Source organism: Giraffa tippelskirchi, chromosome 4, assembly GCF_054371585.1.
Source record: "Giraffa tippelskirchi isolate mGirTip1 chromosome 4, T2T-mGirTip1v1.2.pri, whole genome shotgun sequence".
In the NCBI taxonomy this organism is placed as follows: domain Eukaryota; kingdom Metazoa; phylum Chordata; class Mammalia; order Artiodactyla; family Giraffidae; genus Giraffa; species Giraffa tippelskirchi.
In genome coordinates this window covers 106080699-106152787 of record NC_137278.1, presented here as the reverse complement: position 1 = coordinate 106152787, position 72089 = coordinate 106080699, and positions in this window count along the sequence as shown.

Sequence of the window (72089 nt, the reverse complement as noted above, 5' to 3'; positions counted from 1 at the left end):
GGTAAATTTTTTATTATTTCTTTAAAAATTGAATAAATAAATTGACTTATTTCCAGATTTCTTTATAATACTGTAGCTTCAAAAATGTAAAAATTCAAAAACTATTGTATGAATTTATACATTGCATGAGCTAAGTAATAAAATTACTATAACAAAATGAAAGTATTTTGTTAGCAGTGTGATGATAATATTTTATTATATGAGAGTTCTTTATAATCATTGAATATTATATCTGTGGTTAATGTCTGCATCTTAGGATTCCTTAATGAAATTATCTATTTCTATTTCATTATCTATGTCTATTATCTATATCTATTCTATATCTATTACCTATATCTATTATCTATATCTATATCTATTATCTATATCTATTTCATTATCTTAATAAAATTAATTATCTATTGATATGATATATCTTTATATAATTGATATATAATTATATATAATTTATATATACAAATATATATTATATTATATCTAGATATAAATATATATTATATATATAATATATATGTTATCATTATATTATTACATATATAATATATATTTATATATATTATATACATTATATCATATATTATATATAATATATCTAATGTAATAATATATATGCATATATATTATGCATATAATAATATGTATATATGTATATATTATATATTATTTATTTTGCAATTATTATTTAATATGTATTATTTAATATGCATATATTATATATAATATATGTAAATATAATATATTATATTTATATAAAATATATAATATACATTATATATTATATATTATGTATGTAATATATATTATTATATTATATATAAAGTAATATATAATATAATATATAATTGATATTATATGATATGTATATCTATTCTATATCTACTATCTATTATTTATATCTATTTCATGATCTTAATGAAATAAATTATCTAATAATTTAGATAATTCCAGTTTTTCCTGTTTCAACAAAGTGTCTCCAACTTGAATTTATTAAGACTCTCAGATTTCATGGAGATAGGAAACATTTTGCAATACTGTCAGTTGAACACAAATTATGTTAGAATATCAAATGTAATAATTTAATGTGATTTATCTTAAGTATCAATATATTTATAAATATTTATAATTTATGCTTATTACTTATTCATACATCTTGGCTCATCAAAGAATACTAACACATGAACAATAATATTTAAATATAGTTATATCTGATAGTTTGCTGACTTTCAGTGATAAATATAGTTTTGCATGTATTGTTCAATTTGTTTTATAGAAGTATACTTTTCAAGGTAAGAGGATAGATGACATATAATTTAACAATTTATTTTCTTCATTCATAACTTGTATGTGAGTCTGTATCTGTACTTGCCCAACCCCCTACACAGTGGTAGGCTTGCTTATCTGAAAGAGTAATTTCATTTGTTAGAAGCTTTTTAAAAAATATATTTACTTATTTCTTGGTCATTCTTTTTACACTCTTTTTTCGGTTATGAAAACAACAACCAAAATTAAATGTTTCAGAGATTTAATCATGGTTCACATATTCATGTTTTTTCTCTTACCTGCTTTATTAATTTTCACTTTCATATAAACTCACTTCCTACAATAGTAGGATGTATTCCATTTTGTTCCTATGTTCCTTTTGACTCTATGAGTAAACTGGCCCTAATTTTTTTAAGCCAAATACACATGAATTACAAAAGAACTGCTGTATCTTATATAAATTAATTGAAGCAAAATTATATCACATTATAAAATAGTGGTATCAGTTATGTTCACTGAATAAATATATTTTTCTAAAAATAATACAATATTATGAAATAACAATAGTGGTTGATAATTTGGAGTTTTAACCCTGATCAAATAAAGTTTTTCTTTCTTTTTTTTCCAAGTCAAACCAATTATTTAGGGTATGTAGATGACTGTGAAAGATTTGAAGAAAAATTTTGACATATTGACATTAAAGTACACCTGCCTATGGCTTTCCTGGTAGCTCAGTTGGTAAAGAATCTGCCTGCAATGCAGGAGACCCTGGTTTGATCCCTGAGCTGGGAAGATCTCCTGGAGAAGGAAATGCAAGCCACTCCAGTATTCTTGCCTGGGAAATCTCATGGACAGAAGAGCCTGGTGTGTTACAGTCCATGGGGTCACAAGTGTAGGCACGACTTAGCAACTAAATCACTAAATCACTAATTATCACTCAAATTCTAAAACTTTGATATTGAATCCATGAATGGCTTTCCAAACTCGAGTTTCAAGTTGCAATCAGTGAAACAACCACTAATTCTCTAAAAGTTAAAACAAGAACATTGTTATCATTCAACCATTTAATTTGAACTTCAAAAATAAATTAATTGTAATTGAATAAGTAATAAAATATAGCTTGGCATTACTTTAGAGAAATCTAAATTAACATGGTTAATTAAATCACTTTATTTTTTGCTTTGTCAGTAAACTTAGTCCTTCTCATGTCCTTAGAGTTGAAAAGCAAATAATCTGTAAAAATAGATGATCTTTTTTTTTCTTTTAACCTCACTGAAATTGCAAAGTCTATTAAAGCAGGTTTCACTTTTTATAATAACTGCATTTTAAAATGAGCTTTTCATAACTTATACGTTTTTTATTTCTTTCTTTTGCCTACCAGAGGTACTTCATTATATAGCAGCATTTTTCTCTATCCTTCTTGTCTTGATAAACAGACTAGAGAAAATTTTAAATCAACATAACTGTATTAATCTCTAAGTGAATGCCAAAATTAATGTGAATGATAGAATACATATATGTAACATGACCCAATGATTTCTTGTTTAATATATATTTTTTCCAATAGCTGCTAACTCAGCTGCTCCTAATTTTAATTCATACAAAAAATGTATCAGTTCTCTACTATATTCTAAGCCCTGTTATAAGTATAGGACACAATAGACAAACTTTGTCTCTGAACTAAGGAATACACATCGTTCTGGAAGCAGTGGATGAACTATAAGCAAGAAAAAAATCACACACAAAGCAAGTCAGTATCATAAAAAGATATATGTTTTGCTGAATATATGAGACTACTGTGATATTAAGTAAAAGAGGTTAAGTATCTTTAAATTGCCTGAAGGAGACTTGGTAGAAGGAGTGATTTTAGATAAAGTTAAAATACTAAGATTATAATCACTTAAAGTTCTGTGGGAGTATTGCAAGCAAAGGAACAGAAAATACAAATGCTCTGAGTTATCTGAAAGAAAACCAATTATATTAGTAGTGACTGAGTGGCAGAGGTCACATTGAGATCATAGCTCAGCTGGTAAAGAATCTGCCTGCAATGAGTAGACCCGAGTTCAATCCCTGTGTCAGGGAGATCACCTGGAAAAAGGAAATGGCAACTCACTCCAGTATTCTTGCCTGGAGAATCCCACGGACAGAGAAGCCTGGCAGGTTATAGTTCATGGGGTCGCAAAGAGCTGGATACAACTTAGCGACTAAACAACCAAGGAGCAGAAGCAAACGAAGTGTTTCTGAGCCATTGCAGGGAATTGACATGTTATTACAAGTGTGGAGAAAAAGGTACTAGAAGTTTTAAACATTGGCATTCAAGTTTTACTCTTGAATGGCAGAAATTTTAAATATTTACTCTGATAGGTGCTTGGGGAATAAACGGAAAAAGGTGACTACCTAGGGACAGAAAAAGGGCTCTTTCCACACTTGTGTAGTCTGGTCTAGAGATAATCATAGTCATGCTCTGGATGTTAGAAGTACAGTGGGAGAGAAGGAAAATTATTTACTATATATTTTAGAGATGGGGCTGAAAATATTTGGTAAAAGAAGAAAAAAAGTCAGAAACATTCTCATGCTTTTGGTTTAAGCAGTTGAGTTAGTGTTGGTGCCATCCACTAAGAAAAGGAAGCATCAGGTAGAACACAGGTCAGTTCACTTCAGTCGTTCAGTCGTGTCCAACACTTTGCAACCCCATGAATCACAGCACGCCAAGACTCCCTGTCCATAACCAACACAAACTCATGTCCATCAAGTTGATGATGCCATCCAGCTATCTCATCCTCTGTTGTCCCCTTCTCTTCCTGCCCCCAATCCTTCCCAGCATCAGGGTCTTTTCCAATGAGTCAACTCTTCGCATCAGGTGGCCAAAGTATTGGAGTTTCAGCTTCAACATCAGTCCTTTCAATGAACACCCAGGACTGATCTCCTTTAGGATGGACTGGTTGGATCTCCTTGCAGTCCAAGGGACCCTCAAGAGTATTCTCCAACATCACAGTTCAAAAGCATCAGTTCTTTGGTGCTCAGCTTTCTTTTTAGTCCAACTCTCACATCCATACATGATTACTAGAAAAACCGTAGTCTTGACTAGATGGACCTTTGTGGGCAAAGTAATGTCCCTGCTTTTTAATATGCTGTCTAGGTTGGTCATAACTTTCCTTCCAAGGAGTAAGCGTCTTTTAGTTTCATGGCTGCAATCACCATCTGCAGTGATTTTGGAGCCCCCCAAAATAAAGTCTGACACTGTTTCCACTGTTTCCCCATCCATTTCCCATGAAGTGATGGGACCGGATGCCATGATCTTAGTTTTCTGAATGTTGAGCTTTAAGCCAATATTTTTACTTTTCACTTTCACTTTTATGAAGAGATTCTTTAGTTCTTCTTCACTTTCTGCCATAAGGGTGGTATCATCTGCATATATGAGGTTATTGATATTTCTCCTGGCAATCTTGATTCCAGCTTGTGTTTTTCCAGACCAGCGTCTCTCATGATGTACGCTGCATATAAGTTAAATAAGCAGGATGAAAATATACAGCCTTGACGTACTCCTTTTCCTATTTGGAACCAGTCTGTTGTTCCATGTCCAGTTCTAATGGTTGCTTCCTGACCTACATACAGGTTTCTCAAGAGGCAGGTCAGGTGGTCTGGTGTTCCCATCTCTTTCAGAATTTTCCACAGTTTATTGTGATCCACACAGTCAAAGGCTTTGGCATAGTCAATAAAGCAGAAATAGATGTTTTTCTGGAACTCTGTTTTTTCCATGATCCAGTGGATGTCGGCAATTTGATCTCTGATTCCCCTGCCTTTTCTAAAACCAGCTCGAGTGCAGCACTCTCACAGCCTACAATGATTAAATAAACTTATGTCCATGTTAATGTAAAAAAATGGATCTCTCATCCAATTTAGAATTTCTTTCCTACTTATTTTCAGCATGACTTAGTCTTTGAAAACTGTAGTAGAGGGAGTGAGCATTTGTCTTTTCATTTTTATCTGGGCACTTAGTAGCATGGTGTGATCACTCACCTAGAGCCAGACATCCTGAATGTGAAGTCAAGTGGACCTTAGGAAGCATCACTATGAACAAAGCTAGTGGAGGTGATGAAATTCTTGTTGAGCTATTTCAAATCCTGAAAGATGATGCTGTGCAAGTGCTGCACTCAATATACCAGCAAATTTGGAAAACTCAGCAGTGGCCACAGGAATGGAAAAGGTCAGTTTTCATCCCAATCCCAAAAAAAGGCAAAGCCAAAGAATGTTCAAACTACTGCACAATTGCACTCATCTCACACACTAGTAAAGTAATGCTCAAAATTCTCCAAGCCAGGCTTCAGCAATACATGAACCATGAACTTCCAGATGCTCAAGCTGGTGTTAGAAAAGGCAGAGGAACCAGAGATCAAATTCCCAACATCCGCTGGATCATCGAAAAAGCAAGAGAGTTCCAGGAAAACATCTATTTCTGCTTCATTGACTATGCCAAAGCCTTTGACTGTGTGGATCACGATAAACTGTGGAAAATTCTGAAAGAGATGGGAATACCAGACCTCCTGACCTGCCTCTTGAGAAACCTGTATGCAGGTCAGGAAGCAACAGTTAGAAGTGGACATGGAAAAACAGACTGGTTCCAAATAGGAAAGGGAGTACATCAAGGCTGTATATTGTCACCCTACTTATTTAATTTATATGCAGAGTACATCATGAGTGACGCTGGGCTGGAAGAAGCACAAGCTGAAATCAAGATTGCTGGGAGAAATATCAATAACCTCAGATATGCAGATGACACTACCCTTATGGCAGAAAGTGAAGAGGAACTAAAAAGCCTCTTGATGAAAGTGAGAGAGGAGAGTGAAAAGTTGGCTTAAAGCTCAATATTCAGAAAACTAAGATCATGGCATCTGATCCCATCACTTCATGGAAAATGGATGGGGAAACAGTGGAAACAGTGTCAGACTTTATTTTTGGGGGCTCCAAAATCACTGCAGATGGTGAATGCAGCCATGGAATTAAAAGATGCTTACTCCTTGGAAGGAAAGTTATGACCAATCTAGACAGCCTATTAAAAAGCAGAGATATTACTTTGCCAACAAAGATTCATCTAGTCAAGGCTATGGTTTTTCCAGTAATCATGTATGGATGTGAGAGTTGGACGGTGAAGAAAGCTGAGCGCCAAAGAATTGATGCTTTTGAACTTATGGTGTTGGAGAATACTCTTGAGAGTCCCTTTGACTGCAAGGAGATCCAACCAGTCCATTCTAAAGGAGATCAGTCCTGGGTGTTCATTGGAAGGACTGATGTTGAAGCTGAAAATCCAATACTTTGGCCACATGATGCGAAGACCTGACTCATTGGAAAAGACCCTGATGCTGGGAAGGATTGGAGGCAGGAGGAGAAGGGGACAACAGAGGTTGTGATGGCTGGATGGCATCACCGACTCGATAGACATGAGTTTGGGTAAACTCCAGGAGTTGGTGATGGACAGGGAGGCCTGGCGTGCTGCCAGGGGTCACAAATAGTCGGACACGACTGAGTGACTGAACTGACTGACTGAGGCTGCTATAGCTGCCATTATATGTGGATTACTGGAAAAGCTTTGGAATAGGTTTGAGACTGTATGCGTGTGTGAAGAATGATCTTACCAGATTTTAGAGGGCAGCATTGCATAATAATGTTTATTTCTAAGGATTTCCACCTAAGCCCATTTCATCCTGGCTTACATTTTGACAGATCACACAATGTCTTGTTTGAGAGTTTCTCTTAGACTTCTCAGAGAAGACACTGGCGACCCACTCCAATACTCTTGCCTGCAAAATCCCATGGACAGAGGAGCCTGATAGGCTGCAGTCCATGGGGTCGCTAAGAGTCAGACACAACCGAGTGACTTCACTTTTACTTTTTAGTTTCATGCATTTGAGACGGAAATGGCAACCCACTACATTGTTTTTGCCTGGAGAATCCTAGCGACGGCGGAGCCTGGTGGGCTGCCGTCTATGGGGTCACACAGAGTCAGATATGACTGACGCGACTTAGCAGCAGCAGCATAGACTTCTACCAGATAATCAAACTAATTTCCTGTTCTTTGGCACAGGGATGGTCTCATTTATCAGGCTCCTTCAGAGTGAGATGTATCCATGTAGCTGTGTTCCAACAAATAGCATAAGAGCAATAATTACGTGTTCCATTTCCAGCAACATAAGGTCAATTATAACTTTTTGTGCACTCTATACTTTGTTCTTTATTCTTCTACCAGGCACATGAAGAGAACAAGAAAGATCCAGGTACTGGTAGAGAGAAACAGAACAGGAATCTGGGTCATTGAATAAACTGATGAAGGAGAAATGATCTATCTTCCTGTGCATTTGTCAACTATGGTTTTGAGGGTAAAATAGAAAATTCTGTTGTGTTAAGTAACTTTTTGTGGGGGTTATATTTCTATAGCACTTAGCCTATCCTAAGTAGTAGAATGAATGATAGCCATAGCACAAAAAGAAATGCAAAAACTTTTTCTATATTGTTGTTCAGTCACTCAGTCATGTCCAACTCTTTGTGATTCCATGGACTGAACCACACCAGGCTTTCCTGTCCTTAACCATCTCCCACAGCTTGCCCAAAGTCATGTCCATTGAGCTGGTGATGCTATTCAACCATCTCATCCTCTGTCCTCTTTTCCTCCTGCCCTCAATCTTTCCCAGCATCAGGATCTTTCCCAGCATCACCTCTTCTTATCACGTGGCCAAAGTATTAGATCTTCAACTTCAGCATCAGTCCTTTTCTATATTAAAGGAAGTGTACTAATGTCTAGAAGATTCAAAAGAAGAAAATACTTCTGAAATTATATAATACAAGGGCCAAAGAACAAATTTATAGTGCTGCATTCATCCTAAATGAATTGCAAGAAATTTTTCCTCATATATGAGTAAAACAAAGTCATAAGAAATGAGACAGAAGAGATTAGAAGGTAATGAGACAACTGAAAGATGAGAGTAAAAAAGAAAAAAAGTCTACAATGTAGGAAAAGAAGAGAGAATTTGACACTGAAAAAATCAAATCAGTAGCCTGAAAGACAAATATGAGGAGTTCTCCCAGAATGCAAGGAATAAAAAGTAGAGAACTTAAAATGTTGATATGGAAGAAGGATAAAGCCAAGGTTAGGTAATAAGATGAAAAGATACCAATTTTTTTTTTCTTCCCAGAAGCAAATATATATATTGAAATATATATAATGAAATATATATATGAAAATATATAATGAAAATCTCAAATATATAATGACAAATCTCAAGCTCGAGAGATTAATGATTTTTTAGTTTGCTCAGGAATTATCAACAATAAGGAGTTATTATGATACAATTTTGAACTACAAACATAAGAGAAACAGAAACTATGCCACCAGGAATGGAAAAAGAGACAGATGAATAAGCACACATGAATACCAACAAAAGAAGAAAAAATGGTGATCAACAAGCATTTGGTCCTGTCCAAAATGTCCATTGAAACATTTGATCATTGAAATTTGGTCCTATCAAAAACATCTATGCTTTGAAAACATCCCTGAGATCAAATATCCCATAACTTTTATATATGCTTTAAGGTTACAGGATTAATTCATAGAAAAATACTACCATGCTTTACTAACCCAGTAACTGTATTGTGGCCATGTTGCCGATAATAGTAATTCTTGACTAGCAGGTATGACAGAGAAGAGGATTTAAATTTCCTATGCGTACTGACAGAAACTTCTACAGTTGGAGAAATGAACAAAAAGTCAAGGATGGAATCTCTAGATACATGGTGTGTTAATATGTCACTGGGCATGTATTTGGATATGGCTGGGTCATTAAATATGGGGGAATATGAAAGGAGGAGCTTGGTCATATCACTACATAAAAAGAACAGTGAACAAGTTGACACAAACACTTTACAAAACATCTTGCATGTTTGAGAGGAGTGAGAAAGCATATGACTCTCTTATTACACAGGATTCATGTGTAATAACTGTCATGAGGAGGATTCTGGGCATTTAACTAACCCCTTGCTACAACTATCGCATCTCCCAAGGTTATGAACGATGTTTCTCTTGAGTCAGCGTTCTATAGATGTATGATCACAGTAGACTGCAAGAAGCATCTGCTGCTATTTGGAAAGATTTTGTTAGTGTGACTCTCACACAGCCCTTGGCTGGTCCCTACCTCCTGGATGATCCAGCTCAGCTGAATAAGGTGTTGAATCCTTAAGATGTTAGTAAGGTTTTCCCTACCAGTAAACCAGTGACCATTTTGTCAGGTGGTTACAAAAGAAAAAATAATAACCTTTCTGTTGCTTGGCAGTATGACATCTTTATTTGAAAATTCTCAGTAGAATATGGCAGAAACAGTGTACTCACAAAAAGAAAAGCCAGTGCTACCTAATGTTTCTTGTTATCATTTCCATTCTTTTTTTAAATTATTTACTTCAATTGGAGGCTAATTACTTTAAAATATTGCAGTGGTGTTGTCATACATTGACACGAATCAGCCATGGGTGTACATGTGTTCCCCATCCTGAACCCCCCTCACACCTCCCTCCCTATCCCATCCCTCTGGGTCATCCCAGTGCACCGGCCCTGAGCACCGTCTCATTCATCAAACCTGGACTGGCAATCTATTTCACATATGGAAATATACATGTTTCAATACTATTCTTTCAGATCATCCCACCCTCGCCTTCTCTCACAGAGTCCAAAAGTCTGTTCTTTACATCTGTGTCTCTTTTGCTGTCTTGCATGCAGGGTCATAATTACCATCTTTCCAAATTCCATATGTATGCGTTAATATACTGTATTGATTTTTTTTTCTTTCTGACTTACTTCACTCTGTATAAATGGCTCCAGTTTCATCCACCTCATTAGAACTGATTCAAATGCATTCTTTTTAATAGCTGAGTAAAGTGAAGAAGAAATAAAGAGCCTCTTGATGAACCTGGAAGAGGAGAGTGAAAAAGTTGGCTTAAAGCTCAACATTCAGAAAACTAAGATTATGGCATCCAGTCCCATCCCTTCAAGGCAAATAGATGGAGGAACAGTGGCTGACTTTATTTTTCTGGGCTCCAAAATAACTGCACATGGTGATTGCAGCCATGAAATTAAAAGACGCTTACTCTTTGGAAGGAAAGTTATGACCAACCTAGACAGCATATTAAAAAGCAGAGACATTACTTTGTCAACAAGGGTCCATCTACTCAAGGCTATGGTTTTTCCAGTAGTCACGTATGGATGTGAGAGTTGGACTATAAAGAAAGCTGAGAGCTGAAGAATCAATGCTTTTGAACTGTGTTGTTGGAGAAGACTCTTGAGAGTCCCTTGGACTGCAAGGAGATCCATCCAGTCGATCCTAAAGGAAATCAGTCCTGGGTGTTCACTGGAAGGACTGATGTTGAAACTGAAGCTCCAATATTTTGGCCACCTAATGCAAATAGCTGATTCATTTGAAAAGACCCTGATGCTGGGAAAGATTGAAGGCAGGAGGAGAAGGGGACAACAGAGGATAAGATCGTTAGATGGCATCATCGTCTCAATGGACATGAATTTGGGTAAACTCCGAGAGTTGGTGATGGACAGGGAGGTCTGGCGTGTTGCGGTTCATGGGGTCGCAAAGAGTCAGACATGACTGAGCAACTGAAGTGAACTGAATATTCCCTTGTGTATATGTACCACAGCTTTCTTATCCGTTCATCTGTCGATGGACATCTAGGTTGCTTCCATGTCCTGGCTATTGTAAACAGTGCTGCGATGAACACTGGGGCACACCTGTCTCTTTCAATTCTCATTTCCTTAGTATGTATGCCCAGAAGTGGGATTGCTAGGTCTTATGACAGTTCTATTTCCAGTTTTTTAAGGAATCTCCACACCGTTCTCCATAGTGGTTGTACTAGTTTGCATTCCTACCAACAGTGTAAGAGGGTTCCCGTTACTCTGCACCCCTCTCCAGCATTTATAAAGTCAGAGAAAAAAGATATTTGCACTGTGAAGAAAGGAGAATCTGCAATTGCCAAAGTACAGCTAGTCAAGATTTGGATAATGTTACAATCATTTAACGTGGGGCAGAAAAACATCCACACAAAGTTAGTGTTTGGGGGAAATAAAGAAAACCCTGAATAGGTTAAAATGATACACAGAAGAAGAACCAAATGCAAGATCATCAAGGTACTTCAAAGAACTCTCCATGACATTCATTATGAAGAAGTACTGTTAATACTACTAGAAAGAAACTCATTGAAGTGGCAAGAAAATAGAATTAAAAACAGATGTTGATCTCTAAACCCGGTTTTACTGCATGGACTTGAAATTCCCGAGGAGTACTAAGTGAACAGACACGAAGAATCATCTCTTATGTATGATTCTGGTGCTTAAGATGAGCAAAGAATTCTTATTTATACAACTATGAGAGGACTTGATATTTAAATGCCACTAGTACCTTATTTGAAGGAAAAGAGGGCAACAGAGGATGAAAAGGGCATCAGAGGATGAGATGGCTGGATGGCATCACCGATGCAATGAACATGAACTTGGGCAAACTCTCGGAGATGGTAAGGGACAAGGAGGCCTGGTGTGCTGCAATCCATGGGATCGCAAATCTGACATGACTGGGCAACTGAATAATAAGAACAAAAACTGTACTATTAAAGGATGACACATTCAAGATGGCACCAGTACAATTCACTCATTTATTTACTATGCACAGTGTATTATTGGGTTATACTATACCAGTGGTTTATTAACAAAAAATGAAAAGCTGAGAACACACACACACACACACATATATGAAAAAATGCTTGCATTTGCATGGGAAAACATTTCAGCATTAATCCTTCATTGTGCATGATGTATTTTGAGATTGTAAATGTGAATGTGATTTGATGACTCCTACCAAATGCACAAATAAAAGGATGCTTTTCACTTTCCATAATCGCTATGACAAAAAACCAATATCTTCTTTGGGTCTAACATGTAAGTAAAAGACAAGAGAAGTAACACCTATAATTGTGCATCCATGTGGCTTTAACTTCCATTTGTGCCTCTGAAAGATGTAAATGAAATTTTGAGTATAATATGGAGAACGCCAAAGAAGATTTAGATGAGCTCATGCACTATGTTTAAAGAGTGTATTTCCATGGAAGACATGGCTGAGGCAGAAGGTCAAAAGATTCAAGATTTCCATCCTGTATTTGGGATGTTTATATATCAGTGCTTAACAGTTATCACAGAACAAACGATGCAGTGGAAAGCTGACAAAGTGAATTACCAAAGCTGATGGTTGTGCATTACACTTCAATATGGTGATTTATTGAAATGTTAAAGGATGAACAGCAGAGAAATGAACAAAATGTCACCCATGTTATGATGGTCTCATTCCAATATTCTCACCAACTTCACAATACCGACAAAATCAAACTTATGTAACTGAAATTGTTTACAGATAGAATGAATACAAAGCTAAAAATCAGGTCAGTATATACTTGAGAGCAATTGTTCATTGACTTGAATAATCCTGCCAAACTTCATGATGAAGAAGAACAAAATAAATGTAAAATCCAAATTCATCAGGAATTACAATAAAAAAATAACACAGTTTCAGCAAAGTTCAATGTCTGTATTATTTAACAAATCATGGGTCAAATATCTCAAAGGACATGTTGGACAGGCCCAAAATTCAAGGACCTTTTTCATGTAGACCAAATGTGTCTGCTAGGACCAAATTTCAATAACTTTGGCAACAATACATGTTTGTATTATTTAACAAATCGTGGAACAAATGTCTCAATGAACATTTTGGACAGGACCAATTCTCAAGGGTCTTTTTAGCATGAACCAAATGTCTCACTCAGGATCAAATCTCATAAAACTTCTGGCAAAGTTAAATGTTTGTGTCATTTAACAAATCATGGAACAAATGTTTCAATGAATGCTTTGGACAGCACCAAATTTCAACGACATTTTTCCCATGGACAAAACATCTTTGGACAGTACCAATATTAAGAAACTTGTTGTGGACCAAATACACCAGTGGATATTTTGAACAGAACCAAATATCCTCCAAACACAGTCAGTTGTTCTTATGATGTTACAGAAACCAAAAAAACAGAGGTATAGGTTTCAAAATATTGAGTAGAAAGAGTCACGACCTCACAATGCTAAGCTAAGTGGTCTTTCCTGCTTAAACTCAAAAAAAAAAAAAAGGAAAATATTCTCAGGTGTTCGTGTTAAAAACTAAGTCTTTTGTATACTTTCTTTCTAAAATTGAGCATATATATCTAATGAAAAAGAAAAAAATGGTAAGAATTAAATAAGGCATTATAAACAATTAGAAGTCTGTTAAAAAAGTAATAGCAAAAATGTGTGGTTATTTTTGTCAATCAGTAAAAAAAAAGTCTATGTTAAATATTTCATGAAATAATGAAGAATCATCTGTATCTGATGTAACAGATCTTAGAGGGAGTTCTTCAAATGGAAGAGATACAGAAAAAATGAACTACATTAAATTATTTTAATAACATAAGTTATTCAAAATAATTGTAACTTAATATTATCAACTAGAAAAGTGTAGACTAAAGACATCTTAAAAAATTAAAAATATTATACAGAAGACTAGAGAAGATTTACAAGTATACACAGAGCAACATATAAATATATGTATATAATATATGTATATATTTCATATATATACATATAAGGAAAGATACACCTATTTGAATGCAGAGTTCCAAAGAATAGCAATGAGAGATAAGAAAGGCTTCCTCAGTGATCAATGCAAAGAAAAAGAGGAAACAATAGAATGGGAAAGACTAGAGCTCTCTTCAAGAAATACCAAGGAACATTTCATGCAAAGATGGGCACAATAAAGGATAGAAATGGTATGAACCTAACAGAAGCAGAAGATATTGAGAAGAGGTGACAAGAATATACAGAAGAACTATATGAAAAAGATCTTCATGACCCAGATAACCATAATGGTGTGATCACTCACCTAGAGCCAGACATCCTGGAATGTGAAGTCAAGTGGGCCTTAGGAAGCACCACTATGAACAAAACTAGTGGAGGTGATGGAATTCCAGTTGAGCTATTTCAAATCCTAAAGATGATGCTGCGAAAGTGCTGAACTCAATATGTCAGCAAATTTGGAAAACTCAGCAGTGGCCACAGGACTGGAAAAGGTCAATTTTCATTCCTATCCAAAAGAAAGAAAATGAAAGTGAAAGTGAAGTCGCTCAGTCATGTTCCACTCTTTGTGACCACATGAACTGTAGCCTACCAGGTTCCTCCATCCGTGGGATTTTCTAGGCAAGAGTACTGGAGTGGGATGCCATTTCCTTCTCCAGAATCCAAAAGAAAGGAAATGCAAAACCAGTGTAAATACCACGTAATTGCACTCATCTCACACACTAGACAAGTAGTGCTCAAAATTCTCCAAGCCAAGCTTCAACAGTACGTGAACCATGAGCTTCCAGCTGTTCAAGTTGGATTTAGAAACAGCAGAGGAACCAGAGATCATATTGTCAGCATCTGTTGGATCATCAAAAAAGCAAGAAAGTTGCAGAAAAACATCTACTGCTTCATTACTGACTATGCCAAAGCCTTAGACAGTGTGGATCACAACAAACTGTGGAAAATTCTTAAAGAGATGGGAATACCAGACCACTTGACCTGCCTTCTGAGAAATCTGTTTGCAGGTCTGGACTGGATGAGGAACAACAGACTGGTTCCAAATTGGGAAAGGAGTATATCAAGGCTATATATTGGCACCCTGCTTATTTAACATATTCAGAGTACATCATGAGAAATGCTGGACTGGATGAAGCACAAGCTGTAATCAAGATTGCCAGAGAAATATCAATAACCTCAGATATGCAGATGATACCACTCTTATGGTAGAAAGCGAAGAACTAAAGAGCCTCTTGATGAAATTGAAAGAGGAGAGTGAAAAGTTGGCTTAAAGCTCAACATTCAGAAAACTAAGATCATGGCATCCGGTCCCATCACTTCATGGGAAATAGATGGGAAACAATGGAAACAGTGGCAGACTTTATTTTGGGGGGCTCCAAAATCACTGCTGATGGTGACTGCAGCTATGAAATTAAAAGATGCTTGCCTCTTGGAAGAAAATTTATGACCAACATAGACAGCATATTAAAAAGCAGAGACATTATTTGCCAGCAAAGGTCCATCTATCCAAAGCTATGGTTATTCCAGTAGTCATGTATGGATGTGAGAGTTGGACTATAAAGAAAGCTGAGTGCCAAAGAATTGATGCTTTTGAACTGTGGTGTTGGAGAAGACTCTTTAGAGACCTTTAGACTGCAAGGAGATCCAACCAGTCCATCCTAAAGGAGATCAATCCTGAATATTCACTGGAAGGAGTGATGCTGAAGCTGAAACTTCAATACTTTGGCCACCTGATGGAAGAACTGACTCATTTGAAAAGACTCTGATGCTGGGAAAGATTGAGGGTGGAAGGAGAAGGGGACGACAGAGGATGAGATGGTTGGATGGCATCACTGACTCAATGGAAATGAGTTTGAGTTGAAGCTGGTGATGGATAGGAGGTCTGGCATGCTGCAGTCCATGGGGTCGCAAAGAGTCAGACATGACTGAGCAGCTGAACTGAACTGATATGTAAAATGAAGAAAGCAAGAAAATTTAAAAATTAAAGCATAAATAAGGTGATAAAATATATAAAATACAGTTTTTATCCATTTATGCATTAAATTGAAAAAATTCAACTGTCAAAATAGAATTTTCCCTACATGAAAAAAGTAAAATCTGCATGATGTTTCAGTTCGTTTCAGTCACTTAGTCATGTCCAACTCTTTATAACCCCATGGACTACAGCACAGGCCAGCCTTCCCTGTCCATATCCAACTCTCGGGGATTACTCAAACTCATGTCCATTATGTCAGTGATGCCATCCAACCATATCATCCTCTTTCATCCCCTTCTCCTCCTGCCTTCAATCTTTCCCAGCATCATGGTCTTTTCCAATGTCAGTTCTTTGAATCATGTGGCCAAAGTTTTGGAGTTTCAGCTTTAGCATCAGTCCTTCCAATGAATGTTCAGGACTGATCCTTTAGGTTTGACAGATTTGGTCTCCTTGCTGTACAAGGGACTCTCAAGATTCTTCTCTCACACCGCAGTTCAAAAGCATCAATTCTTTGGCACCCAGATTTCTTTATGGTCTAATTCTCACATCCATACATGACCACTGGAAAAAAAATATAGCTTTGAATAGACGGACCTTTGTTGGCAAAGTAATGTCTCTGCTTTTTAATATGCTGTCTAGGTTGGTCATAGCTTTTCTTCCAAGGAGCAAGCATCTTTTAATTTCATGGCTCCATTCACCATCTGCAGTGATTTTGGAACCAAGGAAGTAAAGTCTATCACTGTTTCTCCATCTATTTGCCACGCAGTTATGGGACTGGATGACATGATCTTCTTTTTCTGAATGTTGAGTTTTAAGCCAGCTTTTTCACTCTCCTCTTTCACTTTCATCAAGAGGCTCTTTAGTTCCTCTTTGCTTTCTGTCATAAGGGTGGTGTCATCTGCATATCTGAGGTTATTGATATTTCTCCCCACAAACTTGATTCTAGCTTGTGCTTAATCCAGTCTGGTAATTTGCATGAAGTACTCTGCATATAAGTTAAATAAGCAAGGTGACAATATACAGCCTTGAGGTACTCCTTTCTCAATTTTGAACCATGGTTAAAATAGACTTAAAATTAAGTGGCATTAAAAATAATATGGCAGCATATATGTTAAGCAAAACAAACAGGTGACCATTTTACAGAATAAATTAAATGATATTTTCTCTTGAGAGGCTTCTGAAAGAATTTAATCCCTACTACATTTGAGTTTGTATACTGTACTAGAGACTTTTACCTAATTTTATGATGATTAACTATTATATTTTTCTAAATTAATCTGTGAATTAAGTACAATATGATCTTTATTTTAAACATATGTAAAGTTAAGTAGTTTATTAATATTCTCCAAGGTCATACACTTTGCAAATTATGGAGGTGAGATTGAAATCCAGGGCAGCTGAGTTCAGAGCCCAAGATTTTATTTTTAGTATCTCTCTATGATGATAAAATTATCATAAAATATATGCCCCCTGATTATACTGCATTGGTTATAAATTTGTAATTGACAAAAAACAGAACAAAACAAACATATCTGTTTCAGACGTGAAAGAGGCATGTGCTATGTCTAAAAACGCATTTAGAAAACTGTAAACTATAATCATAACAAATAATAATTCAAATAATGTCAGTGGCAGTTACAATTAAGTAGATTAGTGAAAACCATTCTGTTTTAATCAATATATTACATACTTTACAAATGCTATTTTATAATCACAGCAATTTTTGCTGTTAGAAAAATAAAGCCCAAACCTGAGATGGAAAGTATGTAGTTGAAGGTTTGTAGTATTTATGCTGAAGCCAGTATTTGTATAGAGAACTATTCTACTCCAAACCCCTTTACATGAAAATATGTTATGTCCTAATAAAATGACAAGGTGGATTTTAAGATATATAAATTTAAAAAAAATTTTGCAACTTTCTTGAGATATTATTGACATATAACATATGTAGATTTAAGGTACACAAGATGATTTGGGACACAAATTGTGAAATGATAACAACCAAATTATTAGTTAACACCTCTATCCATTTGCATAATTACCTTTTGATGTGTGAGAAAAAATAAAAATAAATGTAATAAGGATTCAACTTAAGAAATTGGAAAAAGGATAATAAAAAGAAGTGTGCGAAGCTATGTTAAAGCTAAAAATGTATTAAATTGAAGGTAAAACACAAAATTGACAAATATATAAAATGACTATTTATCTGATTGATGAATAAAAGAAATAAATGTCCAGTGAAAGTGGGTAAGATAATTTTATAAAAGAAAACACATATAGAGGAAAGAGAATTTACAACAGGCATTTAACCTCAGAAAAAAATTATTTAGAAATTATTTTAAAAAAATGTATAGTAATACTGCATGTCATTCTATTCAGAAAATTAAAAATTTTAATAAAGGGAACAATTTTTGAGAAGAACAATATGTTCTCACTTTGACTACAGCATAAGTTAAATATTTAAAAATAATTTATTATTTAGAGATAAATGAATACATAAAAGTAATTGAAGTATTATTCCACCGAAGATGTTCTTGATGGACTGTGTTGGAGTCTGAATGTCTCACAAAATGTATAGTTTCTTTGTCCTTAAAAAAGGAGAGAAAAATACAAAAAAATCTTTCATTTCCTGAAGTAAGTAAAAAATCTGACACCAAACAGTAATGAAGATATTAATACCAGGAAAATAACACAAGTATGCTGCCAAACCAAACCACCATTCCAGAAGGTTGTGGAATTCCAGCTGAGCTATTTCAAATCCTAAAAGATGATGCTGTGAAAGTGCTGCACACAATATGCCAGCAAATTTGGAAAACTCAGCAGTGGTCACAGGACTGAAAAAGGTCAGTTTTCATTCTAATCCCAAAGAAAGGCAATGCCAAAGAATGTTCAAACTACCTCACAACTGCATCATCTCACACACTAGCAAAGTAATGCTCACAGTTCTCCAAGCTAGACTTCAACAATATGTGAATTGAGAACTTCCAGATGTTCAACCTGGATTTAGAAAAGGCGGAGGAACAAGAGATCAAATTGCCAACATCTATTGGATCATTGAAAAAGCAAGAGAATTTCAGAAAAATGTCTACTTCTGCTTTACTGACTACGCTAAAGCCTTTGACTGTGTGGATCACAACAAACTGGAAGATTCTTAAAGAGATAGGAATACCAGACCACCTTGCCTGCCTCCTGAGAAATCTGCATGCAGGTCAGGAAGCAATAGTTTGACCCAGACATGGAACAATGGACTGGTTCCAAATTGGGAAAGGGATATGTCAAGGCTGTATATTGTCACCTTGCTTATTTAATTTAAATGCAGAATATATTATGTGAAATGTCAGACTGGATGAAGCACAAGCTAGAATCAAAATTTCAGGGAAATATCAATAACCTCAGATATGCAGATGACAACACCCTTATGGCAGAAAGCAAAGAGGAAATAAAGAGCCTATTGATGAAAGTGAAAGGGGAGAGTGAAAAAGTTGGCTTAAAAGTCAGCATTCAAAGAAAGAAGATTGTGGCATCTGGTCCCATCACTTCATGGCAAATAGATGGGAAAACAATGGAAATGGTGAGAGACTTTATATTTTTGGGCTCCAAAATCACTGCAGATGGTGATTTCAGCAATGACATTAAAAGACACTTGCTCCTTGGAAGAAAAGCTATGACCAACCTAGACAGCACATTGAAAAAGCAGAGACATTACTTTACCATCAAAGCTCTGCACAGTCAAAGCTATGGTTTTTCCAGTAGTCATGTATGGATGTACAATTTGGACCATAAAGAAAGCTGAGTGCCAAAGAATGGATGCTTTTGAACTGTGGTGTTGGAGAAGAATCTTGAGAGTTCCTTGGACTGCAAGGAGATTAAACCAGTCAACCCTGAATATTCATTGGAAGGACTGATGCTGAATCTGAAGCTCCAATACTTTGGCCACCTGATGCAAAGAACTGACTCATTGGAAAAGACGCTGATGCTGGGAAAGTTTGAAGGCAAGAGGAGAAGGGGACAACAGAAGATGAAATGATCGGATGGCATCATCGACTCAATGGATATGAGTTTGAGAAAGCCCCAACTGCTGGTGATGGACAGGGAAGGCTGGCATGCTGTGGTCCATGGGGTGACATAGAGTCAGACAGGACTGAGTGACTGAACTGAACTGAACTGAACTGATACTGCCAAACACCAAAATCTTTGCCATCACTCCCACCACTACCAAATTTGCATACTTTGTGTTTTGCAACTAGAACCATGAAAAAATTATTAGTTTGAATTTCAAATATTTAATAGCAGTTCTTACAGGTATAGGCACAATGCCTAATTGCTTTAGTGATTTCTGAAACACCCCATCGAGAGGCCTCCAATAGCTATCTCAGTTCCCTTTCTTTCCTGGTAAGAGTTAGAATCACTGAACACTGAAATACCCAAGTCTCATTCAGTATTTACTGACAAATGCAATATGATCACATAGACAATGTCTTGAAATGTTAGATCCAAATATTAGATTTAAAATTCAGTATCTACAGTTAAAAACAAATTCTTAATTGTCTTCTTTTGATGCAAAATCAGACAAAGGGTAAAACCCAATCATCTTCTTTGTATGCGTATGCTCAGTTGCTCAATTATATCTGACTCTTTGCACATCTGTGGGCTATAGTTCTCCTCGCTCCTCTTGTCCATGTAATTTTTCAGGCAGGAATACTCAAGTGGGTTGCCATTTTCCTCCTCCAAGGAATCTTCCTATCCAGGGATTGAACCTACATCTCTTTCATCTCCTGCAGTAGCCAGCAGACTCTTTACCACTAGTGCCACCTAAAAAGCCCTGATCATTTTCTTTAGTTGTTCTTGTTGTACAGTTGCTAAGTTGTGTCCAAATATTTGTAACTCAGTGAACAGCAGCATGCCAGGCTTCTCTGTCCTTTGCTGTCTCCCTGAGTTTGCTCAAACTCATGTCCACTGAGTCAGTGATGCCATCCAACCATCTCATCTTTGTCGCTCCCTTCTCTCCTGCCCTCAATCTTTCCCAGCATCAGTGCCCTTACCAATGAGTCAGCTTTTCACAACAGATGGTCAAAGTATTGGAGCTTCACCTTCAGCATCAGTCCTTCCAATGAATATTCTGGGTTGATTTCGACTGTGTGATCAAGAATAGATATATTCTAAAAGCAGAAAATTTGGACTTCCCTGATAGTTCAGCTGGTAAAGAATCTACCTGCAACACAGGAGACCCTGGTTCGATCCAGGTCAGGAAGATCTCTTGGAGATAGGATAGGATACCCACTCCCATATTCTTGGGCTTCCATGAATGTTCAGATGATAAAGAATTCACTTGCAATGCAGGAGACCCGGGTTTGATATCTGGGTTGGGAAGACCTCCTAAAGGGCATGGCAACCCAATCCATTATTCTTGCCTGGAGAATCCCCATGGACAGAAGAACCTGATAGGTTACAGTCCTTAGGGTCATGAAGAGTCGGACATGACTGAGTGACTAAGTACAGCACACAGTACAGTAAAAGTAGAAAAATAATTGAACCATGCTTTGGCATGTTTGTTCAATGAAAAGAGATGCTAACAGTTATTGATGGCAATAACCACGCTTATGGCAGAAAGCAAAGAAGAACTAAAGAGCTTCTTGATGAAATTGAAAGAGGAGAGTGAAAAAGCTGGCTTGAAACTCAGCACTCAGAAAATGAAGATCATGGCATTCAGTCCCGTCACTTCATGCAAAATAGATGGAGAAACAATGGAAACAGTGACAGACTTTATTTTCTAGGGCTTCAAAATCACTGCAGATGGTGACTGCAGCCATGAAATTAGAAGATGCTTGCTGCTTGGAAGAAAAGCTATGATCAACCTAGACAGAATATTAAAAAGCAGAGACATTACTTTGCCAGCAAATGTCCGTCTATCCAAAGCTATGTTTTTTCCAGTAGTCATGTATGGATGTGAGAGTTGGACTATAAAGAAAGCTGAATGCCAAAGAATTGATGCTTTTAAACTGTGGTGTTGGAGAAGACTCTTGAGAGTCCCTTGGGCTGCAAGAAGATCCAACCAGTCCATCCTAAAGGAGATCAGTCCTGAATATTCATTGGAAGGACTGATGCTGAAGCTGAAACTCCAATATTTTGGCCACCTGATGTGAAGAACTGAATCATTTGAAAAGACTCTGATGCTGGGAAAGATTGAAGGCTGGAGGAGAAGGGGATGACAGAGGATGAGATGGTTGGATGACATCACTGACTCGATGACATGAGTTTGAGCAAACTCCGGGAGTTGGTGGTAGACAGGGAAGAGTGCAGTGCTGCAGTCCATGGGGTTGCAAGGAGTCAGACAGGACTGAGGGACTGAACTGAACTGAATAATAATAATGTCAAAATTTATATGCCATGCATATTTCTAAATGCTTTGCATATATTATACCTCATCTAATTCTTATGGCAACTCTGTGTAGTAGTTTCCCAGATATAGGAGCCAAAGCCCAGAGAGGTTTAGAAACTTTTCTGGGAACACAGCCAGTAAGTTCATGGATACACACACTGTTACTCTGGATTTGTATGGTTGTGCTTGCTACCACAAAGCATAAAATATTAACAGTAGAAAGTTAAAGTAGATATTATTGTTATTTGCAAACTAGAAAATCATCTAGAGGAGCAAGTGCTGTTAGCAATATCACTCCTTCTCTAACCCTAACTCATCCTGTTCTAAAACTTACAGACACAAAGTTCTGTGTGTCTTTGTCACTATCCCCCTTAATGGTGAAAGTGAAAGTGTTAGTCACTCAGTCGTGTTGGAGTATTTGCAACCCCCACGGACTGTAGCCCGCCAGGCTTCTCTACCCAGGGGATTCTCCAGGCAGGAATATTGGAGTGGATTGCCATTCCCTTCTCCAGGGCATCTTTCCTACCCAGGAATTGAACCTGGGTCTTCCTCACTTCAGGAAGATTCTTCACTGTCTGAGCCACCAGGGAAGCCCCATTCCCCTCAATGGAGATTGCCCCAAACAAGATTTATGGAGATCTGTACAGCATCTCACGCTCTTGGTAAGACTGTCCTTTGGCCTGCAGTTGGTCAGCTTAAAAACTGTTCTAACAGATTAATTCTAATAAGGAAGCTATAGTTAGAATTGATCACCTAATTTCCCCTAAGAAACCATCAGTACTAATCTAATTATTTTCCAGCCCTATTTACTTCAGAAACAACTAAAATCTTAAACTTTCACAACCACCTATATGGCTCTACACATCCCCTAATTGGACCCAATGTCCTACCATTTCCTGACTCTCCAAAGTCATGGTACTGTTAATCGAAAATCCTTTATATCTTTACAAGTTCTTTCTTAGTGTTTGAATATAATTCTTACTCTTTCAAATTCCATAAATCCTCCTCAACCCCTGCTTTTCCCCTGCAGCATTTTCAATTGTATCTGCATTTTTGCTTAGGTTCTTTTTCTTTTCATGGTGTTCCTTCTATAATCCCTGTAAACAGGTCTGGACCAAAGGGAGGGGATTCACTCCTCCTCTGCATAGCCACATCACTGTTTCTCCTCCTTCAGCAATTCAATCACTCTCTTTATACTATCCAACCCATCTTATTCATGTAATGCAAAGTCTATACATATTCCTGCTTTAACTCCTTCATACATTGAAGATTTAATACCACGCTCATCATCTTTTTACCACCATGGAAAATTGCAATATTTATATATACAGCCTTTCAAGTGCCTGTTTCTCAGTTATTGGAAATCCTATTTCCATAGTCAGTTTGGCTTTCAATGACATTTTCTTCTAAACTGCATTAATTCCCATCCCCGTTGGTAATAAGTAACTTTGAAAATGGGTCCTATACATAAAACAAGTTCTAAAAACTATGTATCAATGCTCATCCTTTGACCTTCACTTATATTTTCCTTTTTTTATTATATATTTTTGTTGGTAAAGGTCTTTTTAAAAAATATTTATTTATTTGGCTCACTGGATCTTAGTTGCAGCACATGGGATCTTCAGTTGCAGCATGGCATGTGGAATCTTTAGTTGCAGAACATGGGGTCTAGTTCCCTGACCAGGGATCAAACTAGGCCCCCTGCATTGGGAGCAAGGAGTCTTAGTCACTGGACCACCACTTTACCACAGGAAAGTCCCTGCACTTACATTCCATTACCTTTTTCTATTTCACTTAGCCCACTCTACCATTTTCAGCAAAACATAAATAGTTAGGGACCTCCATATCTTTGGGACCTCCATATATTTGGGGTTTCTTGCCAGCTGTGGCTCACTGCCTTTTTTTTTGTTTGTTTTAATTTCCCTTGTTTTACAAAGTATGTTCCATGAAACATTTCTAGAACAACACTTTTGAACATACTGTCCACCATACTGCTTCATCTTCCCTCCATCACATTCAAGCTTCATCAATGTATCTGATCCTCCTTATACCCTGGGTCTAGGACCATTTTATAGCTTCCCAGGTGACACTAATGGTAAAGAACCTTCCTGCCAATGTAGGAAACATAAAAGATATGGGTTTGATCCTTGGGTCAGAAAGATCCCCCTGGAGGAGGGCTTGGGAAGCTGCTCTGGTATTTTTGCCTCGAGAATTGCATGTACAGAGGAGTCTGGTGGGCTACCATCTATAGGGTCACAAAGAGTCCAACACAACTGAACTGACTTGGCACATATGCAGGAAATTTTTACAACCCGTTTGAATTGACTAACTTTGACTAATGAAGTATGAAGAGAAGTGGCAAATGCCACATTTTGGTACAAATATTAGAGAACCAGTGTGTGATTCTTCATGTTTTCTCAACTTTACTGAGACAGACACAGAACTATATGTTAGCATGGAGGTGCCTGATATCAAAGTGACACAGAATACTGAATTAATATAAGGTAGACAGTTGCCCTGGAGAATTTCATGGATCCTCATCACCCTTTGTATAAATTATGTTTCTATTCTTTTATGCTAATAAGATAGTGGAATCGACTGGACTGGTACCTGAAAAATCCCTAACCTGGTTAATTGCAACTCAGTGTATTTGTGCTTCTAGCTGAGAAGCTAAAACATGATAGGAAAAAAAATCACAAACTTGCTGACTGGTTTTATTTTAAATTGTGACCATACATCTTAGTTGTTCTTCCTATATTTCCTACTATCTTATCTCTACAATTCTTTAAGATGACCGTTCATTTTTACCTCTCTCCCAAATCATCCAACTTACCCTACTCTCGGTGTACAGCCTGTGTTCTTATTTTATGAAGATTTAGAAGCTGTGATAGAGTAAATGTCAGATTCCTTACTCCCAACACCAAATCTACCTATCTATCTAACTGAACACCTATATATTCTGCTTTCAATCATGTTGAAGTAGAACAGCTAATCTTGCTCCCCTCTATGAAAATCACCTAAAATTACCTGGATCACAGACTTTTCTTTCTCCTATTGAAAGGCTTTGCTTCTGAAATTATCTCCTCTGTTTACACAAATATAATTTTCTTTTATTGCCTCTCTCCCAGCAACATACAGATATGTACTACATATTGCTTAAAAAAATATAAATTTGACCACCTATTTATTCCCTTTTTACTATCCTATAATAGTTCTAAAATAATTTACACCTTCACTCCACTGTGACATTTCTATTCAAGCTCACAAGGGAATTATATCTTACCAAAAGAAATGGTAATGATTTCAGTCCTCAACTCACTCAATTGGCCAAATTCTTAATTAGATTTTACATATTTGCTCACTCCCTCCAGAAACATTATTTTTTTTAACTTATATTCCGGGACATCATGACCTTAGTCTTACTTCCAAATTGCTGTCTCTCCTCAGTTTCTGTAGATTCCTCTTTCTTCACTTGAACTCTAAATATTAGAGTATTACAAGACTTAATTAAAGACCTTCTCCTGTTTTTTCTTCTTCATGTACATGCACTCCTTAGATGATCTTATTCAATTCTGTGCTTTTAATACATCTATAAAACAATGATTGCTAAATTTGCATTTCTATCCTGAACACTTTTGGAGAAGGAAATGGCAACCCACTCCAGTGTTCTTGCCTGGAGAATCCTAGGGACGGCGGAGCCTGGTGAGCTGCCGTCTATGGGGTCGCACAGAGTTGGACACGACTGAAGCGACTTAGCATAGCATAGCATAGCATCCTGAACACTTTACATGAGTTTCTGAATCAGATATGGAATTCCTTGTTATATTTCTACATTAAGGTGCCCAATAAATATTTCAAATTTAATGTGTCCAAACCACTTTTCACTTATCCTACATATTCCTAAGTCATTCATCTCTGCAAAAGGGGCCACTGGCTACACCACTGTTCAGATCAAAATCTAGACATCATCCTGATTTCTCTAATTCTCCTTGGACCAGTAGGCAAACCAAAATATGCTCTGACGATCTCAGTGATGGAAGAGAAAGAGTGCAAACTTATGATACTTCCTAAGGACAAAGCTTGCAGTTGGTATTCTGTTACTTCTGCCTACATACCCACCGAATTGTTTTTGGCCAAAAACCATTGATAAGCTTATAGTTAAGGAGTCAAAATTTGGGCCAACAATTTAATCTCCCAATGAATATATCAACCATTGGTTAGATTGCTTCTGAGTTAAAATATTATTAGAATTATTAGAATTCTAAACAATAATAAATGATTTTTTTTTGTCAGAAGTTTTTAAGTACGTAAAGCATTTTCAAATGCATTGCATAGTTATTCATATTATCTCATTTTATCCTCAGGCAACTCTGCAACACCATTATACTAATGAGATACTAAGGATCATATACGTAAAATGCAATTTCCCAAATCACACGGTTACATAAGAGCAGTGGAATCCACTACTTAGATGTTTAGATTATAACCATCACTCCCCTCTTTCTCTGCTGCATCATAATGCCTCCATAACTTATTAAAACAAAACAAATTTGGGGTATAACACATAAATTGCCTACATATGAGCAAATGGTTGCTACTAGTGACAAGTATGTATTCATGTTACCAATAAAACTCATCTTGTAAGTTTCACAGTGATTCTTATAGTCCATTTTGATGGATGAGGCTGTTACTATTGCATTCAAACCTTTGACGACACCACTGCCAAATCAATATACTTTCCAATGGATCATGTAAGAAGCCTGGAAAATACTACAAAATAAAAACACTCCATACTTTCAGAGTATTATCGTGATACCTGTGTCTAGAAAATACACAGTAAAATGGGATTTGTGTGTGTGTGTGTATGTGTGTGTATAGTCAGATGGCATATCAAAAGATTAGACTTTGGTTTGCAAAACAAAGTAATATCCTTATTCTGGTTTTTGTCTTAGCAATTATTTATCAAAACTTACTGGGCTCTTTTTTTTTTTTTTTTTTTACCACTTGAGGAAGACATATGACAGAATTTTTCCATAAAGTACATGATTTTGTAATGTAGTGAAAAATGGGAGAGTTGTCATGTTTTAATCATAAAGACATATCTGTATTTATCATCAAGTCTTCAGCATCATGAAGAAGAGAAAATGGATCTCTTAACAGCACACATACACTAGAGAGACCCAATTGGCTTTCTCCCCAGAACTTACCTGAACTTTTTGTCTTAGTTCAGCTATGTCAGCTATCAAGCATGTTGATCAGGACCTAAAGACAACTTGCAACTGTGGCTAGAGACCAATGGTTGGAGGCTTAAAACTTTGCACCGAATATTCTTATTTTAAAGTTTTGCTTTCTGTTTTGTTTAAAGCAAACTTCATTCATTATGCCACAGCCTTAGCTCTGCTCCAGAATGAAATTCATAAAGTTGCTTGAAAATTCTTTTTAAGTGTAGTCAAATCCATGATTTGAAGTTTTAGTCATCTTCTGTTTCCTATTATTTTCTCATACCTACCAAGTGTCTGACACCTGGTAAGCAACCATAAATATTTAATGAATTAAATCAATTAACTTGTGTGCAGTTTTCATAAGGAATAAGGAATGAGCACAAATATTGCATAAATTATTACACTTTTATGAAAGAAAAATTATAAAGGGAAATTTAAGGTTTCAACATCTCTCTTAGATATCATGCATTACAAAATTTAGAATTCTCAAATATATAAAAGAAATAAACAGTTTCCTTGAAGGGAAAATGTAATTACTTATGAAACTTGGAAAAAGATATAAAACATATAGCTCTCATAGCACTGTTGTATAAGATGACTCTAGCAGGAAAAAAGAAAACACAGAAGAAGGAGAAAAAACTCATAGATCTATTTTATAACAAAATCAACAATAAAGAAAAATCTCTGTAAAAGCAAAGAAAACAGTTTTGAGAGTTGAGTCAATTCATAACTAACGGGAAAAAAGTTGAAGGAAGTATCAACTTTTCACAGAAAGATATATATGTGTGGATTTACATTTTACACAGATAAAATATGTTATTTTCATAAAAAGATGAGTACTTAGTGCTTGAAAACTAGGCTCGGATTCTATATCAGACACTGCTTGATTCAATAATTTATGACATATCCTTTATAAATCATGAGCTAGACTTTTCTCATATAGAAAACAAGAGTGAAACAATTAACTCAATTTCTAACCAAATTATACAACTATTCAAACCCTTACACAGATATACCTTCAAATTTACTTTCTCATTTGAAGATTTCTACTCAAGATTATAATTTGCATGTGAGATAATAAATTTAAATAAATGTATTAAAATACCATAAGTCATTTCACAGACATAATGTTCCTTTGTTATTTTGTTATTACGTAAGAATATTTTAACCTCCATATTTTCAAAAAATGGTGAGCTTTGTTTCAAGAAGCAGTACTATTATCATGTAGTTAAAAGGATATTTGACAATGGCTTCTGATTATTTCCTCAATAGAACTTAGACTCTCTACCTAACTTACATTCTCACATAATCAGACCCTGATTTCTCTCTTTTTCAATTTATAATGTGTCTCTATTGTTCTATACTTTCTACAAAAACTAGTCTTCTCCAGGGGGTCTAAATTATGCTGAACTTATTCCTACTTCAGGAACTTTCATTAGTGTTTCTTTTACCTTTGATGGCTGACTCCTACTAATCACCTCATCCCTGGAGAAGGGCATGACAACCCACTCTATTCTTGCCTGGAGAACTCTATGGACAGAGGAGCCTGGCAGACTACAGTCCACGAGGTTGCAAAGAGTTGGACACGACTGAGCAAGTAACACACTCACACAATCACCTCCTCTGAAGTACCACCCAACAAATCTATCAAGTCATCTTACTTTAATCTTTTGTAGAATGCACATCACCACTTGAAATTTTCCTGTGTCTTCATTTATTTATTTTTTTTTATTTATTGTTAACCATCTCCTTCTATGAATTATCCTAGGAAATTTGCCTTTGTTCTTTATCATAGAATGCTGTATTTAGAGTGGTATCTGGCAGAGTTGGTTTTCAACAGATATTTGTAAAATAATCATAGAGAACTTTCAAAATGAACACTACTATTGACAGCTTGGACTAGAGTTCCAGAGGTGCACTCTTTGTCCAGATACACAGCCAGTTTCCTGGATCTGGGTTCTATGACCTGTCTAATTTACCATGCTAATCAGCACTAATTAACTCTTTCATTGATTTTCTTGCCACAATGCTATGTTCAAATTTACAACAAGCAGCATAAAGCTACTATATTTCTATAAAGTTGAGAAATATTTCCAGTGTTCTAAGAAAAGAGCAGGTGTCCTGCTGACCAAATAAAAAGGAATGCTGACATTGATCTGGATTAGTCATCACCTCAAGTAACAGAAGCAAAAGTATATGTATAAAAAAAGTACCATCAGCAGAAAGAATCCAAATGGCATCCAAAATTCCAGATGGGGAAGTGACATCGGAAAGAGTTAGATCAAAAGGCTTATGGATTTTTGTGATTCCAAAGTGTTGTTTCCGGTAGTTTCAACACAGGTATTAAAAAAGTGAACAAAGAATGTTCCCAGTTTCTGATGGATATTTAAAGGCAAGATAAAAGTCTATACTAGGAAGATATTGGCTAAATAGTTTGAGGAAAGCAGTCATCTCACGCAAGGAAAAACCAAAAACATAGATACTTATTCATTCACTTTGAGTGTGAAGGATAAAAGGGAAGGTTAACAATTGCTAAAGATGAAGGTAGTCACTTCAGCTTTGATATATAAAGTTTGGAGATTACCACTCCTGTCCTTATAACAAGAAAAAGCTAGTCAATAATAATAATGATAACTCTTCTTGGACCCATCAGAGAGCTAAAGTCATAGAACAAAGAGCAACCATGAAACCTGGAGAGAGAGGGGCATCCAGAGAGCTCTAAGATCCAAGATTTGCTTATATGGAACAGAATCTGCTGGGCACCATAAGCTGAGAGGAGCAGTGGACCGTTACTTAATTAGTAAGTGTGACTAATTCTTGGAAGCTGGGTATAGATCAGTGTGCAATTGAGCAAATTCTGGGGCAACAATCATAGCTGGGCCCCACACTTTCATTAGTTTTCCCTCCAGGGGCACCACTAGATTCTCACAGCCAAGATTCAAGGCTGATCCTTCTTGTGGCCCTGGCAGTGGGAAGGGGAGGAGCCAGTGTGAAAACCTCCCAGGTTTTGCTCCCTAGTAAAGGCCTACTTCTCAGGGGAAAGATGCCACCAGTGGGTGATACTGGAAACCTACCCCACTTAGGGTAAGGAAACTCCAGTCCTACTCTAATCTGCTGCAGTCTTCCTGACTCAACTAAGAGGAAAAAACCCATAATCAGCAAGGGAGAGAGATTAAAGTAAATGGCTTAGGAATATTGCAGCTAAGAGAGAAGTGATGGGAAGGGAATAAAAAAGCTAGACTCCTATGGTGGTGGTGTAGTCCCTAAGTCGTGTCTGGCTCTTTGTGACCCCAGGTACTATAACCCCCCCAGGCTCCTCTGTCCATGGAATTCTCCAGGCAAGAATACTGGAGTGGGTTGCCATTTCCTTCTCCAGGGGATCTTCATGAGGCAGATCAAACCCAGGTCTCCTGCAATGCAGGCAGATTCTTGATCAACTGAGCTATGAAGGAAGCCACAGAAACAGTTGTGAAGGCTTTCCTGAAACACAGTCTCAAGAGATTGTGACTTAATCAGAGAATTATAGAAAACTCCTCCTCCCACACTTAACCACCACATTAACAGTGACATGTTCAAATGATGTTAATTGATCTCTAAAATAGTAACAATTCTACTTTTAATAACCTAAGGACTAAATTATAACGTTAAATGCCAATGGCAATCTTTATATTAATAATGAGAAAAAAAGGGAAGAGGCAGAGGGAGCAGGAAGAAGATGAAGATGACGAAGAAGAAGACAGTAAATATATAAATTAAAATTAACAAGCAAAGAAAATATATTCATAGCAGCTAAAGGTCTCATTTCTGTAACATGCCATAAAGTCATGGTTTATCTTTTTAATATTTATATTTATGAAAAGATAATTAATTATTATTAATTATCTATATTTCATTATTATTAATGATTAAAAAGATAGTTAATTACTATATCTAGTATTAATTTGCCCTCTGTCAGAACTTCAGTTGGTTGGTCTCTTTACCTCTTGTAGTGATATGTATATACCGTTATTATTGGATATTTTGAATACTCAGTAGTTTTGACTTTTTATGTAACTTTTACTATTTGATATAGAAGTACCCTGCATTTCAAATCTTATCTTTCCTTCTACAACATTTCAAGTGGTGAGGAGGAGATACACATTCAATTAGTTAAAATTTTTAATTAAAAAATTGCTTTTTTATTTTTTGTATTCTTATCTTCTTCTATAGTTACAAATTTAAGCTTAAAGAAAACAAAAACACTTTAAAAAACTAATTAATAACAAATTATATCAAAGGACGAATAATCAAATAGAGATTCTTCCTCTATCTAATCAAACACAGCAACATCTTCTCTTATATTGATTGAAATGCTATTTGCTTACATAAACTGAAAGCTTTTTGCACATTTTTTACTTATATTCCAGAAAACTGAGCACAAAATTGCTGACATAATCTTTTTATTTTTGTTTTTCTTCCTTTTAAACATGCTCTTATGTGACAGGTCAAGACTATGGGTTATAGAACAAAATTCCAAATAAATTAAAAAAAAATGAACTAGATACAATTTCAGTGGCCTCTTGAGGCTTTTCAGAGTTAAGGTCAACCCCCAAATCCCATCTATACTTATTACTTCCATCACCTGTTGTTAAAACAAGCTCACAATCTTTTTTTCTCTTCTTTCTGCCCTAGAGAGATTGCTATCACTGCACTTTCTAGTCCCTCTCTCACAGCATTATGACTTTGAGGTCCAAAAAGGAGATGGTTTACTCCCTTCAACATCCTATAAAATCACAACAAGTTTTTCTGTTGGAATCAGCCTCACAGAACAAAAGTTCATCTTGTGTTCTACTGGTCGTTCTTACTCTATGCAGCAATCGATTGCCATAAAAAAGAAGAGTAACATCCTGGAAGAGTGACCATGGAAACATGTCGGGGGGAAACAGAGTAAAACACACCCAAGGGCAGAAATTAACTACATGAATTTTTGACCTTTTGTTTTCTAAATGCCTGGTAAGGTGCCTTGTAAGATATATTGGTTTAACAATAGTTGTTGATAAGAATTGAGTTGAAATACTGTAGGGTGAAGCTACTAAGTCAATTTTTTTCTAATAATCTATTTCTTTTATAAGCAGTGGGTAAAGAAGAAGGAAAAGTTGAACAATAAAATCATGTAATTCTGTGATAGTCACACTTAAATTCACACAATTCAATCCCTTCAAATTGTGGCTGTGTTTCAATTTACTCTGTATTGTGCATATTTGAAATGTCATATAAAAAGATTTATGAAAAATGTGTACCTTTTATCTGTGGCTGAATTTTCAAAATTACTTCACATAAAAAGTATACCCAGTGATATCAGCTTAGGTTCATGATGAAGAAAACATTCAGGCATTCATAAACAGTTTAATTTTTTGAATGCAATTTGATAATCATATATGGAGTAAATATTCATATATTTCTCATAAAGCCTTTAGATGATAACAGCTGTGAGTTGATTGCCCTAAGAATAAGAAGGGTGAAAGGAGTTAAGGAAACACATTAATTACTTGGTTTTTATTTTCTTAAATAATATGAATGAAGACCCTCTTTCAAAAAATTTACTCTAATTAGTGGAAAAAATGTATATATTACTGACATATCAAGAGAGCCACTTCTTTTGCTTTTTTTAAGGAAATATTTGATAAAATTATGGAGATGTACTCATGATATATCTCTAGCACTATCGATTTTATGCCTTTCTAACTAGATATTTTCTTTAATTTCCAGGAATAAATATTGATCCATCTGCTTTTTGAATTTTCCACAAACATTCAATAAGGTGATCTTTTTTAAAGGGTCTTTTAAATTAAGATTGTTCACAACTTTAAGCAATAATCATTATTGCTTTTCACAAAAAATTTCTGATTGACCTTCTGGCCCGATAGTAGAATTGAACTTTCTTCTTCCCAGTGTAATGGAACAAAAATGATTTGTGTCACTCCTGGGTAGGGACTTTAAGAATCCATGCATGGATACGTGATTCTAAACTTTCCTTTCCTGAGATGCAGTCTCTTGTTACCTGGATCTGTTCATGGTACAGTTAACTCTTGAGCAACATGGGTTTGAACTGTATGAGTCCACTGATACCTAATTTTTTTTCAATACTACTGTAAATACTACAATACTACACAATCCGTGGTTGGTTGTATCTATGGGTTTGGGACCTGGGATTTAAGGAACAGCAGATATGGAGGGCTGACTATAAATAATACTTAAATTTTCAACTACAAAGAAGATAGTGCCTCTAACCTCTAAGCTATTCAAGGATTAACTGTATAGACAGTACAACTTCCTGCCACTTATTTTGGGAACATAAATTAAGAGGAACTACATTTTGATTGTATTAAGCAACAAAAATTCAGAGGCTTTATATTTCCAAAATATAGCCTAATCTATTTCAATAGTCATACATAAAAATCCAATTTACTTGTTTTCTTTGGAAAATGTTGAAGTAAAAAGGCAGTCGACCATTTTCTGCACCATATGTTTTACACTTAGGTTAAAAATGAAGGGGCACGGTGTTAGGAAGTGTTCTAGTTTCATTCTTTTACAAGTGGTTGACCAGTTTTCCCAGCACCACTTGTTAAAGAGATTGTCTTTTCTCCATTGTATATTCTTGCCTCCTTTGTCGAAGATAAGGTGTCCATATGTGCGTGGGTTTATCTCTGGGCTTTCTATTTTGTTCCATTGATCTATATTTCTATCTTTGTGCCAGTACCATACTGTCTTGATGACTGTGGCTTTGTAGTAGAGCCTGAAGTCAGGCAGGTTGATTCCTCCAGTTCCATTCTTCTTCCTCAAGATTGCTTTGGCTCTTCAAGGTTTCTTATATTTCCATACAAATTGTGAGATGATTTGTTCTAGTTCTGTGAAAAATATCATTGGTAGCTTGATAGGGATTGCATTGAATCTATAGATTGCTTTGGGTAGTATACTCATTTTCACTATATTAATTCTTCCAATCCATGAACACGGTATATTTCTCCATCTGTTTGTGTCCTCTTTGATTTCTTTCAACAGTGTTTTATAGTTTTCTATATATAAGTCTTTTGTTTCTTTAGGTAGATATATTCCTAAGTATTTTATTCTTTTTGATGCAATGGTGAATGGTATTGTTTCCTTAATTTCTCTTTCCGTTTTCTCAATATTGGAGTATAGGAATGCAAGGGATTTCTGTGTGTTAATTTTATATCCTGCAACTTTATTATATTCATTGATCAACTCTAGTAATTTTCTAGTAGAGTCTTTAGGGTTTTCTATGTAGAGGATCATGTCATCTGCAAACAGTGAGAGTTTTACTTCCTCTTTTCCTATCTGTATTCCTTTTATTTCTTTTTCAGCTCTGATTGCTGTGGCCAAAACTTCCAAAACTAACACCGTACACAAAAATAAACTCAAAATGGATTAAAGATCTAAACGTAAGACCAGAAACAATAAAACTCCTAGAGGAAAACATAGGCAAAACACTCTCCGACATAAATCACAGCAGGATCCTCCATGACCCACCTCCCAGAATATTGGAAATAAAAGCAAAAATAAACAAATGGGACCTAATTAAAATTAAAAGCTTTTGCACAACAAAGGAAACTATAAACAAGGTGAAAAGACAGCCTTCAGAATGGGAGAAAATAATAGCAAATGAAGCAACAGACAAACAATTAATCTCAAAAATATACAAGCAACTTCTGCAGCTGAATTCCCGAAAAATAAACGACCCAATCAAAAAATGGGCCAAAGAACTAAACAGACATTTCTCCAAAGAAGACATACAGATGGCTAACAAACACATGAAAAGATGCTCAACATCACTCATTATTAGAGAAATGCAAATCAAAACCACAATGAGGTATCATTTCACACCAGTCAGAATGGCTGCTATCCAAAAGTCTACAAGCAATAAATGCTGGAGAGGGTGTGGAGAAAAGGGAACCCTCTTACACTGTTGGTGGGAATGCAAACTAGTACTGCCACTATGGAGAACAGTGTGGAGATTCCTTAAAAAACTGGGAATAGAACTGCCATATGACCCAGCAATCCCACTGCTGGGCATATACACCGAGGAAACCAGAATTGAAAGAGACGCGTGTACCCCAATGTTCATCGCAGCACTGTTGACAATAGCCAGGACATGGAAGCAACCTAGATGTCCATCAGCAGACGAATGGATAAGGAAGCTGTGGTACATATACACAATGGAATATTACTCAGCCATTAAAAAAAATACATTTGAATCGGTTCTACTGAGATGGATGAAACTGGAGCCCATTATACAGAGTGAAGTAAGCCAGAAAGAAAAACAACAATACAGTATACTAATGCATATATATGGAATTTGAAAGATGGTAATGATAACCCTATATGCGAGACAGAATAAGAGACACAGATGCATGGAACAATTTTATGGACTCTGAGGGAGAAGGTGAGGGTGGGACGTTCTGGGAGAATAGCATTGAAACATGTATATTATCATATGTGAAACAGAACACCATTCCATGTTCGATGCATGTGACAAGGGCTCAGGGCCGGGCAATGGGATGATCCAGAAGGATGGGATGGGGAGGGAGGTGGGTGGGGGGTCCAGGAAGGGGAACACATGTAAACCCATGGCTGATTCATGTCAATGTATGGCAAAAACTATTACAATATTGTGAAGTAATTAGCCCCCAACTAAAATAAATAAATTTATAAAAAAAAAAAAAATGAAGGGGCAGGAAGTTGAAATAAGATGAAAGAAGGGAGAGATATTGGAGCCAATATAGAAGTATATTCAATATATTCTGTAACAGCTGTGTTTTAGTTAGTAAGAGCTTATGTGATCTACTTTGACTGTGATGACTAGAAAAGCCTGACATAACATTCAATCATCAATTGATCTACTTTGACTGTGATGACTAGAAAAGCCTGACATAACATTCAGTCATCAATTCTAACCCCCTTCCTCCCCTTCCTTTTTTCTTCTATGGCTGTTTCCACTGTGCATGCTCTTTGAACATGTTTAAATCTTTCCATCTTAATGACAGTGATAATTTGATCCAGAAGCACTTTGTAATATACATCTCAGGCCTCCAAATAAAAGACTGTTGATAAGGTTACTAGACATGGAGAATGCAATGTCTTCTCAGGAGAAATGACTCATGTTTATTTTGGATGCTTATAACAGCTTCCATTCTCCTGAAGGGAAAGAAAGAGAGAATTTGCTAGATTATAAAAATATTAAAGCAATGCCCAGTAGGAGAATAAAAGTCAAATTGGAAAGAAGTCTATGCTGAAGTTGAATCCAGCATAGATTTGATAGCTTTACAAAATGGGGAACTAGCAATAAAATAACCAAAGATTCTAAAGAATTTTACATATGGTAATCTCTTTATTACAGCAGGATTCCACCCACATCCCTCATTTTCTCCCTGTTGGATTTCTGTTTCTCAAATCTGCCACTGCTGAAAGGACACAGCAATAGCTGTTCTTGTATAGATTTTCCACCTCCCAAATTTAATCATTGCCATTTGTTTACAGTGTGTCTAGTAAGTATATTTAGTTTCTAATTCTTTCCCTTAAGATATTGTTCTTAGATTTTAGCTCACTGAGTAAATGTTAAGTTATTGATTGAAATAAACACTAAGCAATATTATTTTAAGCTGAAAAGCAGTAAATTATAAAGGTCAAAATAGCAGTCTCTTTTGTGTTAAAACTGTAGTTGAATTCCTGTCTTAACACTTTAAAACCCTGTACTTTGCACAAAGACTTAAACTTTTTAAGTTTTAATAATAAATTGAGAATACTTACATTATACTAATACAAATATTAATATATGTATATATATGCACTTTTTAAACATTCTTACCTGAACTCAAAATTAAGAGAAATACACTCTATTTTTATTTTCTAAATTTGGGAGCTACATATATAACCTCAACAAAATTTGTAATGTATAATATTAGCAAAGTGACAACTGTTATTGCTATTATTATACCAACCCCTTGGAGTGTTCCTAGAATTTTGTATTTTGAAACAAGAAAGATTCAGGATTACCAGAAGTATAATAAGTACCCTCTTCTAAGGCAAATTTCAGTCTCAGATCTTCCCACCTTTTTCTTTATTTATCTATTTGCTCTTTGTGTTTCACTTAGAGGTTATCTTCTTTATTTAATACTATCTGTGGCAGATCAACTTCCAGATTGACCCTCATGATCCTCCCTCCTCACGTTCATGTCCTTGTATGATTCCTTAACCTTGAATGTGTTGGGATCCATGACTTGCTTCTCACCAACACAGTATGGCAAATATGACAAGATATATGTGATATGTGATGGTGTGATTGATTAGTATTACATAAGACCGCAATGCCCACCTTACAGGAATCTCTCTCCCTTGCTGGCTTTAAGGGATATGTTGAGGGTGCTCACATTCCAAGGAATTGTGGGCAGTTTCTAGGAGCTAGGAATGCTCTCCAGTCAGAAGCCATTAAGAAAGTAAAAACCTCAGCCTTAAAACCACAAGAATCTTTATTCTGTCATGAATCTCAGCTCTCTTCCCTGGCTCTTCCTCATTAAGGCATCAGATGAGACTGTAGTCGTGGCCAGTACCTTAAATTGCAGCCTTGTTAATCCTAAAGAAGACCCTCCCCCACAAAAGTAATAAATAAGCATAAAGAAGACCCAGACAAGCTATGCCCAGATTCCTGACCTACCAAAACAGTGAAATAGTAAATGTGTCTTTGTGTGAAGTCACTAAATTGTGGTAATTGTCATTCAGCAGAAATAGATAACTAATATATTATATTCCAATTGTTTTCCTTGTTGGCTCATCTGAAAAGACCATATTTAAATTTTTACTGATTGATTTACTTTATTTTTGGCTACTCTGGGTCCTGATTGCTGCACGGGCTTTTCTCTAGTTGAGGTGTGTGGACTTCTAACTGCAGTGGCTTCTCTCTTACAGAGCACAAGTTCTGAGTGCACAGCCTTCAGTAGTCGTGGTTCCTGGGCCCTAGAGCACGAGGGCTCCATAGTTGTGCCCCACAGACTTAGTTGTAGGATCTTCACAGACCAGAGATCAAACCCATGTCTCCTGCACTGGCAAGTGGATTCTTCATCACTGAGCCACCAGGGAAGCCTTGAAAAGACCATATTTGAATATTAACACTTGAATGCCTTGGTGAAGTTTTGTGTTAAATAAAAGGAATCAACTCTTCCTTTGTTCTTAGATAACATTTGACATACATTATTCTAGTGTTTATTTTATTTGTATTGGTTTTCATGTTCACATATTATTTTATTTAATCTATAAAACAGGGATTCTAGCATATATTTTGCTGAGTGCCGTGAGATATGTATATCCAACATTGCCTGGCAACCAGTAAATGCCAATGTGTTTCTGTATATGAATATGATTCCCTTGAGGATGAGGACTTCTGGTATATCCAACTTTATATCCTCAGCTCATGGCACATATTAGGTAGTCAAAGTGTACTACTTTAGTGAAAACATATTCCTCTAGCTCTCATTGGTTAATACTTGGTAAGTTTTAAAAATGTGGTTAGATTTTTTCCCCAATTTTCCTAGCCATGAATCTTTTAACCATAACTCTGTAAGAAATACTCACACACATTGGAGGGAGGGGAGATCTGCAAAATGCATTGCAAACTCGATATCTTTGTTATACTATAAATATATTTCATTAATATTTATATCAAATTAAACAAAACCGCATATGACTTTTTACTGTATGCTAAGAAACTTTCTTCATATTGCTATCCACATTAATGAAGAGGAAAATACTTAACCGTCTTTGAGTTTTTGCAAGTTTGAACCACAACAAAATATATCAGTAGAAAGGAGGTGGGTAAATGCTGGGCGGGAAGAAGCACAAGCTGGAATCAAGATTACCAGGAGCAATATCAATAACCTCAGATATGCAGATGACACCACCTTTATGGCAGAAAGTGAAGAAGAACTAAAAAGCCTTTTGATGAAAGTGAAAGAGGAGAGTGAAAAAGTTGGCTTAAAGCTCAACATTCAGAAAACTAAGATCATGGCATCTGGTCCCATCACTTCATGACAAATAGATGGGAAAACAGTGGAAACAGTGCAAGACTTTATTTTTTTGGGCTCCAAAATCATTGCAGATGGTGATTGCAGCCATGAAATTAAAAGATGCTTACTCCTTGGAAGGAAAATTATGACCAACCTAGATAGCATATTAAAAAGCAGAGACATTCCTTTGCCAACAAAGGTTCCTCTAGTCAAGGCTATGGTTTTTCCAGCAGTCATGTATGGATGTGAGAGTTGGACTGTGAAGAAAGCTGAGTGCCACAGAATTGATGCTTTTGAACTGTGGTGTTGGAGAAGACTCTTGAGAGTCCCTTGGACTGCAAGGAGACCCAACCTGCCCATCCTAAAGGAGATCAGTCCTGGGTGTTCATTGGAAGGACTGATGTTGAAGCTGAAACTCCAATACTTTGGCCACCTCATGTGAAGAGTTGACTCACTGGAAAAGACCTTGATGCTGGGAAGGATTGGGGGCAGGAGGAGAAGGGGATGACAGAGGATGAGATGGCTGGATGGCATCACTGACTCAATGGACATGAGTTTCGGTGAACTCCAGGAGTTGGTGATGGACAGGGAGGCCTGGCGTGCTGCGATTCATGGGGTCACAAAGAGTCGGACACCACTGAGTGACTGAACTGAACTGAAAAGCAGAATGCTTTCCAAACTCATTTCTTTCTGTTCCTTTCTTGACTTTATTTATTTTATCTATCAAATTACTTAGCCACCGAATATGAATACATTTTAGTTAGAAGTTATTTTGGAATTTATAGCTTTTACTTGTATGAAAATATTAGGGAAAATGTTGAAAATAGAATGAAGAGACTGATAAGGATTAAATAGCAAGCATTGCAATATACCAAGTATTTAAAACTTGTAGAGGCTCCAACTACAATATGAATGACTATCCAAGTTATAAAATAAATTCAAAAGTGATGTAAGTCACCATTATTAAGTATATTATCAGTAACATGACTTAGCGGTATATTTTAAGTCTCTAGTTAGCAATCTAGTTTCCAATGTCTAGAAACATGATTTTTTTAAGGAACAAGACGTTGACTATGATAAATACGGTGACGACACTATACTTTAGCAGGTGGTTTGGGATAGCAAACTTGAGTGAGGCAGTAGTTTATCTCTACTGCTGTTTTTCCTAGTTTATTCTTTTTAAAAATGAGCAACAGTATTCATAGCCATTTTGATCACCTCTTTTCTTTTCCTTCAATGCAATCATCAAATAGATTTTGTATACTGTCATTCCAATTTTATTAGGCTCATTTTGTATGACTCTTACTTTTTGGCTCAAATTATTTTATTGAAATCAGCAGCTTTATCATTTCACTTCATTCAAGAAGAGAATAAAACATCATTTTACAGAGTTGGCAGCTTTTTTGCTTCAGAGATTCTGTAATTTAGTTGGCTACTCTAATAGGATTATATTTCATGTATGCTGAATACACCCTTTATGCTTGTGTTACTCCTTAGAGAACTCCCAGACAAAACAAAGCAGTTTATTGCATAAGAGATGGCAATTGCATTGACCATTAACCTCAATAACTTGCGAGGTCTATAAAGAAGCTTATAAAACACTTTGTAGTCAAGTTTAAAGTGGTACAAGATGTTTGTTCAAGCCAAAGCACTGATAAATAAAGGAAAGTCTTAAATTTTCTCTCCCAGTGAGCAGACCTATCATTTCAAACTTAAGTATATTTTGTATGTGTCTACAGGAAAGGGAAAAATTTTGACTGGTTTTTCTAAAGAATTTCAGCTTACATACTTACTTGCAGTGTATGTGAAAAAATATTTATTCCCAGGGCACAATATTGTGTCAAATTTTCAGAGTTCTAATTAATAATGAAAATAAATTTTACACAAATAGTAAATTGCCTCTGTTAGGTTTTAAGGCAACTATATTAAAGATACACAAATGCATGCATTTTTTATATAACTTGAAAATCAGATAATTATCACCAAATAAATATATCATTTATACTTAGCATAAAAAAGAAACCATTTAAACTACAATTTTCTTTAGATTAATAATGTCCATTTAATTTCTGCTTTGGAAGCAAAGGCACATATTATGTTCCAATTGTTTTATATGAAAAATTATTTAAAATTATAATTTTTTAAAATTACACTCTTTTCTGAGTGTAGTATGTATTGATACTAACTGCATTTACTTTTAGAGCTATGTTAGAATAGCTTCAATACAGAACTTAAATAAGACTTCAAATACTGATTAATAAAATAAACCATTAGCAAAAGTAGATTTAATAGGAAGTTAATTTGTAAGTGGAGACCTGTTGGCCAAAAGAAAATGGAAACCACATACTTTCAAATGTGCATTATATAGCATCACTATTTTTTAGTTTATAGATTAGTTTGCTGCTAAGTCGCTTCAGTCGTGTCTGACTCTGTGCGACCCCATAGATGGCAGCCCATCAGGCTCCGTCGTCCCTGGGATTCTCCAGGCAAGAATACTGGAGTGGGTTGCCATTTCCTTCTCCAGTGCATGAAAGGGAAAAGTGAAAGTGAAGTCGCTCAGTCATGTCCGACTCTCAGCGGCCCCATGGACTGTAGCCTACCAGGCTCCTCCGTCCATGGGACCCTTCAGGCAAGAGTACTGGAGTGGGGTGCCATTGCCTTCTCCATAGATTAGTTTATGCCCCCATAAATAGAAACTGAGTAACCTGATAGCTTTCTAAACAGCATTCTGATTCTCACATGGTTCAAAGTCACAGAACAATTCACGTAATAGAAACTTTACACCATTCTTTTTAGAAGAAAAAATTTGAATTTGGTAATAAGACATAAAGGTACAGAAAGAGGATACAAGTAAATCAATATTGTATATATTATTCTAATATATAATTGTCAAATCTTAATTTCCACAGAAATGTGATTAAAATGTGACATATAGATAAGAGGGAGCAAGAAACCAAAATGAAAACATAATGTATAGCCACCTTTAGGACACTTTTAAAAAGAACCTTGATTTTTAAAAGCTGCTCTGAAGAAAAAACGCCTTGGCTTTTAAAGGCTGCTTTGTGAATAAAAGACAAGACTTTGAAACCAAGAAAGGTTTTAAGTCAAAATTTGTAACTCAACATAAAGTTAATTTGCTCAAAGGTCTCTCATAGATGAATGAGTGTACCATAAGATCTACTCAACTTGTAAGATGACAAGAAAACTGTCTGTTCCAGTCTTACCAGTAAATGGGTAAAAAGAAAGTTCCTATGAGATATAATCCTCCTTTATGTGACTTTGAAGTTTTCATGAATATGCTCAATATTGTAAAAGGAAATTCTAAGCAAAAGAAATAATTCAGCATATTTTCATATCCATTGAAAAGTAAGCTCCACGATGACCAGACTTTTTAATGTTGTGGTTACTGATATTTGTTGATACATCCCTACAATATAAAACATTCTCTGTCACATGGAAGATACACAGTAAGTATTTGATGAATAAATGAATGAATTTAGTCCTAAGTTAAGAAGACAAGAACTAGAAAACTAAATGTATTTTTAAAAGAACATAATCTTGAAAAATCTCTTATGATTCTCACAGAGGAAGCATCAAAAAATCTATTTTTAAGTCCAAATTGTTTTTAAATGTAAATAAAGATAAGTTGCCAGTATTCAGGATTAAAATATTTGATAACAGAGTTATTAGATAATAACAAAATCTGCATGATTGAAATGTTTAAAATTATGAAAGTTAAGTTCAAAATGTAAGAAAGAAATGCACAAACAAATGAAAATTAGAAAATATGCTCTAGAAATAAACAAAAAATAATTCTTGTAATTAAAACGGGAAAAATATCATGGAATGGCCATTTTGAAAAATACTGCTCAGACAAGGAGGCAAGCTTGATACAAGAGTAAAAACTTATCAGTAGGAAGGCATTGTAGATTTAACAAGTCAGTGAAAAGTTAAAGTTTAATTTCACTTCAAGATCAGACATGTAACTAGCTCAGAAGTCATCATTCCCATTTTTACAAGAAAAAGCAGAAATATTGAAAATTGATTACTTTTATTGGACGCACCATTCTATAAGAGTCATAGTGCAAATAACCACCTTGAAATCTCTGGAAGGCAGGCGAGTCGAGTCATAGTGGAGACTGCTTAACTACAAAAGAAGCCAATGGAGTAATAAAACTGATAGGAAGTTAAATGGTAACTTGGCAGACCTTTGGAGGCTGAGTATGCACTAGCATGAGATTGAGAACTCCTGAGGCTTTAATTTTTACTGTGGAGAAGACAAAGTTTTCTCAATTCTACCTCCAGGAATCTTACCATAGTCTCATGACGAGCAGCGGACAAAGATTTCCTCTTAACCCTGGCAGGAAATGGGGAAGAGTAACCACTAGGAAATATATCTAAACGTCTCCAACAGAAAACTTAGTATTCAGGGTTAAGGGCTTCAGAAAGCCAACTCCTGTCTAGGAGAGGGTCATTTCTCCCACTCCTGACCTCTCTAGACTTTCTATGGCACTTAATGTTGGGCAGAGTGGAACTATAAAACCCTTGTGAAAATGATAGCCTAGGGGCACAGGGCACTAAAATACAAGATTTACTCAGAAGATTAAATGCTTGCCTTCCCACAGATTACCACCACTCTAATATGGCTCCAGTAACAAAAATGAATTACAGCTGAAAGAGCTTCAAGACACAAACTCTGAGGAAGAAGACCAACATGTCAACAGGAGAGATAAAATCATTATCCTAGAAAACTGTATACCTATGGTCCTTCAGTTCAGTTCAGTCGCTTAGTCATGTCTGACTCTTACAACCCCATGAACGCAGCACACCAGGCCCCCCTGTCCATCACCAGCTCCCAGAGCTTGCTCAAACTCATGTCCATTGAGTCGGTGATGCCATCCCACCATCTCATCTTCTGTCATCCCCTTCTCTTCCTCCTCAGTTACAGCAAACATTAAATGTAAGCCAACTCCTAGTCAGATTAACACAAATCATCACCTGCTTAAAACAGAAAGTTTATTCTTTCACAGTTCAGGAGGCCAGATGTTCAAAGTCAGGGTTTGAGAGTATTGATTCCTTTTTGGAAACTTTGAGGAAGAAACCATCTCGTGTCTCTCTCCTAGGTTCTGGTGGTTGCCAGAAATCCTTGTTGTTCCTTAGACTGTAGGCATAGGTCTTGAATCTTTGCCTCAATCTCTACATGGTCTTATTCTCTGTATCCATGTGTGTCTTTTTCTCTTACTTACAAGGGCATTGTAATTATTTACCAGTAGGTATACTAATAAATATCGTAAATAATGTTAGGTCGATATTAAATATTTGTATTCATACATAAATCATGGATTATAGGATGAGGAAAAATATAGTTACTAGACTACTATATTCATCACATAAGGACAGGCAGTGTCCCTTTCTTATTCAAACTGAAAGTCATGAAGCTCCTATAGTAAGACATCTATGATTCAAATCAGTCCATTTATCTTACTGCCAAATTCTTTAGAATTAGTTTAAACTATTTCTAATATATATCAAAAGATTGACTTTGGTAATAAGATACATTTTTCCTTAAGATTAAGAAAAATAAACTACAACTTCACATCTTATTAAAACAATTTTGTGCAAATTGTAAGCTTTGTAATAACATAAGTTTATACCTTACTTGTTTCTACTGAAATTAATCTTTCAGGGTACCTACATTATCTAAATCTTGGGATCAATTTCTTTAACACTCATACCAAATTTTAAACCAGTACAAATTAAGTATAGTAAGAGACATACTGTTTCAACTATTTGTTTGAGTAGTAGTAACTCTGTTGATGAAAGCATTTTTTATGATTATGTACATATATATAACAACTGGCTTGTACCTATTAGTGTGACCTGTGACCTGTGAACACTTTTGAGTGGAGATGCACTGGTCATTGACATTTTAAGGATTGTTAAGTCTAAAAATGCTAAATGAGAATTTCCCTATAACAAATTGTTAGAAAATGCTTATTTTCTATTCTAGTTTGGAGACAAATATATTTCTCTCACTCATTTTTAATTAATATTTCTTTTCTTCAAAAAAGTGTAACAAAAAGGGAAAACATATTATGTACCCCTAAAATTCTAAGGTGTGATTTATTTGTATAGCCAACATGCTATGCAATGCTATGCTAAGTAGCTTCAGTCATGCACGACTCTATGTGCCTCTGTGGACTCTAGCCCACCAGGCTCCTCTGTCCATGGGATTCTCCAGGCAAGAAGGCTGGAGTTGGTTTCCATGCCCTCCTCCAGGGGATCTTTCTAACCCAGGGATCAAACCCAGGTCTCTTATGTTTCCTGCACTGAAAGGCAGCTTCTTTACCACTAGAGCCACCAGGGAAGCCCATAATCAATATATATATATATATATATATATATATATATACACATATATATAACATATAAATATATTTTTATATGTTATATATATATTTAATTTATAAATATGTTTAGTATATGTTTTTTTTTTTCTTTATTTTTTTTTTTTCTTATAAATTTATTTATTTTAGTTGGGGGCTAATTACTTTACAATATTGTAATAGTTTTTGCCATACATTGACATGAATCAGCCATGGGTTTACATGTGTTCCCCTTCCTGGACCCCCCACCCACCTCCCTCCCCATCCCATCCTTCTGGATCATCCCATTGCCCCGGCCCTGAGCCCTTGTCACATGCATCGTATATGTTTTTAAGTCTAACATGGATACGGCTTTCTCATAAAAACCTTATTCTGAAGATTAAATTGCTTATAATTTAATTTAAATTCAATTTTATATACATTATTGGTTTTATACGGAGAAGGCAATGGCAACCCACTCCTGTACTCTTGCCTGGAGAATCCCATGGACAGAGGAGCCTGGTGGGCTACAGTCCTTGGGTTGGCAAAGAGTCAGACATGACTGAGAAACCAACACTTTCTTTCACTTTTCCAATGTAGGTATTCTTATGTTATGATCATCTATATATTTCTAATAATTTTTTCTGCTGACTTGACCTAAAAACGGCATATATTGTTCAGCTCAATGCATTGATGTTGCCTAATTTAAAAATTAGTTAATAATTCAAGAATATAGAAGTTAGATAAACATTACAACATATCCATAATAAATTTCTGTGCTATTATTTAATATGAACAGTAATAGACTCTTGAAAAACATAATTTTGTATATGTTTGACTAATTGAAAATGAATAAAACAATACATAATGTTGTCTAAGCTCTCTGTTGTATTAAAAATGAAGAGAATTGTCTATGTAGTGGGCTGAGGGCAGGGAAGATTTGGCAATTTCACCCACAGGAAAAAAATATATATATATATATTTATATACTATGTAATACATATCTGCATATTTAATATATATTTATATAATAATGTTTGTACATATATGTATAATCATTTAAATATGTTTATACATATGAATATGGGTATATAATACATAGAGAGCGAGGATTAAATTTTTGTAATCACACATCAGACTGCAAAAATTTTAAAGTTAATTTTTACTGTATTAAGATATCAAAAAATTTTATTCAAAATCAGTATCTATTCTATTACTAGAATAGCCATATAAATTTTTAAGTCCATATAAAATTACACTCTAGCTGCAAGTGTTATTGCATATGATGAAATAGTTTCAGTAAAATTCATATATTTAACTCAAGTAATGGCATTAATATTTTCTTCAAACACCAAGTTGTGTCACACATAAACACATTTATACATACAAATACAAGCTGCCACCTACAGAGAATGGTCATTATAAGTATTTCAATAAGGTTATATATGTGGTCTTGCTTGTTTACTTGATAAGTATCCTTATTAAAAAATTGAGGCAATATAAAGATGAATCTTTGATTGTGGCTTGTTTCTAATGGAAGACAAATTATGTTTAAATTGTGAAATGATATTCATTCTGGCTATAATTTTAAAACTTTTAAAAATTACTTAAATAAGACTAAAGTGAAAAAAACAATTTGTTTGGTAAGGCCGACAGCTGTATCAATTTGATAAGCACTGAAAAAGAGAAATCACAACACAGGCATCTTGCTGTTTTTGCCTTAATACTCCAAGTGGAGAAATTCATTTTGTGGCAATAGGCACTACAGAAAACTTACTCAGTTTCTCTGCCAATATGACAATTTGCATAACATTACCCACAATGCTTCACATTGTGATTTTGCTTTGAACAGTTTTAATTGAGTCTTGCTGAGCTGCATTAATGTATCTGTTTAAATTGAACAAACCTAATTATCTCACATGAAAGTTATGCCACCTCTGGTGTGGCAAAGCTGATGCAGTTAAAGTCAGCCAGATGTATTAATTGAGTATTGTAAACACACAGTGTATCTGGTAAAGAACAGTTCATTATACATTAGTACTGGACAATTCATAACATATCCACACCAACTACAATATACCTGTCCAATACAATATTATCCTTGGAATAAAATCCATAAACACCAGAGTGTGAGGACCACTGTGTCTTAGAAATAAATGCTTGTGTAGATTTAAGCTGTTCTATCTCACATATTTTAGTTCTATGCCTTGAAAACCAAATTTTCTGAAGCATTCATAAGATTTAGTCTTTACCTCTTCATATTCTTTTAAAAAATTAAATCAGAAGAAACTATGATTCCATATTTCTGCTTCACAGGTAAGGATCTTAAAAGTTGCCACTCTATCCTAACAAGGAAAAAGTTAAACTGATGAAAATCAACAACTTTTCTAGGATTTATTAAAACCTTGGACAACTGCTGCCCCAAGGTTTGAAAAGTGGACATATGAATACAAGAAGTAAATTTACAGAAGCAGAGACTCAACATTGGAAATCAATGTAGGAACAAGTGCCAGGATAGAGGAAAATCTGAACTGTAACCAATGAATTGCTGGAGGCTCAATATGGAAAAATATGAGAGTTAAATATTCCAGAGACATACAATCTTGGAGGTGATGGTGGTGGTTTAGTCACTAAATTGTGTCTGACTCTTGCAACTCCATAGATTGGAGCCTGACAGGCTCCTCTGTCCTTGAGATTTTTCAGGCAAGAATACTGGAGTGGGCTGCTATTTCCTTCTCCAGGCATTCTTCCCCCATAATTTTGTGATATTTAACTCAAAGAGATCAACCATGTCCTCACAGTAAGTTATCTGAGAAAAATCCCCTTCTGCCTGGGTAAGGTGAGGATAGAGAGGAATCATTTTGACATGTACCATTCCACTCTATTCTTCTTAGCAAGAGATGTCCTCAGGAGGAACTAGTTAACCAGTGCCTTGCCTTTTGGGGTCTTATCAGAGCCTAATACACCTGGAAGAAGAGATCTATTCAACTCCAGCTCTCTCGAATCATCATACCCCACCTTAAAGAAGAGGAAAAATAGGGTAACACCTGTGAAGTTCACAGTCCAGACATGCAGGCTTACTGAAAAGACTGAAACCTAATCATAGGACTATAGAACAGTTCCTCTCCCCCAACACCTCACTCCCACATTACTAAACATCTATTACACTTCCTTTTACTTGGTTGATCATCTCCAGTTTTCAAGAAAAATGCTGCAAAGTATACCTGAGTCCCAAAACCACAATTTGAAGAGACAGTGCAAACATCCTAACCAGACATGACAGAGATGTTGAAACTAGGGTGGAAATTTAAGACAACTATTATTAATATGCCAAGAACTCTAAACAATAAAGTAAACAGCATACAATAAGAAATAACAATGTAAGCAAAGAGATGAACATCCTACAACAGACCCAAAAATAAATGCTGGAGATAAGAAACACTAGAATAAAACTGAAGAATGTCCTTAATGTGCTTATTAGTAGACTGATTACAAAGAGTGAAAGAAACTCTGAGCTTAGAGATATCTCAATTAGAACTTCCAAAACTGAAAGAAAAGGTGAAAAAAGGATAATAATAATAATAATAACAGATAGCCAGCGGAACAACTTATAAAATATATGCACACTATAAGAATACAAGGAGAAGAAAAAGGAAAAAGAACAGAAGGAATATTTAAAATATAGGAATAAGTTTCCCCCAAACTGATGTCAACAAACTGTAAGTCTAGGAAGCTAGGAGAACACTAAACAGAATCAATACGAAAAAGCTACATGTGGACATATCACTTTCTACAGATTGTAGAAAGTCCAGAAGGTCCAGAAAACTACAGAAAACTGAAGGTCCAGAAAAAAAAATCCCAAAAAAAGAAAAAATACATTATCTAGAATAAAGATAAGATTGCATCTGACTTCTACTCAGAAATTTTTCAATCAGGAGGAAACAAGTGAAATATTTAAAGTGCTGAGAGAAAAGAAAAAAACAAACAAACTAGAATTCTATATCCTGTAAAATTATCCTTCAAAAGTAAAGGAGAAATAAAGAACAAAGTTGAACTTAACAACACCATCCAACAACTGGATATAACTGGCATCCATAGAATACTTCTGGAGAAGGAAATAGCAACCCACTCCAGTATTCTTGCCTGGAAAATCTCATGCACAGAGGAGCCTGGCAAGCTACAGTCCTTGGCATTGCAAGAATTGGACATAACATGGCAATTAAACTGTCCCATAGAATAATTCATCCAATAACAGGAGAATACATAATCTTCTTAAGATCAAATGGAAATATTCAGCAATCCATAAACTTAAGAATGAGAGGCTATTAAAAAACACTCTTTCAGCAAATTTAAAAGAATAGAGATTATACAATGTCTGTTCTAAGTTCACAATGGAATTAAACTAGAAATCAATAACAGAAAGATAATTTGAATAGTCCAAAATACATGGAAATTAACAACATACATTCAAATAACACAAATCAAAGAAAAAAAATCTCAAGATAAATTTGTAAATATTTTGAACTAAGTAAAAATAAAGTACAATTTATAAAAATGTTTGGGATCCAATGAAAGAATTGTAACACTGAAAGCAAATAGTAGGAAAAAAGACAGGTCTGAAATCAACAATCAAATTCTAACCTTGCAAAACTAGAAAAAGAAGATTAAGTTAAATGAAAAATATGCAGAAGAAAAGAAATAATAATAACTAAAGCAGAAATCAATAAAACTGAAAATAGGTAACCAATAGAGAATATCAATAAGACCAAAAGCTGTTTCCTTGAAAAGATTCAGTTCAGTTCAGTTCATTCACTCAGTCGTGTCTGACGCTTTGTGACCCTATGAACCACAGCATGCCAGGCCTCCCTGTCCATCACCAACTCCCGGAGTTTACCAAAACTCATGTCCACTGAGTCGGTGATGCCATCTAACCATCTCATCGTTTGTCATCCCCTTCCCCTTCTGCCTTCAGTCTTTCCCAACATTAGGGTCTTTTCAAAAGAGTCAGCTCTGAAAAGATTAATAATATCAATAAGCTTCCATCCATGCTAAATAAGAAAAAGAAACAATACAAATTACAAATATCAAATATGAGATAGGGGCATCACTAGGTATCCCATGGACATTAAAGGGATAAAAAAAGTACTGTGAACAACTGTATGCTCACAGATTTGATAACCTGGATGAAACAGGTCAATTCCTTGAAAGAAACAATTGCCAAAACTCACACAAGAAAAAGTAAGCTAAATGAATAGGCCTATATCAATTAAAGAAATTAAACAGGAAATTAATAACCTTCCAAGACAAAAAGTATCCAGTCCAGATGGCTTCACAGTAAATATATTCTTTCTAACATAGGAGAAAACCAAGCTGACCTTAGATATGGTGATAACTTTTTAGATATAACTCCAATGGCATGACCCATGAAAGAAAAAATTGATAAACTGCACTTTATTATAACTAAAAGCTGCTGTTCTGTAAAAGGCAATGTCAAGAGAATGTGATGACTGTGAAAATTTATTTTTAAAAGGCACATCTGATAAAAGATTTTTATCCAAGTTGTATAAAGAAATCTTAAAATAAAAAAAATAATACACTGAGAAAACAGAGAAAAGAAAATTTAAATAACAATGTATATTTATTCACCCTTTATCTATTGTCAGATTTAATACATCTGGCAGTATCAAATGTTTCTCCAGATGTGGGAAAGATATTAGGCACTTTCTCCTCCAAATAATATTTAGGGGAAAAGTATGATGTATTTCATTTAGGGGCAGTAAAGCAATATATAATTCTATTAAAAATGTACCTCATTATACAGCAACTTGGCATTTAGGAATATAAAGAGAAACATTTGGACCATGACCTTGAAGTATATTTATCATATATTGTTTGAAAGAGCGAAAGTGAGTAACAATCAAAATGTCCTTCAGTCGAACTGGTCAATAAAGTAGAGTGTACGTGCACTATGGAATGTTAAAAGAAATGAAGTTGATATATCAACATGGTTATATCTCCAAAACATAATGTGGAACTAAGAAAAAAAACAGAATAAATCAGACAATGTGTCCATCCATTAATGAAAATCAATATTAAACATAAACATAATAGGTTCAAGGTGGAAGAATTCACCACAAACTCATAACTGAATTTGCTTCTATAAAAAAGTACCAATAGATGTGTGAGAGTCTGGGGAACCTCCAACTACATGAGCAAATTCATGAACAAATGCAGTACTCTACTTGTCAAAAAGTACTTGGTTTTCAGGCATAAGGAAGATATTATGCATATATTTCTTGGCTAATTTTTTAGAATAAACTGTTGATAAGAAAATGACCAGAAGAATGGATGTTAAACTATGGACTATAGAGTCCATGGAATTCTCTAGGCCAGAATACTGGAGTGGGTAGACTTTCCCTTCTCCAAGGGATCTTCCCAACCCAGGGATGGAACCCAGGTCTCCCGTATTGCAGGCAGATTCTTTACCAGTTGAGACACCGGGGAGGCCCAAGAATACTGGTATGCATAGCCGATCTCTTCTCCAGCGAAACTTTTAACAGTCGTTAATAGTAGATGGGGAAATTCATGATTATAATCTATTTTATTTCTAATATATTCAAATTTTTCATTTATATATATTCTGAACTAGATGTATATGAATTAAATTCTAAAATTTCTGAAGTTTTATATTTTTAAAAATGTTTACTTATTTGGTGGCACCAGGTATTAGCTGTGGCATGTGGGATCTAGTGCCCTGATCAGGGGTAAAACCTGGGCCCCTGCATTGAGAGCATGGAATCTTAGTCCCTGGACCAGCAGGAAAGTCCTGAGCTTTACATTTTTAATACCTAAAGATCAACTAATGATTTTTAAAAGAAAATTTGAATGTAATATATTTATAACTGGAGTTACTAATTTCAAAGGAAATTGGAATGTAGAGTAAATGAAAATGTCCCTCTTTACTGCACACACCTCTGCACTATTTCTAATGAGAGGGGGTTTATATATAGTATGTAAAATTAAAATATAATAAAACTATATAATAAAGAAGAAAAACCACTTAAATTATGTCAGAAATGTACAACAAGGACAGAAATATCTAGTGCTTCTAGAAATTAGGATAAGGCTGCTTGACATAATTTTATACATATTTACTTTGGGAAAGCCCTATTCCTAGCAATGTGAACCTTAAAAAGATAAGGAGATCAACTCTGTAACTAAAAATGCATAATAAGCTAAAACCAAATTCAAATGCTTACGATTACATCTTTTCTTTGTTAAAAAAAAAAAAAAACTGAGTTAGAAATAACTTTGGAAGAATCCTCATAAGGAGAACTATTTGCTTTGTACCAAGCCTGGAAGTCTGCACTTAACAAACGTTTCACTTAAGAGTTGAAAGTCATTGATTTTGAGGATGTGAAAATGAATGAATGACTTAACTTTCACAAAATTCTTTATGAATGTTAAAGCAGTTGTAAGGAATACTAATCAGATGCCTTCTCAAGATAAAATACATGTGGATAAATCAATAATAGGTACTATATTTGATCAATGCTTCTTTCTACAGGTTTCAAGATAAATGGATATATCTTAGGATAAATAAATAAATGAGTCTGATATAAATGAAATATAATTTCATCATATCTACACAAAATAATCAATTTTGCCTTAGAAATGATAATTTATAGCCTATTATGTGGACAATTGGAGAAGGCAATGGCACCCCACTCCAGTACTCTTTTGCCTTGAAAATCCCATGGACGGAGGAGCCTGGCAGGCTTCAGTCCATGGGGTCGCTGAGTCGAACACGACTCAGCGACTTCACTTTCACTTTTCACTTTCATGCTTTGGAGAAGGAAATGGCAACCCACTCCAGTGTTCTTGCCTGGAGAATCCCAGGGACGGGGGAGCCTCGTGGGCTACTGTCTATGGGGTCGCACAGAGTTGGACACGACTGAAGCGACTCAGCAGCAGCAGCAGCAGCATGTGGACAATAATTACACATCAAGTCCATCTGATTATTCAATCTATTGTTAAAATGAATAACAACTACTACTTACATATAAAGATTATTTATCTTCCTCTATTTCACAGCAAAATGAGTTTCAAGTTATGACAAGTGGTAGCTTATTAAAGATTTTTTTCAATGTGGAATGTGAAAGCATAGCCATGAAACTTTCATAGTCTATTCTGCTATATTTTATACTTAGAATAGGCCAGATAATTATGCATGGCTTTGTATTTGATGCTTTGTGTTTTTTTTAAATATTGATATACTGTTACACAAGTATAAGAAAGATTGAGGCATTTCTTATCAAACACTATTAGTTATTTTCCTTGAAATGACAGGCTATCATTATTCACTTTAGAGAAAGTGTCTACCAAATACTCTGCCTGAATAACCACAGTGTGTCTGCTGATCTCTTTTTCTTTTTACTAAAATTATGTTGCATGCATAAAGCAGCTAGTCAGCTTATAATTAAAAAAAACTGTATAAGTGATTTTTATCAAGATAAACATGGTGGTGTGGTACTTTTAAGACCTGCTTTCTGTACTTTTTCTATTTTTAGCACAGAATACTACATGTAGATGCAAAGGATAAGTTTTAACAAAATTATATTTTTAATGCTTCATCAAGGACATTTTAAAGTCAAGGCAGTTTTTTTTTTTAATTGTGAGTGTATAGCAGTAAAAATAGGACTAAGTACTAGTACCGCTATGTTGATTCCCACCAGAGCCAGTATTTTTACTTACTATGGCTTTTCTACCATCAGTGCAAATGTCAACTCAGAGAAAGAAGTAATTAATATCTTAGTATTACTATGAGAATAATTTTAACTTCATGAACCTCTTGAAAGTGTCTCAGAGGACCCAAATATTCTGCAGATCACTCTTTGAGAAATCATTTCAGGGAGCAGCCACAGTTAAGCTCTAGAAACTTGCTGCATTGAGGTAATGCAGGCAAAAAATGGCTAGATATTTAGTTTATAGCACAGTCGGGATTTAAACAAAAATAACGACACTTCTACAATACTACTGGCAACTAATTGAACTTAATAGGAGGTGTGTGCTCAGTAGCTGCAAGATGAGTAGATCTTCTATACCTGCCTGCCGTGTGACCCTGGCCAGTATCTTATATATGGAGGCATAACTTTAAACTTTTATATGGAGGCATGAACTGGGATCAGTCAAGTATTTGGTCTAGATGGTCTCAGCAACACCTTGATGGCTCAAGGCAATGTCCTTAGAACACCTCCAGCTGTAGAAATGGTGGGCAGAAGGGAGAATCCAAAGATGGAGAGGTCCAGCTCTTAGATCAATTGATAGTCACACTCTCTTGTAGACCTCCTCCTACAAAATAAAATGCAGCATTGTAAAACAGGACTTCCCTGGAGGATCAGACGGTAAAGCGTCTGCCTATAACGTGGGAGACCCGAGTTAAGTCCCTGGGTCGGGAAGCTCTCCTGGAGAAGGAAATGGCAACCCAATCCAATATTCTTGCCTGGAAAATCCCATGGATAGTGGAGCCTGGTAGGCTACAGTCCATGGGGTCGCAAAGAGTCAGACACGACTGAGCGACTTCACTTCACTTCATTGTAAAACAGGTCAGAATATTTGAAATCAGATTTGAACTAGTGCCCCTGCTGGCACCTATTAGCATTTGCATCTTTTTAGGTAGGTTGCTAATCCTTGTATGCCTTGATCGTTCCACCTGTGAAATGGAAAATGGGCCATAGAAAGAGGAAAATTATTAAACTGCAGTTGCTTTTTTTTTTTTAATTCTTCCATCATTCTTACAGCATTTACACTTTTCATCAATTCTTACATTAAGAAATAGTAGTGTGTGTGTGTGCTAAGTTACTTCAGTAGAGTCCAACTCTAGGTGACCCTATGGACTGTAGCCTGCCATGCTTCTCTGTCCAGTGAAATTCTCTAGGCAAGAATACTGGAGTGGGTTTCCATGCCCTCCTCCAGGGGATTTTCCCAACCCAGAGATTGAACCTACATCTCATGTCTCTGGCACTGATAGGTAGGTTCTTTACCACTAGAACCACCTGGTAAGCCCAAGAAATGATGGTACAGAATTTAAATCAGAATTTTTAAGTGATGGACTCTGAAATTTATCAGAGTTTACCTCATTTCAGTTCAGTTAAGTCGCTCAGTCATGTTTCACTCTTTGTGACCTCATAGACAGCAACATGCCAGGCTTCCCTGTCCATCACCAACTCCCGGAGCTTGCTCAAACCCATGTCCATTGAGTTGGTAATGCCATCCAACCATCTCATCTTCTGTCATCCCTGTCTCCTCCTGCCTTTAGTCTTTCCCAGCATCAGGGTCTTTCCCAATGAGTCAGTTCTTCACATCAGGTGGCCAAGGTATTGGAGTTTCAGCTTCAGCATCAGTCTTTCCAATGAATATTCAGGACTGATTTCTTTTAGGATTGGCTGGTTGGCTCTCCTTGCAGTCCAAGGGACTCTCAAGAGTCTTCTCTGACACCACCCTTCAAAAGCATCAATTCTTTGGCACTCAGCTTTCTTTATAGTTCAACCATGACATCTATATATGACATCTGGAGAAATCATAGCTTTGACTAGATGGACTTCTGTTGGTAAAGTAATGTCTCTGATTTCTGCCTTAAGGGTGGTGTCATCTGCATACCTGAAGTTATTGATATTTCTTCCAGCAATCTTGATTCCAGCTTGTGCTTCATCCAACCTGGCATTTTGCGTGATATACTCTGAATTTAAGTTAAATAAGCAGGGTGACAATATACAGCCTTGATGTACTCCTTTCCTGATTTGGAACCAGTCTGTTGTTCCATGTCCATTTCTAACTGTTGCTTCCTGACCTGCATACAGATTTCTCAGGAGGCAGGTAAGGTGGTATTTCCATCCCTTGAAGAATTTTCCACAGTTTATTGTGATACACACAGTCAAAGGCTTTAGCGTAGTCAATAAAGCAGAAGTAGATGTTTTTCTGGAACTCTCTTGCTTATTTGATGATCCAACAGATGTTGACAATTTGATCACTGGTTCCTCTGCCTTTTCTAAATCCAGTGTGAACATCTAGAAGGTCATGGTTCATGTACTGTTGAAGCCTGGCTTGGAGAATTTTGAGCAGTACTTTGCTAACATTTGAGATGAGTGAAGTTGTATAGTAGTTTGAACATTGGCATTGCCTTTCGTTAGGATTGGAATGAAAAATGACCTTTTCCAGCGACTGCTGAGTTTCCAAAATTTTCTGGCATGTTGAGTGCAGCACTTTAACAGCATCATCTTTTAGGATTTGAAAGAGTTCAACTGGAATTCCATCACCTCCTCTAGCTTTGTTTGGAGTGATGCTTCCTAAGGCCCACATGACTTCGCATTCCAGGATGTCTGGCTCTAAGTGAATGATCACACCATCATGGTTATCTGAACATGAAGATCTTTTTTGTATAGTTCTTCTGTGTATTATTGTCACCTCTTCTTAATAGCTTCTGCTTCTGTTACGTTCATGCCATTTTTGTCCTTCATTGTGCCCATCTTTGCATGAAATGTTTCCTATGTATCTCTGATTTTCTTGAAGAGATTTCTAGTCTTTCCCATGCTATTGTTTTCCTCTATTTCTTTGCACTGATATCCAATGAAGGCTTTCTTATCTCTCCCTGCTATTCTTTGGGACTCTGCATTCAGATGGTATATCTTTCATTTTCTCCTTTACTTTTAGCTTCTCTTCTTTTCTCAGCTATTTGTAAGACCTCCTCAGACAGCCATTTTTCCTTTTTACATTTCTTTTTCTTGGGGATGGTTTTGATCACCTCATCCTGTATAATGTCACAAACCTCTGTCCATACTTCTTCAGGCACTCTATCATATTTAATCCCTTGAATCTATTTGTCACTTCCACCATATAATCATGAGGGATTTGATTAGGTCATTCCTGAATGGTCTAGTGGTTTTCCCTACTTTCTTCAATTTAAGTCTCAATTTGGCAATAAGGGGTTCATGATTTGAACCACAGTCACCTCATGGTCTTATTTTTGCTGACTGTATAGAGCTTCTCCATCTTTGGTTACAAAGAATATAATCAATCTGATTTCAGCATTGACCATCTGGTGATGTCCATGTGTAGTCTTTTCTACATATGGAATCTAGAATTTGCCTAAAATTATATAAATGAAAATCAGAATAACGGATGTTTGAAGTCACAATATACTGTTATTTCCTCTGCTGTGGGTTTCTGCTTGAGGTATATATTTCCTTAGTTTAAAGGAAATATTTTCTGAGTATTTCCATAATTGAATATTTTTCTAGCTAAACTTAGTACACAGTTTCTCAGAAACTTTCTCATAGCTGGAGTTACTGTCCTTGAAACATGCTCTTTGCTATAAGCACAGCTATCTTTGATCACAAAAAACAACTTTATCATGATTATCTTCAAACTGTTTCATTGCCACTAATTATTTCATGGAGACCTTTTGCAGAAGCAAAGATGTCCAAAAAGTGGCAATGTCTTTGTTTAGTTGCGTTCATGATCATTTACTAAGTCAAAACAAAATAAATCCTAAACTAAACTACAAATTATCTTTCCTTTCCACATTTTTATACTTCCAAAATCATCAGAAAATTTTATTACAACATTTAGGCATTCAGAATATATGGGAAAAAAGAGGATTTTTCTTCAATTTATTTCATCTTTTAGTCATAGTGTGTGAATAAGTGACACTTTTCTGCATCATCTCAATTATTTGCTCACTACCTTATGCAAAGATGGGCTTAATAAAGGGCTCCTGAACCATTCTTTGAGACCTTCTAAGTATCATCACACTCTGACTATCACTTAGGTGAAAATCTAGCATTTCTAATCTACTGTAGCATGTATTTGTTCAGTCTCATGCAGATAAAATATTTATCCTATATTATCTTGGGAAAGGAAATTTAGAATAATGACCATGTGTAATGTCATCTGGCAAAGAAGTGAATCTTTATGAGTTTCCTAAATACAAGTTTAAATTCAATTTTTTTCCTTTTTTTTTTTTGGTATTTAAATCAGAAATAACACGACATTTTCTTGACACATCATTGCTATGAAAAGAATTCCTTTTTCCTCTAAATGTCTATGGACTTCTAACTTTGTCATTAAATTATGATAACATTATAGCTTACTGCCTATTGCATTTCACTTTTTGTAAAGTAATACACATGAAAAATATCTTGCTTTGAGACTTCTTAGGGTCATGTAAACCATGATCTCATTTTAGGCTACCAGACAACAACAAAAAACTCCTAAAAGGGCAAGAATAAAACCACTAATCTTAAATGCTTACCTGACATACCAAGCACTCAGGTAGGTATTAAGATATACATTATTTTAATTAAACTTGAGAATAACCTGTGTAATCATTATTTTCCTCCTTTAAAAATAAAAGGGCTTTACATTATCATTTCTAGAAAGCTATTGAACTGAAACTAAAATATTGAACAGAGAATAATTCCAACTAAAGAAAACCCAAAAATGAAAGAAGTACACTGAGAAAGAAATAAAAAGAGATAAGACCCATTAATATGCTTTGTTTCAAGTAAATATATCTAAAATTGTATTAAATGAGATAGGCTTTGCCGCTGTATATCAGAAAAAACATTTTCTGAAGTAGGGAAAGTTAGAACACTTGGAAACCAGAATGTTTTACATTTTCATGAATTTCCTTTCCTATCACTGCTGATTACAAAGATATTTGCATGTAAATAGGAATTTTCTTCTATGTAATCAGCAGGCTGTTTCTTCAGTTTGCTGTGCATACTCTCACCATGTGTCCTTATTTCTTTTTCTTTCCTCAGTAATCAATTCAAAAACCACAGACACTGGGCTATGACATCATCAAATAATCCAAGATTAGAAACACTTATGAGATCAAAAGGGGGAAAACACTTTTTGTACAATAGTCTCAAAAGTATGTAAATAATGGTCACTCTAAAGTAAGAGAAATTTTAATAGTTTAATAATGTTTAATCTACCATAAGATGTGCAAACAAAATATTGATAATAATGTCAATATGTGGATTTGATGCCTTATAATAACTTTACTGTTACTCTCAATGAATAGTTTATTCACATTTACCATTTCTCTTCAGACCTCTTATAGAATCTAACTGCACTTTCATATAGAATTTCTCCCTTTGGAAGAATATATAAGTGTCAACACACACTAGTCAGATAATTAGTATAATGTAAAAGTAGTTATTTTTAATACTCCAAGACATCTACTTGAGTATCTGGCCCATGACACACAGTAAATAATTATTTGCAGATTAAGTTAACAGAGATATGTAATATCAAACAGGTCAGTGGCTCAGTACAATTTAATATGATACCTGTTTTCCCATATGAAACAATGTATACACCATTAAAAGCTAGTTATTCCACAAACATAAAATGTGTTTTCAGAAACAAACAGGGAAATAATTCTGGCAAATCAAGTTCATGTGAAGAGCTGAATGAATAGCTGAATACAAACATACTATTTTTTCAATATTAAAGTAGAAATTTTCAGGAGAGCCAGAATAAAAGCATAAGCATTTGAAAACAATCAATTGTATTTTTTTTTAATTTCATATCTAGAAAATAAGGGTGATTTTCAGATGAGCATTTTATGCTATAAAAATAAACTAAAGAATGATAGCTGCTTCTTATCTTTTTAAGAAACCAAATTCTCATATTTAAGCAACCTCAAAAACAATATATTATGTTGAATTACCTCCCACCAATTTTAAATATCCAGGCTTGATTTTTGTACTTTTGATTGTCAGTTTACACATCCAACTACTCACTTGGCATCCTGACTTGAATATATAATAGGCACTTCAAATAAAAATGTCTCCCAAAACAGAATTCATGACATGTTCCCATACTTGTGTTAGGTAGTTAGAATAGGAAAAAAGAGTCCAGAATGGTGGTGGTTAAAAGACAAGGAAGGTAAAAGCCTGAAAAAACAGAACAAAGGAAGGTCCGAGGACCAGAGTGAGAACCTCAGGTAAAACAAACAACACTCCTGGCTAGCCCGATTTACACAGGGTCGGCCCAGGGGAAGGTGAAAAAATATATAAAAAGAGGAGCCAAAATTGGGACAGGGGGCATCTCTTCTCTTCATGTCTTTCATGTCGGCCTGCCCTCATGCCTCAAGGGTGTATTTTCCTTTACTTTCTAAATGAAACTGAGCTGTAACATGGGGTTGTAACTCGGGTCCAACTGAGGGCTGTAACGCTGGTCTGTCACTTCAAATTTTTGTTGCAGCGAGACAGAACCAAGGAAATTACACACTTTTCCCACACTTGTTTCTCCTCCTAAGAAAGAACTATCATCAAAAGCTCAGCTGGTCATACCAAAAAAGCCTAAGAGCTATTGTTGATTCTTGTCATAACTTTCATTTCTAATTCATCATAGTATGCTATCAGTATATGAAAAATACACATTCACTTATATGTATACATATATTGTGATTCTATTCATTTATCTGTTTCTACATTCACCCCTTTAATCACTGCAACATAATCCTGAGAGTTTCCTCCTTTGAACCATTTTGGGTAGTCTTAGATTTCTTTTCATTTGTATGTTATAAATTTCACAAAGTAATTATTAATTTTAGTGAAATTTATATTAAAATAAGTTATGCCACAAGAAAAGAATACACAGATGCATAACAAAAAAAGAGATTTGCAAATGCACGCATGAGTAGACATCATGTTTTTGTAGAGCACGTCACTGGCTATAGAGAAGTAGTTTGAATTTTAAAATAATTCACTTTGAGTAGTCTATGTGGATGGGGGATGTGAGAGAAACGTCTTCAGATTTTTTTTTAAATAACTTCTTTATATGTCTTTTATTAAACACACTTATGTTGATTGCTGTGCAATTTACATGGCAAAAGGAAATGATTCATAGTCTTCATGACTGCCTGAACTCATTTTTTTTTTTTAAATCTTAATTGTGAGCAGAATTGGGGATTTTTGCAGCTGGCTCTTAGTCTTATGATCGTAGACACTTCACCTAAAGTGAAACCAAAGTTTTGAGGTCAGACAAGCATGAAGACAAATTTAACTATTGGGCAATATGACTGTCTGTCTGTCTCTCTGTCTCATTTCCCATTTTATTCCCTTCCTTTTTTTTTCTTTCATTCCTTCTTTTTTCATAAACAAGTATTGGCCTCATTATGTAATAAGACCTATACCAGGAACCAAGTATAAAGAGATGAATAAGCACATTCTCCATGTCCTCAAAGATTTCTAGTTTAGCAGGAAAATCAGATAGATAGAGGAATATTCAACGTGAGTGAGTGAGTGAAGTCGCTCAGTCGTGTCCGACTCTTGGCGACCCCATGGACTGTAGCCTACCAGGCTCCTCCGTCCATGGGATTCTCCAGGCAAGAGAACTGGAGTGGGTTTCCATTTCCTTCTCCAAGGGATCTTCCCGACCCAGGGATCGAACCCGGGTCTCTGGCATTGGAGGCAGACGCTTTAACCTCTGAGCCACCAGGGAAGTTCCAGTATTCAACGTATCAGGAGATAAATAGGATTAACTATTCTTATAAAATGTCAGAGAAAGTTTCAAAAGAAGAGGAAGCATTTGAGCTCAATTTGACCCATCAAAAGAGTTTATCTCCCTGATATACATGATAGGATTTCCTGAATACTTTTTCTTAATTATTACTTTTCCTCTCTAAGTAACATATTACCCTGGGAGATTGTAAATATTTCTTTCATGAGAATCAGGTTTCAAATTAAATCTAAGAAAATCATGTTGCAGCAACTTAATTCAGCACATATTCCTGTGTACACTTTTAGGTAATGAGGGTGATGTAAGACTAACTACATGTGTCCAGCAATCGTTCCCTGTTGGCTCAAATGGGAAAGAATCTGCCTGCAATGTGAAAGACCTGGGCTTGATACCTGGATTAGGAGGACCCCCTGGAGGAGGGCATGGCAACCCACTCCAGTATTCTTGCCCGGAGAATCCCCATGGACAGAGGAGCCTGGTGGGCTACAGTCCACGGGATCACAAAGAGTCAGACACGACTGAGCAGCTAAGCAGCAGCAGCAACTATCCAAAAACTTGCAGTTTATTATGTAAAAACAAGTGAGGAAACATGAAAGTAACCTTGTTAACAGGCAGACTGGAAAAAAATTCTATTACAAAATTATAAACAGTATTATGCAAACACAGAAAAGGAAAGACTAATTCCAAATGAAGGATCATACAAGCTTTCCAGAAATGATGGCCAATTGAGTTCCTTATATATTGGCTATACTTTGGTGAGTAAATATGCAGGTAAAAACTTATCAGGCCTTGGTAACTGCATATTGGATAGAGGTAACATCACCATATGGTCAACACTGAAATCAGATTGATTATATTCTTTGCAGCCAAAGATGGATAAGCTCTTATTCAGTCAGCAAAAACCAGACCGGGAGCAGGCTGTGGCTCAGATCATGAACTCCTTATTGCCAAATTCAGACTTAAATTGAAGAAACTAGGGAAAACCACTAGACCATTCAGGTATGACCTAAATCAAATCCCTTAAGATTATACAGTGGAAGTGACAAATAGATTTAAGGGACTAGATCTGATAGACAGAGTGCCCGATGAACTATGGACAAAGGTTCGTGACATTTTACAGGAGACAGGGATCAAGATCATCCCCATGGAAAAGAAACGCAAAAAAGCAAAATGGCTGTCTGAGGAGGCCTTACAAATAGCTGGGAAAAGAAGAGAAATGAAAAGCAAAGGAGAAAAGGAAACATATTCCCATCTGAATGCAGAGTTCCAAAGAATAGCAAGGAGAGATAAGAAAGCCTTCCTCAGCGATCAATGCAAAGAAATAGAGGAAAACAACAGATTGGGAAAGACTAGAGATCTCTTCAAGAAAATTAGAGATACCAAGGGAACATTTCCTGCAAAGATGGGCTCGATAAAGGACAGAAATGGTATGGACCTAACAGAAGCAGAAGATATTAAGAAGAGGTGGCAAGAATACACAGAAGAAATGTACAAAACAGATCTTCACGACCCAGATAATTACAATGGTGTGATCACTCACCTAGAGCCAGACATCCTGGAATGTGAAGTCAAGTGTGCCTTAGAAAGCATCACTACGAACAAAGCTAGTGGAGGTGATGGAATTCCAGTTGAGCTATTTCAAATCCTAAAAGATGATGCTGTGAAAGTGCTGCACTCGATATGCCAGCAAATCTGGAAAACACAGCAGTGGCCACAGGACTGGAAAAGGTCAGTTTTCATTCCAATCCCAAAGAAAGGCAATGCCAAAGAATGCTCATCTCACTCAATTGCACTCATCTCACACGCTAGTAAAGTAATGTTCAAAATTCTCCAAGCCAGGCTTCAGCAATACGTGAACCGTGAATTTCCAGATGTTCAAGCTGGTTTTAGAAAAGGCAGAGGAACCAGAGATGAAATTGCCAACATCCGCTGGATGATCGAAAAAGCAAGAGAGTTCCAGAAAAACATCTATTTCTGCTTTATTGACTAGGCCAAAGCCTTTGACTATGTGGATCACAATAAACTGTGGAAAATTCTGAAAGCGATGGGAATACCAGACCATCTGACCTGTCTCTTGAGAAACCTTTATGCAGGTCAGGAAGCAACAGTTAGAACTGGACATGGAACAACAGACTGGTTCCAAATAGGAAAAGGAGGACATCAAGGCTGTATATTGTCACCCTGTTTATTTAACTTATATGCAGAGTACATCATGAGAAACGCTGGGCTGGAAGAAACACAAGCTGGAATCAAGATTGCCGGGAGAAATATCAATAACCTCAGATATGCGGATGACACCACCCTTATGGCAGAGAGTGAAGAAGAACTAAAGAGCCTCTGGATGAAGGTGAAGGAGGAGAGTGAAAAAGTTGGCTTAAAGCTCAACGTTCAGAAAACTAAGATCATGGCATCTGGTCCCTTCACTTCATGGCAAATAGAAGGGGAAACAGTGGAAACAGTGTCAGACTATTTTTGGGGGCTCCAAAATCACTGCAGATGGTCACTGCAGCCATGAAATTAAAAGACGCTTGCTCCTTGGAAGGAAGGTTATGACCAACCTAGATAGCATATTTAAAAGCAGAGACATTGCTTTGCCAACAAAGGTCTGTCTAGTCAAGGCTATGGTTTTTCCAGTGGTCATGTATGGATGTGAGTGTTGGATGATGAAGAAAGCTGAGCACTGAAGAATTGAGGCTTTTGAACTGTGGCGTTGGAGAAGACTCTTGAAAGTCCCTTGGACTGCAAGGAGATCCAACCAGTCCATCCTAAAGGAGATCAGTCCTGGGTATTCATTGGAAGGACTGATGTTGAAGCTGAAACTCCAATACTTTGGCCACCTCATGCGAAGAGTTGACTCATTGGAAAAGACTCTAATGCTGGGAAGTATTGGGGTCAGGAGGAGAAGGGGATGACAGAGGATGAGATGGTTGGATGGCATCACCAACTCGATGGACATGGGTTTGGATAAACTCCGGGAGTTGGTGTTGGACAGGGAGGCCTGGCGTGCTGCGATTCGTGGAGTTGCAAAGAGTCGGACATGACTGAGCGACTGAATTGAACTGAACTGAATGTAAATTGAATATACCCATAGATACTTGAAAGTGGGGCAAAGAACAAGAGGAAAAATGAATCTAGTTTTGGGGAGTCTGGTGCTTATAAAACCAGGAAAGGGATCCTTAAGATAAAACAAAATTAAGCTTACAAATATAAATTAGGTACAAATGTGAATTTTTATTTAGAATAAGAAGAAAATTGCTATATTTTTTAATATATATTATATATATAACATATATATAATATATAATTGTTAATAACACAATTGTTATATATAATGTATATAATTGTTATATATATTACATATACAATATATAAATAACTGATGAATATCACTTTTAAAGGAAAATTACACTGGACACGTTAAAAAAAAGGAAGACTATTTTTTCAAGACTACTGCAATTGGAGAGAGCAATTCATCACTGTGGAGGACAAAAGGAAGGAAGATTATTAAATTCTGAGGTGAGCTAGTGAAAAAGTGGAGGAAAGTTGGTCAGTGTGATTGTTCAATGTATTTGCTAAGTGCTGTTTTGGTTAGTTAGGCTCCTACATTCCCAGACGGATTGGGAGACAGAAACCCTATCTTTCTTGACTTTTACATTCCAAATGAATGACACTCATTTCACTTTGAGAAACACATTTCTAGATGCAGAGGATTTCTAACTCAAAGAGACAGAGAAAGAATTAACAGTTTCAAGTTTTCCAAAGTAAATGCTCTAAGAAAAAGGAGACAGAAAGAAACCTGTATGAAGTTTAGTCAAGCTGAGGAAATAGTAGTCTATTCCATTCACTACAAAAATTATCAAATCCAGAAAAATACTTGTTCTAAATTTCTTACATATTTATATATTAGCTTTCTTTTCTGTAATCATTAGATACATTGTATTTGATTATGCCTTCATATAGCAACAATATTCTGATATCATTTCTTACAGAAAAATTCCATTTTCCTTTCAGCAAGTTTGGCTAAAATAAATTTAAAGAACTTTATCTCAGATTTACTACTCGTGATTAATAGTATCAAGAAAATTTTAGGATGGTTGCTATATTTAAAGAAATTACTTCCAGATTTCTTTCATATGTGTGCTCTAAAATTTCATAGAATTGCACATTTTTTTGTTCAATAACTAATCATAAGTACTCTCTGAACTAATTACATCCTTCCACCAATCTGCCAGAAATTTCCTTGCTGTAGTTATATACTTTGTTTATATTATTTTTGTCAGTGTTAGTATTTCATGTCAAATAAATAAAAAGTTAACAAAAATCTGAATAGTGTGATTAGGTAAGGCAAACTCAGGTATGCAGAATAGGCATGAGCAAGGTGTGGTCTGGTAGAGCCCACTTTGACTATTGTTTTGTGTGTAACCTGAGCACCAGTTTGCAGAACACCAGTGAAGCGTTAGGAAAACTGGGCAGACAGGGGTCAGGCATGGTTGGTTTGTGATAGAAATGTATATAGTATGTTCATAAAGCTAAACGTAAAATCCCCTCTACTTTTTTTTTTTTGGTCATACCATACAGCATGTAGAATTTTAGTTCTCCAGCCAAGGATAGAACCCATTCCCCCTGCAGTTGGAGCACAGCCTTAACCACCAGGCTACAAGAGATGTCCCCCCTGGAACCGATCATCATTTGGCTATTTTTGTGAAGACAGTGATTTCTTTTGTTTATTTTTTTTTTCAAACAGAATACAAATAAATTGCCAGATGGAAATGATAATTCTGGAAAATTTTTGTTAGAATGACAAATTTTGTAACAGATTATTTTGTTTGTTTAAATTTCATCCCATAAATTGTTACAGGTATATGGAGGGCAGATAATATTCTAGCCTTGCTGAGCAAATAGAAGAGAAAAAATCAAATAGAAAAGAAAGTTAATTGAAAGCTGATCTAAGAGTTAGCTTGAACAGAATCCCATTACCAGCTCTATAACTATGCCTTTGCATATATATAGGGAAAATTTTTCAAGGACAGTATAAAGCAAAATGTGCCATCTAAAGTAAGTTCCATTTCTGCGCTTGAATGGATAAAATGTTGCAAACTGAACACAGCTTGAAAAGACCTACTGAGACACTGGAAATAATATTTTAAAAGGCCTTCAATGTCAGGGAGGTAATTACTTTTCTTATGAAATAAGTGCTATACTATGTTAGTAAAAGGAAAAGATGACACTGTCTTGTTTGTTGCTGCAATATGATCTATCACAGTTCGTTTATGAGAGTCTCATATTTCCTTGTCATATTTTGATTATGATTTTTTGGGGGGAAAAGAATATTTTCACTTTTCAATTTAAATTTAGTGTACAATCATAGTTGTCTGAAAACATATTGACAATCACAATAAACTTGGAAAAATTAGAGTTCAGTTCAGCTTTCCTTTTTTACTTTAACGAAACTACACAAGAGAAAATAAGAGAAGACTGAAACAACTTCACATTTGTCTGGAAAAAGTTGAACACATTTAGGAAAAGGATGACAGTGTTTTAACCATATCAAGTTCACAGTAGTCTGATTTTCAAAATCAGTGTGGCTTATAATAATATAATTTTAGTAACATCTGGAAAATTAAAATAATTCTTTCCAAATCATTCTTTGGAGAATTCTTTCCACATTCTCTCCATTATGTTCATACATAAAAGAAAATGCATTTCTAATCAAATAAGGAATAATTTCCTCAGATATATAAAAATAAGATGACATTAGGTTAGTATACACCCTTTGAAATCATTGATTTGTCTACTCTTCATGCATATTCTTTCACAGTTTGAGGTTGTTTATAAGTTTATTCAGGAAAGTTTTAGTGTCATTTATGTGTTACACTTTAAAGTACATTTTCTTTTGAAGTGGACAGAGACTAGAATGTCATATTTTGCAAGCTAAGATGATCTATAATTAAATCACATGTTACATAAAAAAAAAAACTTTTAACTGCAAAATCAAATTTATCCAAGTCCTTCCTAACAAGAATTATTAATATAATCAAGTATGAATAGTACCATTGGGTCTATTAGTTGGTAAAACCTTCATGGAGGGCCAATTTCAATCCACATATAAACAATTAAAATGTACTTACTTGTATGCCAGCAATTTCATTTCTATGAATTTATCGCAAGGCAATAATTCTCTCCATTCTGACATTTTAAAGATATCAAACTATTTGATGAAACCAAAATGTTAAACAATGGTGAACCATTCATAGTCTGGTCTTGCTGCTGCTGCTAAGTCGCTTCAGTCGTGTCTGACTCTGCGACCCCATAGACGGCAGCCCACCAGGCTTCCCCATCCCTGAGATTCTCCAGGCAAGAACACTGGAGTCTTACTTGGCAATAATTAAAAATCATATTGGTGATATATATAGAAAATATGTTCATAATAATTCAAGCGATTGTTCTCTAAGTCACTAAGTCATGTTTGACATTTTTGTGACCCCGTGGACTATAGCTCACCAGGTTCCTCTGTCCATGGGATTTCCCAATCAAGGAAACCAGAGTCGGTTGCAATTTCCTTCAGGGGATCTTCCTACCCAGGGATCAAACTCATGTTTCCTGCTTTAGCAGGTGGATTCTTTACCACTGAGCCACCAGGGAAGTCTATTTAAAGATAGCTATATATAAATTATTAACATGACATTTCATTATTTTACTTTTTGAATGTAGTTTAAATGTACATAGAAGTTTTGGGAAAGGACAGAAACCAAAATATCCACCAATGATTGATATATTATTTAATCGTAAAACTTAAAATTCATTCCCAATACATTATTTGCACTAAAAATGTTTGTGACTAAATGAATAAGTCAATGAACACCATCAATTAAAAAAATAAAAATAATAATTCAACATGGATGTATATTCTCACCCATAGTGTTAAACATTTTTCAATGACATTCTTGGAAATGCAGTAAGGGAAAAATCACTGCAAAAAAAAAAAAGAAAGAAACAAAAATTAGAAACGAGGAAAAGAAAACTATAATTATTTGCAAATGATAGTATTTTGTACAGAGAAAACACAAGAGAATTAATTAAAAACTTAAAACTGTATACATTTTGAAGAGTGTGACTAGAATTAAATCAAATTACATACAAATACTACGTATAGCAATAAAAGAAAATTAATGGAAAAAAGATGCCTACACTCAAAATGGAAATAAAATAAATAGCGAAATGCCTGGAAATACATCTTACAAGTTGAGTCTATGAGCATATGTAATTGTAACTACATACTTTTTTACAATATATAAAAGAAAATTAATAAGTTAGGCTATTTGTATTACTATAAATGAGAAGACAATATTCAAATATACCAATTCTCAAGCTTATCAAAATATTTAAAACAATTATAATATTTCCAGTGGTGACATTTTTGGATTTGAACACAAGGTCAGTATGGAAGAATCAAGTCAAAATAGTAAAAATAATTTAGAATAAAAATAAAATGAAAGAGACCAAAAGCAAATAGACAATTTGTTACATTACACTTGAAACCCAAAATTATTTTCAAACCATAGTGCAAATTCAAGAGCAGGCAGATATATGAGAACACATATAAAGAGAACATATAAAGATACAATTAATATATAATGTGGTGTGTAACAAAGTTTGCATTTTTGATATGAGAGATGATGGATTACTCAAATGAAGATGAGGTAGTAATTTTTAAAGTAAGAATTTGAATTATTCCAAATCTTATATCAAAGAAATTCCAAATGGATGAATAGCAATATTTTAAAAAATCAGAGAAACCAAAACAAAGCTAGAAAAAATACACAAATGAATAATACACATACTATTGAAACCAACACAAACTATTTTACAATTTTACCATAACAGAGGAGATTAATATATGTATATATACACATTTATTATATATATATATTATATATATAATAAAAAGATTAGGAGGGGAGAGAGAGGAAGAGAAAGATTGACTTTTTAAATGTTAAAATATTTATGCCATTATCACATAGTAGAAGTCATTGTGTTTTTTAATTCATAAAAGAAAACAGCAGTAGACTTTCTGTATTTTCTAAATATATATAATTTGCATCATAAGAACAAGAAATAACTAATTTCACTTTTTAAAAGTGCATATTTGTTCTATTAGTTTTATTTCTGGCCAAGTGCACCTTAGGTAACTTGTCAAGAGAGATGAGAATACTATGTATGTATACATCATATTTTTTCAGGAACGATCATTCCAGATATATTTATAATAATAAACTGTTTATGTAATTTGAATTTAACACACTCAGGCATTCATTGATATGGAAAAGCATTCATACTTTGTGGTTACGTGAAGTTAAGACCAATTAAATATTTTCAATTAAATATATTTGTTTGATTATCTGCCTCATTGTACTTCCTTCCCCAAACTTTACCAATGACCATGGAGAGATCATTTTAATAATAAAAATATCTATAAAGAGTGGAGATAAGAAGTTGGAACACAAATCAAGTAATGACTACCATAGCCTACTGTAAAGTGCAGAATTACAGTAAGCCCAGAAAGACTAAAGAATTAGAAGAATTATGTAATAAGCCAAGAAAAAGAAAATAGGATTCTAGGGTGAGGATAGAGCACAAGCGGAAGGTGGGGTAAATTTCCAGGAAACTAGTGGAGGGATATTCAAAGATGGAACTTGGTGAAGAACCAGTCCTGATTGGATTAGCAAGACATAGGAGACTGAAGTAAGGGTGTGAGAGAAAATAAATAAAGAATTAATAAATTAATTTATTATTTGAATGTGCTGAGAAGAGTTTCACTCTTCAACATAGAGTTTGGGAATCAATAAATGGTAGATCCATAAAATGCAAGCATATAAACATATTAAACAGCTATTAAACTCAGGAAGGCAAAAAGAGTGTACAAGAAAGTAAATGAAATCCAATTGGACTATATTACATGACTGAGTGGAAAATAATTAATACTGTTACAAGAATATAAATACTGAATATTTGTCTAGCCAAATCTGACAATATTGATAGAATGGGCTAATGGAAAGCATGTTTATGGGCTATGTGTATTGTGTATCTCTGTGTATAGATGAGATAAGAAAACTAAATCTTCATTTTTCATAGTAAGATGCCAAATGATAGTATCCCAAAACTAAAGTGTTTGTGTTAAAAGACACATTGCCTGGAAAATAGTGAGCTAAATATAGTAGGGATTGGAGGTAGGGTACATCTGAAAGACTTGAAAGTGGTTGCCACTGTGAAATGAACACAAGAGTGAGATAAGAGTCTTCTATTTATTCATTCTGAACCTTAAAGATCTAGTTGGCATTTAAATCCAAGGATGTTTATCTCTGATAAAAATTTAAAACCTAAAAACTTTAAATAACGGGGAGGGAGGTGGGAGGGAGGTTCAGGATGGGGAAAACGTGTACACCCATGGCTGATTCATGTCAATGTATGGCGAAAACCACTACAATATTGTAAAGTAATTAGCCTCCAATTGAAATAAATAAATTCAAAAAAAAAGAGAGAGAGATGCTTGAACAGCCAATAAATAAATAAATACATAAATAAATAAATGTTTAGTAAATTTAGCCATCATT